At 42.9% G+C, this 72,089-nt stretch overlaps 1 long non-coding RNA gene across 1 annotated transcript; it reads left to right on the top strand.

The window, feature by feature from the left end:
- The first annotated feature begins 28,957 nt into the window (after window positions 1-28,957).
- On the top strand, window positions 28,958-30,518 carry LOC138759779 (uncharacterized). Its single transcript, XR_011355080.1, has 2 exons — window positions 28,958-29,090; window positions 30,294-30,518. It is a non-coding gene; the product is annotated as an uncharacterized lncRNA (long non-coding RNA).
- Window positions 30,519-72,089: the final 41,571 nt, after the last annotated feature.

A 72,089-nucleotide genomic window follows, 5' to 3' on the forward strand; every position in this document is an offset into this window, starting at 1 on the left:
GGTTGCAGTGGTTGCAAGGGAAAATTGGTTGGTTGGGGTTGGGTGTTGGGTTTTTCCTCCTTTGTCTTTTGTCAGTGAGGTGGGCTCTGCGGTCTTCTTCAAAGGAGATTGCTGCCCACCAAGATGCACGGTTGGAGGCGATATCAGCCCACTGGCGGTGCTCATTGCGGCAGGCACCAAGAGATTTCTTTAAGCAGTCCTTGTACCTCTTCTTTGGTGCACCTCTGTCTCGGTGGCCAGTGGAGAGCTTGCCATAGAACACGATCTTGGGAAGGCGATGGTCCTCCATTCTGGAGACGTGACCCACCCAGTGCAGTTGGGTCTTCAGCAGTATGGATTCGATGCTTGCGGACTCTGCCAGCTCGAGTACTTCGATGTTGGTGATGAAGTCATTCCAATGAATGTTGAGGATGGAGCGGAGACAACGCTGGTGGAAACGTTCTAGGAGCTGTAGGTGATGCAGGTAGAGGACCCATGATTCGGAGCCGAACAGGAGCGTGGGTATGACAACGGCTCTGTATACGCTGATCTTTGTGTGTTTCTTCAGGTGATTATTTTTCCAGACTCTTTTGTGTAGTCTTCCAAAGGTGCTATTTGCCTTGGCGAGTCTGTTGTCTATCTCTTTGTCAATCCTTGCATCAGATGAAATGGTGCAGCCGAGGTAGTTAAACTGGATGACCGTTTTGAGTTCTGTGCGCCGGATGAAGATGTGGGGGGGATGGTGGTCATGGTGGGGAGCTGGCTGATGGAGGACCTCAGTTTTCTTCAGGCTGACTTCCAGGCCAAACATTTTGGCAGTTTCTGCAAAACAGGACGTCATGCGTTGGAGAGCTGGCTCTGAAAGGGCAACTAAAGCGGCATCGTCTGCGAAGAGTAGTTCACGGACAAGTTGCTCTTGTGTCTTGGTGTGAGCTTGCAGGCGCCTCAGATTGAAGAGACTGCCATCCGTGCGGTACCAGATGTAAACAGCGTCTTCATTGTTGAGGTCTTTCATGGCTTGTTTCCTCATAACTATATTGCCTGTATTTGGTGGCCACTGGTTTCCAGCCAGAGGTGAGGCTTGTGAAGAGCGCTGGTGGAGCAACCTGGAGGGTGAAGAGGCTACATGTGTGGTGCTGGGGCACAGGAGCGGGTGACTTGGGCTGTCGCTGGCAGGAGGCCTTCGGGGTGGAGTGGTTACAGACAGAGAGTGAGGCATGGGGCCCCCCATAGTGAAGGGAAACAGTTCGGAACTGGCATTGAAAATATGGGAGCGCACAGTTGAGGGAGGACTAACAGTTTAAAATCGGTAAATGTGATGGCCTGGACTTTCAGGGTTACCAAGCAATGCCCCTTTACCCCAGTCAAGTGCAACCTGGTCACCAATGAAATCCTCTAGTCAGTGGGGAGGATGACCAGTCCGCAACGGTGGGCCAGGTCTGGACGGATAAAACTCTCAGTTGACCCTGAGTCAAATAAGCAATTAGTATGGTGTCCATGCACTTTAATCAGTTCCATTGCTTTTGTGAGGGGATGGGGGAAGTCCTGGTCCAGGGTCACTGATGCAGAGATCTGTGCTGGGAACAGTGAAGTCTTGTGTGATCATGTCACGCAGCGTTGGGCCTGAAGGGCACTGTGTGTGTGTGGTGACATCACAGAAGCAGTCGGGCTGGCGCTGTCAGCATCAAGTAGCTGTGGCTGCTGCCTGCAGCCTGCTGGGGGTGTCGGCCTGCCAAGGGTAAATGCTGGGGGTTGCTGCTTGCAGTTGAGTGGTGGGGTGGGCAGTCGTTGGTGGTAGCGGCGGTGGGTACCGGGTCGGTAGCGGTGGCAACAGTTCTCAGGTTGGTGGCAGCAGTCGCTGAAGTCAGGGCCGGGGCCTGGGCAGTCATTGTTCTGTGTAGGAGGTCTAAGCAGGTCAACGTCATCACGGTGAGGGTGGAGTGTACCTTCTGCGCTCGGCGCCTGCCCCGTGATGTCAGGTGCTACCACGTGATGGGGCCCTCGCTCTCATTGGACCATAGCTCTGGAGAAGAGATGTTTGAATGGGAGGGTGACAGTTGGGCCTCACACGAGTCACTATGTTTGATGGTAGCCATTTTGGAGTGACAGACTACAGCAAAGTGGCTAATTTTAAGGCACTTCTGGCACCTGGCTTTCCTCACCAGACACTCGGACTTGCTGTGTTTGTCCCTCCCATAGAGGTAGCACTTCGGGGTTGCATCAGGCAGTGTGGGGGAGGCCGACAGGCCGTCGGTGGCCCGTGGGGTAGTAAGGTTGAGGGAGGGCATCCTACTCACTTCATAGCATGGGGTCTGCCCATACTTAAGACTGAAACCTCCATTGTCTCCACGATCCGGGCCGCGTCCTCTAGGTTTTCTCCCTCGTGCTCTTGCAGGCGCTGCCTCGCCTCATTCGATCTGACCCCAGCCACATAAGCATCCCAAATGAGATCGTTGGTGGTCTCAGCAGCAGTTCTCTCTGTGCAGGCACAGGCTCTGCCCAGTGCCCTTAGTGCTTAGAGATAAGCTCTACAGGACTCACCGGGCAGTTGCATCCTGGTTGCTAGTTTGTACCGGGCTTAGACCCCATTTACTGGTCGCTTGTAGAGTCCTTTCAACACCTTCATGGCTGCAACGTAAGTGGCTACGTCCTGGATGCTCTCATAGACTCTCGGGGACACCTTAGACATCAATACTAGTAGTCGATGGCCATCCTCCACCACGGCAGGGTCAGAGAGTTGTAGGTAAGCCTCAAAACATCTCACCCAGTGCTTAAAGTAATTCGGAGCTGTAGCCGAATGCGGGTCGATGTTGAGGCGTTCCGGTCGCAGCATGCGCTCCATCCCTTGAAAATCTTCTAGTTAATAAAATTGTAGTGCATGTCGAAAGGATCAAAGGCTTGTTGATGTTTGAGTTACAGGGTACATTTCCCTATCTGGATAATGTCACTATCTGTGGAAAAACATAGGCTGAACACGACAACTTAAAGAAATTTTTAGCAACGGCTAAAGAACTCAACCTTACATTTAACGAGGGCAAATGTGTGTTCAACGCGACAGAGCTACCCATTCTGGGCTAAATTGTCCACAAGGGCGAAATCTGCCCAGACCCAGAAAGAATGGCCCCCCTTAAGAAGTTACCATCCCCAAACTCAGCAAAAGCCCTTAAAAGGTGTATGGGATTCTTTTCCCACTACTGCAAATGGGTTCGGGACTATGCCACGAAGGCACAGCCTCTGTTTGACACTAAATCTTTTCCTCTCTCTCCAACGGCCTTGAAGGCTTTCGAGAGAATTGAAGCTGACATTGTCAAAGCTGCACTCTCGTCCATTGACGAGGATGTCCCATTAACAGTGGAAACTGATGCCTTAGATTGTGCCTTGGCAGGAACCCTTAATCAAAAGGGCAGACCTGTGGCATTCTTCTCCCGCACGTTACGCGGACCTGAACTTAAACATCCTGCCATTGAAAAAGAAGCCCAGGCTATTATTGAAGCTGTTCGCTACTGGAGACACTTTCTAGCCGGCAGAAAATTTACTCTTGTCACTGATCAGAAATCTGTAGCCTACATGTTCAATACTAAACACAAAAGTAAAATCAAGAACGTTAAGATGGCACACTGGCGAATAGAACCCTCAACTTATAATTATGAGATCCAGTACAGACCGGGCAGGTTAAATGATCCATCTGACACATTGTCACGATCTGCTGCCGGTGCTCAGCTGGAGGGGCGAAAAGAGATCCATAGCAGACTGTGCCACCCAGGAGTCACGAGGTTCTTCCACTACATAAGGGCTAACAACCCTCCTTACTCTCTGGAAGAAGTCAGGAAACTGACTAAAAGCTGTCCTGTTTGCATAGAATGCAAACCGCAATGCTTCAAAGCTCCAGAGGCCTTGCTCATCAAGGCAACCCGACCTTTTGAGAGGATTAGCAAAGATTTTAAAGGACTGTTACCTTCCAATAACAAAAATGTGTATTTCCTTACTGTAATTGACGAATATTCCAGATTTCCCTTTACGATGCCCTGCCCTGACGTCTCATCAGCGTCTGTCATTAAGTCACTTGACAGAATTTTCAGCATTTTTGTTTTTCCCAATTACATTCATACCGATAGGGGCTCAGTATTCATGAGCGTTGAACTGCGGCGAGCCCTGCTACGGAAGGGGATTGCCACCAGCTGTACCACGAGCTACAACACGCAGGGCAATGGGCAGGTTGAAAGGGCTAATGCTACAGTCTGGAAGACTGTTAATCTTGCTTTAAAAGCACATGGTTACCCTGTTACCTGGTGGCAGGAGGTGCTGCTTGAGGCATTACGTTCTATTCGGTCTTTATTGTGTACTGCAACAAATCAAACTCCTCATGAACATATGTTTGCCTTTACTAGGAAATCAGGATCTGTGATGGACTGGCCAGCCTGTTTATCTGAACCTGGAATCGTGCTGCTGAAGAGCCACGCTCGGGCACATAAAACAGACACCCTAGTCCAACCAGTTCAGCTACTGCATAGTAACCCGAATTCTTCTTCTTTGGCTTGGCTTCGCGGACGAAGATTTATGGAGGGGTAATGTCCACAGCTGCAGGCTCATTTGTGGCTGACAAGTCTGATGTGGGACAGGCAGACACGGTTGCAGCGGTTGCAAGGGAAAATTGGTGGGTTGGGGTTGGGTGTTGGGTTTTTCCTCCTTTGCCTTTTGTCAGTGAGGTGGGCTCTGCGGTCTTCTTCAAAGGAGGTTGCTGCCGCCGAACTGTGAGGCGCCAAGATGAACGGTTTGAGGCGATATCAGCCCACTGGCGGTGGTCAATGCGGCAGGCACCAAGAGATTTCTTTAGGCAGTCCTTGTACCTCTTCTTTGGTGCACCTCTGTCATGATTGCCAGTGGAGAGCTCGCAATATAATACCTCAGGGCCGAAGGACCTGCACTGTGCTGTATTGTTTTATGTTCTATGCTGGAGGAGATCAGCACGTCTCCCAGCATCCATAGGAGGTACAGACATATAACCGATGTTTCGGGCATGAGCCCTTCTTCAAAGTAGGAGTGAAGACACAGAGCATCTGAATTAAAGACGGGGGAAGGAATAGGAGGGAGAGGAGTACAGCCCAACAGACAAAAGGTGTTAAGTGGAAGTGATAAAAGGAAAAGTGAGAATTGATTTTGGCTCTGTAAAAGGAGACAGAGGGAAAAGGGAAGAGAGAGAGGAAGGGACAGACAGAAAGGCAGACAGAGACAGACCAAGAAGAATGGAGACAGGAGGAAGACAATGGGGGGAGGTTTAACATCAACTTCTCTAGCTTCTGTTACCTCCCCCCATCTTCTTCCCCATCTCCTTTCCCATGTCTCAGCTAGACAAATGAGTTAGCATAGACAAGATGGGCTGAATGGCCTGTCCCCATGACTATGATTGTTGATAGTTGTTTGAAGAAGGAATCTCATACCAACCATCATTAAATGCTCTAAGCTCAAATATTAATCCACATGTTGCTTCGAAGAATCCGTGGCTTCTGTAAGGGCAGCACAGTTAGGAGAGTGGTTAACATAACACTGTTACATCTGCAGCGACTAGAGTTCAAATCTGGGGCTACCTGTAAGTTGTTTGAACATTCGCTCCGCATCTGAGTGGGTTTCCTCCGGGTGCTCCAGTTTCCTCCCCCCATTCAAAACATACAGGGATTGTAAGGTAATTGGGTGTAATTGTACGTAAGGGACTCGAGGGGCAAAAGTGCCTGTAAGTCTAAATAAATAAATGGATAACGATGGCACAATGGTCAACCATTTCACCCCCTGAGAACATGGCGAAATACCTCCCACCAATGTCCATCCCCAGTTCGAAGTTAATGGCGCTAATTCTCTAAACATAAGAAATACCCTTTTCCTTCTAAATCTATCAAGATATTTAATATTCTTAACAAAGATGACATTTTCCCTGACTTCCATAACATTGGAACTGGTCTGGTTCATTCATTTTCTGCACTCAATAGTATTAATAATGTAGAGCTATGGCCTGTACACAGAACATGAATCATTATTGTTTACAACCTCACGCTGACACAAAGGGAACAAACTCCTGAAATTCACTCACACAGCTCGATATTATGTACATGTTTAATTCAGATATAAAATAATTCAAGGAATACACTGAGGCCTGGGACTCTGTAAAGCACATAATGTGGCTTTAAATAGACACACAGGCATGCAGAGATGGCACACATTGGTTTACCAGATATGGTGTCTAAGAAAAGCAAGAAAGAATCAACATGGAAGGAGACCTGAAAGGAAGGATACAGTACAATACACAAGAGAGCTAGAGAAACTCAACAGGTCAGGGAGCATCCATAGGAAGAAAAGAGATGTAGCTAGCTTTTCGCACCAGGACCTTTCATTAAGGTATGGGTAAAAAGCAGGCATGTCCCTGGATAAAAAGGAGGGGGGTGGGTGAGGAGAGGAGAAGACGGAAGAAGGTTAGGGGTAGGATCATGCAATTATAAGACACAAATATAGGCTATTCAGCCCATCGAGTTTGTCCCACCATTTAATCATGAGCTGATCCATTTCCCCACTCAGCCCCTCTGTCTGGCCTTCTCCCCAAAGCCTTTGCATCCCTGGCTAATCAAGAGCCTATCAATCTCTGCCTTAAATATACCCAATGACCTAGCCCAGTGGTTCTCAACCCTTTTAATTTCACTCACATACCACTTTAAGTATTCCCTATGCCATCGGTGCTCTGTGATTAGTTGCGGATTGCTTAAGGTGGTATGTGGGTGGAAGGAAAAAGTCTGAAAACCACTGTTTTAATCATCCCTATGTTACAAGCGCAAAGGATCCCAAAACCCAGCAGCAATAGACATTCACCAAGACAAAAGATTTTTTAATTATCGTTAAACATGAAAACAGAATCAAACTTTAACTTATCTCTATTAACGTATCTAACCCAACTTAACCCCCTTCTAATTCTCAGCACCCATGCATGTGATGTGTGTGTAAATTTAAGAAAACTTCTTTGGTTCACAGTTCAATCTCACTTCTCATTCTTCCAAGTTCTCTGGTTGCAGGCAATTCTTATACTGTGCACAGAATTTAACAGGTATAATGTTAATCCGGCTATGGTGCTCAAAAGATAAATGTTTACTGCTCAGGAAGGTTTTTTTGTAGGTTTGCAGAGAGAGATTTGTTGTTCCAGGATTTCCATAACTGAGGTACCACCATTAGACACCTCAAGGTCTCGCTGATGAAACTTGCCACATCAGGGTTTCCCAGATGGTAACCTCTTTTTTTCAGGCCACCACAGAGTTCCTTTCTGTTCCACTTATTCCAAGAGAAACATCAGACAGATAGCACTTCCAGCCATTGTGAATTAGATTGTTACACATATAATTTTAACCTTGCTTGTAACCTAAATATTATAACCTTGATTGTAGAACAAATATTATAACATTGATTGTAACACAAACATTATTAATCAGATTGTAGAACAAGTATTATGAATTAGATTGTAGACCATATGTTAACTTGGGAATTTACTAATGTACGGGGGGTTAGCTAGTTTTTTGCTTGGGGGCAAATGGGATGAAACTTGTAAACGGGCAATGGGATCGGGGTGACGGATGGGGGGTGTACGCAAAGGAGGGTTGGGGGAGCCCTCGCCCACCAGCCGAACTGCCCTGTGAACAGAACCCGTATAGAGCTTGGCAATAATAGGCGAACTAATGTAACGCGGTGGTAGCATAGTCAGGGCGAGATTGTCCTCTAAAGAGGACAAAGGAGGGATTGTAAGGTAAAACATCATGAGATGGGAATGTGTAGGGAGTTACCCTGTACAAGGCTGTAACAAGAAGGGGAGGTGTCCTTGTACTCCTGTTAGGTAAAACATCATGAGATGGGAATGTGTAGGGAGTTACCCTGTACAAGGCTGTAACAAGAAGGGGAGGTGTCCTTGTACTCCTGTTAGGTAAAACATCATGAGATGGGAATGTGCAGGGCTGTAACAAGATGTGAATGCATCCTTGTACTTACAAGATAAGAGAGACATTGATGGATTGAGAGGCAGGAAGCTAGCAGGGAAAGGATAGCAACAGTTTTAGTCATTGGACAAGTAATGATATGATGATGTTCTAAGCACGTATCCAAGGGTATAAAAAATCACCATTTTGCTGATAACGGCAGAATGCATTCTCCGACTAACATGGTTAGTTGCAAGTGTTACAATCCGGTAATAAAGAACAAAGAACCCTGATTTCGACTCAGCCTGGTGTTTGTCTCACTCATTCATGAACAAAGCAGACCTAACACCATCCACCACTCTGGAGCTTTTGTTTTAGTTCCAACCAGCTTCTCCTGCTTGTTTCAGCTGTGACCGTTCGGTCTCTCTCCCTCTCTTGTCAAAACCCCCCTCCTTCTTCAGCAAATTATAGGAGTTAGTCTTTAGCTCCCATATGTTGTTTTTAGGTAACCAAGAACCCAGGAGTGACCTTTCTGAGCACTGTGTCAAAACCCTTGAAAAGAGCTTTCAACAGCCAGTGTGTCTCCAGTCCATTCATTTCATGACATCACTTCAATTAGCACCTACTTGTGAAATGTGCATAGCATTCTCCATAGTTTCTGTAAAGTCACTGAATATGGATTCTTCAGTATTTCAAATAAGATCTGTTTTAAAGTGTGTGTATGTATGTAGCCCACTCTAATTTTACCAATTTATCTCCCAGATACATTTCCAAATATTCTATCACACCTAATTGACTCGTTATGTGCGCGGATTCAGAACTCCAAAGGAAATGGGCCAATGACAATTTTTCTCAAGCAAAATATTTCAGTAACAATTGGGTCTGGAGCAGTGATTCTCAACCTTCCCTTCCCACTCACATCCCACCTTAAGCAATCCCTTACTAATCACAGAGCACTTATGGCATAGAGTGGTATGGTGAGTGGAAAGAATAAGGTTGCGAACCACTGGTCTAGCCTCTACAACTGCCTGCGGCAACAATTTCCACACCACTTTCTGGCTAAAGAAATTAATCTGATTCTCTCTTCTAAGTGGACAACCTTCAATCCTGGAGTTGTGCCCTCTTGTCCCAGACTCTCCCATCCTGGGAAAGAACCTTTCTACATCTACTCTGCCCATACCTTTCAACATTCAAAAATGTATTAATGAGAACCACTCACCTCGTTCTCCTAAATTCCAATGGATTGCAGACCAAGAGCTGTCAAACATTCCTCCTTTGATAACCCCTTCATTCGCAGGACCCCTCTCCAAAGTCAGCACGTCCTTTCTTCAAGGAGGAGCGCAAAACTGCTGCCAATAGTCCAAGCGAAGTCTCATCAGTGCCATATAAAACATCAGCATCACATCCCTGCTCTTATATTCTGTTCCTCTTGAAATGTGTGGGTGGATGGAGGGGTGCAGGCAAACTTGACTGAACCTTATTTGCACCACTGTTTTGGTTCCACTATCAAAGACAAACATGTATTTGGCATTGGTGTTCAAGGACCAGATTCTTCAGCATTTAGCAGGCACGGGAGCTTCAAAAGCAGGACTGCCGGGCTGGGAAATAGCTTCTTCCCACAGACTGTGAGATCAATGAACCGAATCATGTAACCCTGGATCTCTGATTAATGAAGTGATTCTAGGATATTTATCATATTTATTCTACATTATATTTGTATGCATGCATGTGAATACCATGTGCTGTGTGAGAATTGTATTATATGTGTATGTGTGTACACCATGGTCCAGAGAAACTCTGTTTCATCTGTTTGCATATGGGCAGTCAGACAGATACATCATCGGCCAAAATTACCGGGCGCCTCACAGTCAGAGAGAGAGAAGCAAAACAGAGGCCCCTCAGAGTCACCGAGTGTCCGTGGATTCGCCTCCAAGTGCTGCCGCCGCCTCCGCAGCCGCATGGGCTTCAGTCGAAATCACGAGCACCCCGAGCTCCCGATCTGACACGCCTTCTGCACCCTCTCTCATCCCGGTTCCGAAGCCGGGTACACCTTCAGCCAGGCTCCCTCCAGTCAGTCCCCAGCAGTCCGCAGCCTGGTGCGAGCCGTTGGGCCTGAGTCGCCAGCAGCCCGCGGCTTGCGTAATTTTCAGCGGCAAAGTCCCTGACTGGCCCGCCGCCTCCATGGTCGCCGTCAGATGTAAATAAACTGAATGACTGTCCACTTCACCATCCCCAATCCATCCCTTCCAGCATGTGTGGAAGAGGAACAGAGGTAACAGTGTCCTTTCATCCCCAAGTAAGTCGATGATCCTCGAGCATGCTTTGCATCTATGCATTCAGCCAATGCATGTAATGGCACAAAGATTGAACTGAAGTGAATTGAATTGAAATATTGTTCCATCAGTGTCATTAGGTATCACTCTCTCAAGTATCATCCCATTACCACTTGCTCCATCAAGAATCAGTCCCTCAAATTCACCATCAATTTTCACACTCAATATCACTCCAAATATTGTGCTACGAGCCCAGAGGACCCCAAAACCCAGCAGCAATAGATATTTACCAAGACAAATGGATACTTAAGCAAAAGTTGCTTTTAATTATCTTTAAACATGAAAACAGAATCACACTTTAACTGATCACTACTGACCTAACTTAACCCCCTTCTAATTCTAAGCGCACATGTATGTAATGGGTGTGTAAGTTCAGAAAAGTTTTGACATGAATCTGAAGCATTGACTCTATCTCTCTCTGCAGGGATGCTGTCTGGCCTGGCAAGAATTTCCAGCATTTTCTGTTATATTTCAGATTTTTACAATGTCTTGCTTTAGAATATAGAACATAAAGCACTACAGCCCTTGAAGTTGGACCAACCTTTGGATTCTTACCAATTTATCCACTTCTTCCAGAGTGCTTTGAGTCGAGAACTAACACCCTGAGACTTCCAGTATAATCGCAAAAGTGCTGGAGAAACTCAACACATCACACTGCGTCCAGAGAAGGTAAAGATATATAATCATTGTTTCAGATCTGAGCCCTTATTCATATGTTAAAGACCTACCTTGAAGAAAGACTCAGGTCCAAATCATCAGTTAGGTATCTTTAGTTCCAGTGGATGCTGCAAGGCCTGCTGAGTTTCTCCAGCACTTTGGTATTTTTACTACAATCACAGAAGACATTTGTGTTCCACTTCTCAAGACTTTCACCCTGTAGATCACTGCCCCAATAGGTCGATGATCCTCGAGCATGGTTTGCATCTATGCATTCAGCCAATGCATGTAATAGCACGAAGACTGAATTGAATTGAATTGAATGGAAATATTGTTCCATCAGTATCATTCCCAAGTATCACACTCTCAAGTATCATCCCATTACCACTCCTCATCGCTCCATCAAGAATCAGTCCCTCAAATTCACCATCAATTTTCACCCCAAGTGTCACACTCAATATCACTCCAAGTATTGTGTTACGAGCCCAGAGGACCCCAAAACCCAGCAGCAATAGATATTCACCAAGACAAATGGTTACTTAAACAAAAGTTGCTTTTAATTATCTTTAAACATGAAAACAGAATCACACTTTAACTGATCACTATTGACTTAACTAAACTAACTTAACCCCCTTCTAATTCGAAATGCACATGTATGTAATGTGTGTGTAAGTTCAGAAAAGTTATTTTGTTCACAGTCCAATCTCACTTCTCATTCCTCCAAGTTCACTGATTGCAGGCAAATCTTATACGCAGAATTTAACATTTATAAAGTTCACCAGGCTTTGGTGCTTGAAAGGTAAATTGTTACCAATCAGAAAGGTTCTTGTCAGTTTTCAGAGAGAGATTTGCTGTATGCTGACATACACAAGTGATTCATTTTTAATCAGCCACTTCAATGTCTTGCTGAAGAAACTTGCCCCCTTCAGGGTTCTCCAGATGATAACCTCTTTCTTTCAGGTCACCAAAGAGTGCCTTTTTGTTTCGCTTATTTTAAGTAAAACATTAGACAGCCAGTCCTCTCCTCTTGAATGAACCACAAGGGCTTTAACCAGGCTGAACTAAGCACACAACTTGTCTTCCAAAATGGGGTTTCCACAAGCTTGCCAGCTTGTCCTGTTCCAGTCCCAGCTGCTGCTGTTGACTGTAGCACTGTACAAGTGATCTCTCTCTCTCTCTCTCTCTCTCTCTCTCTCTCTCTCTCTCTCTCTCTCTCTCTCGATCTCTCTCTCTCTCTCTCTCTCTCTCTCTATCTCTCTGAGAGAAAATCCACTTGACCCTCCTTGAACAGCAAGTTCCACTCCAGACAGAATGCAGCTCCGACAAGCTCTTTCATCTGTTGCCTTTGAGTAAACAACAATCCAATTGTGAAGTCTCTTGGGTACTCTCCAAAACTTCTGCAAAATTTCTGGGCCCGATATGTCTAGCATGAGCAAAGTTCCAGTATTTTCAATAAGATCAGTTTTAAAGTGTTTATATGTGACCTACACAAACAAACCCTGCCCCAATTTATCTCCCAAATACATATCTATATACTGTCAGAATTTATCCCTCAGTATCACTCTCATTACTCACTCAAGTATCATCCCGTATTACTTCCACATCAAGATTCAAGATTCTTTCAATGTTATGTAATAAAACAGATGTAATATTACACAAAATTGCATTTTCTCTGCCGTAAGGCCGACAAAGATTAACCATACACAGAAATTGCCCAGCATCCCATACAGACAGAGAAAGAGAAGCAAAAGAAGGTCTCTTCAGAGTACTGAGATGTCTGTGGATTTTCCTCCAACACTATCGCTGCCTCTGCAGCCACACAGACTTCAGTCCAAACCATCGGCGACCCGAGCTCCAGTATGTTGAGGGAGTCTTCAGAGCCCTTCCCACCCTCGGCACCCTTTTGCATCCTGGCTCTGATAACTGGTATCCCTCCAGCCAGTCTTGAGCCAGTCTCCAGCAGCCCGCAGCCTGTTCCGAGTTCTTTGAATGCAGGACGTCAGTAGCCTAGCCGGCAGTCTGCAAGGGTTCCTCGCCTTGAGCCACTAACAACTCGCCGCCTGTGTGTTTCTCAGCTGGAGAGGCCCTCACTGATCTGTCGCCATGGTCACCAACCTATGCTTCTCCTTCTCAAATGTGGGATGGGGGAAGGGTGGTGTTCTCCCTGTATCTGGTGCCCTGATAGAGTCTGCTGCTCCCCTGGACTCTGCAACCCCTTGTGGCATGCTGCTCAGCGGAGGCACCACCATCTTGAGCATAGACCTCTGTGGTTGCAGGTTTTAAAAAAAATACCATCAGCTCCTCTAAGAGGCTGTTAGAAGCCTGTACGTAGCCGTCAGCCTCACAACTGGGCAGTAGGACCTGATGGAGCCCCACTGTGTTTACACTCCCCTCAGTCCCAGATCCACACCAGTACCAATGTGCTTTCGCTGAGAAGATGTAAAAAGGGACGCAGTGACCTTGGTTGAAGTTCATCCCAAACGACAGTGCAACAAAGAACTTTGTGGTGTCCCTGTCCCCAGTGACACATACAGAACTAAACATTGCTGCAGGAAGATCATCAGTTCAGTGAAAGGAGCCGGCTGGCATATTCCAAAGATGAGGTTAGTGCGTCAAGGGACACTGGGCGCCAACTTCACAGAGTCAGAGGAGAAAGACCGCAGTTTCAGGTCCTCCTTTCTTTAGATACCGAGGATACAGTTTACTTTGTATAAACTTCAAAAGCATGCTATTTTAGATCTGCTTGTTCTGAACTGAGCTTTTTCAATGCATTTAGAATTCCTTTCATTGCAACAGCAGGTTGTCTAATTTTATGCTGTGAAGGTAATAGTGGTCTCAAATGGAGAAGCTACAGTCTTTGAATTACCAGTCACCAGTGGGAGGCAGTTTTATCAACAAGGGGAGAGGTTTGTTCTTAATCCCAGGCTTAATTAATAAAATCGGCGGAGTCAATTGTATTATTTAAGAAAAGGTTGGACAGGTCTATGGATGAGAAGAAGATGGAGGGTTATGGGCATTGTGCAGAGAGGTGGGACTAGAAAGGGGTGTTTGGTTCGGTGCGGACTAGAAGGGCCTAATGGCCTGTTTCCGTGCTGTAATTGTTATGTTATGTTATGTTATGTTATGTTAAGTCAGACATGTCACAATGCACCTGCAATATAACCACATAACCATTTACGGAGTGGAAACAGGGACAGGACTGAACCCACGGCGGGAGAGAGAGGACTGTGCGCTGCTGTGAAGTGCTGGGAAAACTGACAGCTGCGTGGGATGCGCTGAAACAATCCTGGGAGAAACGACAGCTGTCAGGAGCGTGAGAGACGCGCGCTGGAAGCCGAAGGGGCTCGCGGAGAGGGTGCCTGCCATTGTCGACCTCTCTCGACCAATTGGGGGAGCTGAAGGCATGCCCAGTGTACTGAGTTTTGAACAGGTTAGTGGGATGCCAGTCAGACGGTCAGTCTGTGAGTACATGCTCACCTTGCAGCTTCAGCAAACAGGAGTAGTGATATCATCGGACAAAGTCGGCGTGGTGTTGTGAAGGGAAAGTCATGTCTGACGAATCTAATGGAATTTTTTGAGGATGTAACTAGTGGAGTGGATAAGGGCGAACCAGTGGATGTGATATATCTGGACTTTCAGAAGGCTTCTGATCAGGTCCCGCACAGGAGATTAGGATACAAACTTAAAGCACACGGTATAGGAGAGATGGGATTGAGGTGAATGGAGATTTAGTTGACAGACAGGAAGCAAAGAGTAGGAATAAACGGGTTCTTTTCAGAATGGTAGACAGTGACCAGTGGGGACCACAAGGCTCAGTGCTGCGACCACAGTTATTTACAATATATATCAACGACAGATGAGGGAATAGAAAGCAGCATCTCCAAATTTGCAGATGACACGAAGCTGGGTGGCAGAGTTAGCTGTGTAGAGGATGCTATGAGGATGCTGGGTGATTTGAAAAAGTGAGGTGAGTGGGCCAAGGCATGACAGATGCAATATAATGTGGACAAATGTGAGGTTATCCACTTTGGGGCAAGAACAGGAGAGAAGATTATTACCTAAATGGTGTACGATTAGGAAAAGGAGAGATGCAACGAGACCTGGGTGTCGCTGTGCACCGGTCATTGAAAGTGGGTGTGCAGGGACAGGAAAACGAATGGTATATTAGCATTCACGGCAAGAGGATTCGAGAACAGGAGCAGAGAGGATCTACTGCAGTTGGACAGGGTCTTGCTGAGACCACATCTAGAATTTTGGTCTCCTTATCTGAGGAAAGACATCCTGGCCATAGAGGGAGTGCAGAGAAGGTTCACTAGATCAATGCCAGGGATGGCAGGACTTACATATGAAGAAAGGCTGGATCAATTAGGCTTATACTCGCCGGAATTTAGAAGATTGAGGGGGGATCTTATAGAAATGCATGAAATTCTTAAGGGATTGGACAGGCTAGATGCAGGAAGGTTGTTCCAGATGTTGGGGAAAACTAGAACCAAGGGAAACAGTTTAGGATAAGGAGGATATCTTTTAGGTCTGAGATGAGAAAAAAAAATTATCTCAGAGAATAGTGAATCTGAGGAATTTGCCACAGGAAGTAATTGACATCAGTTCCTTATCTATATTTAAGAAGGAGTAGGATTTGGCCCTTGTGGCTAAGAGGATCAGGGGCTGTGAGGAGAAGGCAGGTACTGGGTACTGAGTAGATGATCAGCCATGATCAAAATGAATGGCAGTGTAGGCTTGAAGGGCCAAATGGCCTACTTCTACACCTATTTTCTATGTGTCTACGTGGCTTCATACATGGGTACTAGCACTGCCGTCCATAACTATCTGTCGGTGTCACCCAGTAGTTTCAGTGGGAGAAAGGAGACTGAGCTACTTTGTCCACAGGTGCCACTGTTGTCCTGACAGCAGTTTGCGCTACTCTGGTACCCAGAGTGTGTGTGTGTGTGTGTGTGTGTGTGTGTGTGTGTGTGTGTGTGTGTGTGTGTGTGTGTGTGTGTGTGTGTGTGTGTGTGTGTGTGTGTGTGTGTGTGTGTGTGTGTGTGTGTGCTTCCCCAGTCCCCTTCCAAGAGGAGGACTTTGAGTAACAGAAGTCAATTGACAACCCAAGTGTGTTTTAAGAGAAAGACTTGAGCGATATAAGGTCATTCGTTAACCCAAAGGTGGGCTTCAGAGGCGTGAACCTCGTGTAGTGACTAAGAGGTCACTGGGTGAAAATTCCCACGCGAAGAAATTAAAGGTGGTCGTTGCCACGTTTGAAACTCAGGAAATTTGTAAATCTACAGTGATCACAGCCATCTGTCTTCATGTCCAACTAAGAGACCAGCATGTGACCAAACTAAGAATCCCAAGCCTGGAGACCAGACTCTACGAGCTGTTCCTTTTGGACGTGACAGGCTTGAGGTTTTGTTTTAGGATATCTTAGTGGGCTTTCCCTGTGGGCTCTGGTTTCTTCCCACTGTTCAAAATGTACCGGGGGTGGAAGTTAACGGGTATAAATTGGGCGGAAAGGGCTTGTGGTCGTGCTGTATGTCGAAATTAAATTTAATAATAAATTGTTAAGACTTGGCTGGTTCATGTGAGCAGTTCATCAGTTGTTCAGCAGTCTCACTGCCCGTGGGAAGAAGCTATTTCTCAGCTTGGTGGTCCTGGCTCTGATACTCCTGTATCTCTTTCCAGATGGAAGCAGCTGGAAGATGCTGCATGCGCAGTTGAGAAGGGTGGTTTCTTGAGCAGTTAAAGCCATGTGGTAAAGGGAAACTTGTCATTCTGGAGAGAAGGCCAGGGTTATTCTCTGGAACAACAAACAATCTGCCGGAGGAACTCAACGGCTCCAGCAGCATCGGTGGGAGAAAAGGGATGGTCTCACTATGGAATTTGTTGCTACCGTTGATTTTGGAGGTACAGTTACTGGGAATATTTAAAGCAGAGGCTGATAAGTTTTCTTTTAAATTAATTTATTTAAAATTTTTGACCATACATGCAGTCAATTACAAAATTAAAAACACACGTACAAAAGTAAATCCAGTTTTTACTCCAAGATGGTTCTACCCCAATTCCCCAATCCACACCCACACAAGGAAACATCCCAAAGAACAGGAAAAAATAGATTTGGAAAGAAAATCAAGGAAAAGATAAATAAATAGGAAGGAAAGAAAAAAGAAAGCAGAATCGATTGCTAAAGAGAGCTGCACAATCCACAGATCTTAAATTGATGTTCAAGATATCTCCAAGTCGGGATGGTGTGTTGTTCGGAGGGTGACCTCCAGGGAGTGGTGTCCTCCTTTCTTTTTGTTCCCCTTGTCCTTCCAGCTGGTCGAGGGGGCTGTGCAAGGAGTCTCAGTGAGTCACTGCAGGACCTCCTGCAGATGGTACAAACTGCTGTGCATGTGTGGGTGCAGGAGAGGGTGAATATATGCGGACGGGGATGGGGGGGACCATCAAACATTTTTTTCCAAAAATGTACTTTATTCAAAATAAGTTTATTACAAACAAGAAAACCATTCAAGACTTTTTACATTCATATTGTCAGTCATATCTAGGTATTCTCATCATGTACATTGTTCTCTCAATGCCCTGTAACCACCACTGTGGAACCTTGACGTCGTTTCCCCGCCCCACGTTGGTTGAAGGGCTTTTCCTCGGTCTCAGCCTCTCAGTGCCAGGTAATAGAAGGACTCTAGTCTGTGGGCCTTACCCACAGAGCCCTCATGTGGACTGCACCAAGACTCAGTACCTCCCTCAGCATGTACTCCTTCAGCCTAGAATGTGCAAAGAGCATCCTTTGTGGAGTTGATGATCTTCCAGCCGTTCTGGATGTCGGACTCGGAATATGTCCCTGGGAACAGCCCATAAATCAGAGAGTCCTCTGTTATGCTGCTGCCGGGGATGAACCTTCTGCACAGGAGCCTCAGGAAAGCTGACATTGCCCCATCAACATTGGAGATCTGGCCCAAGGTCGCCCACAGCGGAGGGACGCCATCAGAAAAGGTGTGGACGCTGCTGAGAACAAGCTCAAAGTGGCAACAGAGGAAAGGCACAGAAAACGCCACGACAGAGCTTCTGCCCCTGCTGCCCCTCCAAGCCTCACCTGCCAAATAAGTGGCAAACAGCGCCTGCCAAGGATTGGCCTGTACAGTCACTCCACAATGCACATATCAAACCCCACAGACTGACTAAAAGGAACTACTATCATCCAACAGGATAGATCACCAGAAGGAGATCCATATTTCAATGTACATGGTTAATGTCAGGATTCTTAACAGTGTGGAAGAACAGAAGGACCTTGCGGTCCAAATCCATAGATCCCTCAAGATCGCTCCGCAGGTTGATAGGGTAGCTAAGATGTGAAACACAATAGGCTGCAGATGTTGTGATTGTAGTAAAAACAGGAAACATGGTAGTTAAGAAGAATAGTGGTACGACGGTCTTTATTAGTTGCAGCTCTATAAAACTCTGGTCAGTCCACACTTTGAACCTTGCGTTCATTTCTGATCACTTCTTTGCAGGAAGGATGTGGAAGCTCTGGAAAGGGTACAGAGGGAATCTACCAGGATATTGCCTGGATTAGAAAATATGGCTTATGTACCAAGGTTAACAGAGCTAGGACCTTTCCCTTTGGAGCAAAGATGGATGAGAGGTGACTCGATACAGATCTGCAAGTTTCTGAGAGGCAAGCTTATGCCAGCACCTTTTCCTCAGGCTGACAGTAGTAAATACCAGAGGACATGTGTACAAGGAGGAAAGCTTAGAGTCTGTATTTTTTTCACAGCAAGTAGTTGCCCCTTTGAATACATTGCCAGGGGTGGTGGCAGGTGTACAACAGGGACATTTAAAGGGCTCTTAAACAGCCTCATGGGTACCAAAATAGAGGTTTATGGATGGGGAAGGCTCAGTTTGTTGAGTAGGTTGCTATTGGTCAGCGCAACATGGTGTGCTGAAGGACATGTACTTGGCTGTAACGCTCTACGCTCTATTCGAACCATTGCTTCAGTGATAGTTCTTTCCTGAAACAATGATGCTTCCTCTAGATCAGTCTCAACTGAGATGGTATCCCAACTTTGATCAAGAGAAGCAATAGTTTCTGTCGCATTGGTTCCCAATGGCAACGTATTTCACGTTCCAACAAGTTGAACTGTAATTTCTTCCAATCTCATTCTTTCCTATCACTGACAATTTTAAATCGATAGTTCCATGCCATTAATTTCCCAAATGCAGGACATAGTCCTTCCCAGAATGACTCCATCAAAATATTGCATATTTCATTATTTAAAACTCCATTAAATAATCTCTTATTACCTTGTCACTCAAATGTTTATGGCTCATTTACACCCTAAACTTAATAGCTTTTCACAATGCTTTGCTCTAATTTTACTCAGTGCTAAGTTTGTGACTGGCTTAGAACGATGCAGGCCCATCAGCCAACTAGGTACATTCTAACTATCAACTACACATTTCCACTAATCCGACACTGATCTCACACCCAACTCCACGCATATTCCTCCACTCACTGAATGTTGTGTTCAGGAGAGGTTTGATGGGTTCAAAGAGAATCAAGGCTGGACAATAGTGATCTACATTTATGCATGAGGGAATTCACAAATTCAGGCATGATTTGCATAGCAGTTAGCGCAACACTGTTAGGCAGTGATCGGGACCGGCCTTCAAACCTAGCCCTGCCCGTAAGGAGTTTGTACATTCTCCCCGTTTCTGTGTGGGCTTTCTCCAGGTGCTCTGGTTTCATCCCACTGTTCAAAATGTACCGAGGTTGTAGGCTAATTGGGTGTAATTGGCTGGCGTGGGCTTGTCGACCGAAAGGTTTATCGTGCTGCGCGTTAAACTTCCATCGTACCCATCCACCTTCAGGCACAGTATATTGCGTAACTTAACGAGTACATACACATGAACCTGGTCTCCATTGCTGTCACTGGTTGGGACCTGGGATTGGCTCATTGCAGTTGGCCTTCTTAGCTGCCTTGGCTTGCAGCCTGGAGTTCAGCAATGGTCACAACTGATGAACACATACACAGCAATAATACACAAACGGCTATGCATTGGGTGCAAATAAATCACTGCTAAACTTTCTCAACTCCAGATTGGGAATGCAAGGGTTAAGCACACAATACCCACTAACCCTCTCTCTCTCTAGCAGGCGCAGTACACTAACAAACAGTAGATTAATTACAGTACAACTAACAAGTACACAAAGTGAACCTGGTCTCCAGTATTGCTCATGGCTTGTGACTCTGGGACAGCTCCATTGCTGTTGGCCCTCCAGAGCTACCTATAGCCTGCAGTCTGGAGTTCAGTGATAGTCTCCATGCAGCAGCAAGAATAGAGAGAAGCAAACAAAGCTCCATGTTCTGTTTTTTCTGTGTGACTTGGAAGGACCAATCGCCCATCAGCTTCACCTGCTCCTCTGTGGGCAGATCTAACCCATCATTAAGATGACTTCTTACTAGGGTCTAGCCAGAGAGGTCAATGACCCTCTAACCAAGTTCCAGATGGAGAAGTCATGTGACCCTCCATAATCTACACTACACTGACAGACCAGGAATGATTTATGGTGGAAAGTTAACCTACATACTTCCACAGGATGAAAGGAGTTCAGATTACGTAGATATGCAAACTTCACACAGACAACATCCGAGGTCAGGTTCGAAGCTGAGTCATTACATCTGTGAGAAAGCAGCTCTCTAAGATGCAACTCTCATAGAGTTATGTAGCATGGAAACAGGCCCTTCAGCTCAACCTGCCCATGCCCACCAAAATGTCCCACCCACACTAGTCCCACCTCCCTGCATTGGGCCCATAAATTCTAAATGCTTGCAAAGGTTTAATGGTCAAATACTTAACAGTGTGAAAAAAACAGAGGTATCCTGGGGTCCAAATCCAGGCATCTCTCAAGGATACTCTGCAGGTTGATAGGAAGTCTTATGGGATGCTGGGCTTCATTAGTCGAGGGATTAAGGTCAGGAGCAGAGAGATCATGTTGCAACTCTACAAATCTCTGGTGAGACCACACTTCAAGTATTGTGTTCAATTCTAGTCACCTCATTACAGGAAGGATGTGGAAACTATGGACAAGGTGCAGAGGAGATTTACCAGGATGTTGCCTGGATGAGGCAAGGGTAGCAGAGTTAACTTTTCTCTTTAGAGTGAAGAAAGATAAGAGGTGTCTTTATAGAGGTCTACAAGAATTTGAGAAGCAGAGAAACGGTAAACAGCCAATTCCACTTTCCCAGGACAGGAGCAGCAAATATCAGAGGACATGTGTACAAAGTGAAGGAAGGGAAGTTTAGGGGAGATATCAGGGGTAAGTTTTTTACACCCAGAGTTGTGGGTGCCTGGAATGCCCTGCCAAGGATGGTGGTGGAGACAAACATTAGGGCATTTAAGAGACTCTTAGACCGGCACATGGTGGAAGTAAAATAGGGGGTTACGAGATAGGAAGGGTTTATTTTTGGTCAGAATATAGAAGACAGCACAACAACAAGGACTGAAGGGCCTTGTTCTATGTTCTATCCATCTAAATATTTCAAATATTGTGGAAGTGCCTGTCCCAACCATTTCCTCTTGTAGCCTGTTCCATACCCATTGCACCCTCTGAATAATTAGGTTGTACAAAGTGTTATTGTAAAATATTTCATGGAAGTCTCTGGATCTAACATGCAGAATCCTTACCTGTCCCTTCTCCCCCAACATTTCTTTATTTCTCTCTGTACAAGACCAATTGTGCATGGAAAATTGATTTACCAATTAGATAGGCTGTGGTTAGTCTGATCTGGCACTGGGATCCCTGCCAGATACATGTGGTCTGGGTTCTGCAGGACCCAAATCCTTCACAGGAATGTCAATAGATTCAAAGCATCAAACCTCATCACAAGTGGAGGTAAGCTCAGGGGAGATGCCAGAGGTAGGTTTGTAAATGAAAGACCAATAGAGGTTATATGGGTGTGAGGTAGGGGAGAGCTAGATCAATAATGGGCTTGGTTTGTATTGGCCAGCATTACATTGTGGGCCAAAGGGCATTGTACGATGCTGTAATGTTCCATGTTCTACAAATGCAAATGAGGAAGTGTACAGGAGGGAGATAGATCACCTGGTTGAATAGTGTAATGACACAACCTTGTGCTCAATGTCAGCAAAACCAAGGAGATAATTGTGGACTTCAGGAGGATGTCAAGGGAAATTGACCCAGTCCTCATCGAGGGCTCAGTAGTGGAGAGGGTCAAGAACTTCAAATTCCTGGGGGTCAACATCTCTGAGGATCTGGAAAATCATGAAGAAGGCCCGCCAGCGGCTATACATTGTGAGATTCGGTATGTCACCGAAGATTCTCGTAAACTTCTACAGGTGTACCGTGGAGAACATTCTGGCCGGTTGCATCACTGCCTGGTAAAGAGGCGCCAACTCTCAGGACAAGAATAAACTCCAGCAGGTTGTTAACTCAGGCTGCGACATCACAGGCACCAGACTACAGTCCACCAAGGACATTTACATAAGGTGGTGTCTTAAAAAGGCTGCCTCTATCCTCAAAGACCCCCCCACAACCCAGACCACACCCTCTTCACTCTGCTACCATTGGGAAAAAGACATTGGAGCCCAAGGACGAGCAGTCAATGCCACAAGGACAGCTTCTTCCCCAATGCCATCAGATTCTTGAACAATCAATAAGCCAAAGACACTGCCTTGCTTTTTTGTGCAGTTAACTTTATTTTTTATAGTAATGTTGTAAGATGGTTATAATATGAATGTTTGCCCTGTGATGCCTCAAAACGTCGAAATTCATGACTTGTTCGTGACAATAAATCCTGATTCTGATTTACTGATCTATATCCACACAGCAGGTCAACAAGACAGCTGTTAAGGAACATTTTTAAAAGGAATGGTGGATGGAGTGGTCACACCTGCCTTCATCACTCAGTCATCACAGTAAGTTTTGTGGTTGGAACGCTCTGTGGATTCCGGCCAGGGAATGGGTGTGGTCTGGATTGGAGAGTTAGAGTTTGAAGGAGGGGGGTGGGTAAGCAGTCTGATGGAAATTATGAGAGGTATTGATCACATCAGTGGTTTGCAAACTTTTTCTTTCCACTCACACACCACCTTAAGCAACCCCTTACTAATCTCAGACCACCTATGGCGTAGGGACCGACAGGAAAGTCCAAAACCAGAGGGGATGTGTTTTAGATGAGAGGAAGAAGTACAGTGTGAAAAGAGGCCCCTCAGGCCAACCTGCCCATGCCCACCAAAATGTCCCACCATCACAGATCCCACCTGCCTGCATGTGGCCCATATCCCTCTCAACCCATCTGTAGGGCACTACCGGTAACCACCAAGACTAGGCTGAGGGAACGATAAGCTTTAATATGCAGAAGAACCTTGCTGGCCCGGATCCAGGTATAGGAATGGAGGGAAGGGTAAGATGGCTCGACCGTTATGGCCCAAGACCACTGGGGAGAGTCATAGGGTAGGAGTCATCAGTGGGTGGGTCAGCTCCAATATATACAGCAGTCAACCATACCTATATACAATGGAGGAAACATATCACCACACCATCCTATCCATGTACCTGCCAAATACTTCTTAAACATTGCAATAGTACTTTCCTCAACCACCTCCTTTGCCAGCCTGTACCATACAACCAGATCACTTGGTATAGCAAAGTTGTGCAAAACTTTGTCATAAATGTTTGATGGAAATCTAAACAAAGAAATATCCAGCCTGCAGAATCCTTACACAAGTCCCCTCTCCTCTATATTTCAACCCTGAAATTTCTTTGTTATATAACTAATTGCATACACAAAAACAATCTAGCTCTGACTATCCAGATCCGGCTCCTAGATCCCTGCCAAATATGTGTGGATTGCATTCCATATGACCTTCACAGGATCCAAAACATCATGCCAATTCACAAGTGGAGTATTGTGAGCAGTTTTGGGCTCCTCATTTCAGAAAGGGTGGGCTGACATTGGAGAGGGTGCAGAGGAGGTTCACATGAAGGATTCCGGAAATGAACGGACTATCATATGAGGAGCGTTTGCCAGCTCTTGGCCTGTGCTTATTGGAATGGAAGCAAATGAGGGGGGATCTCATTGAAACATTTCAAATGTTGAAAGGCATGGACAGGGTAGATGTAGAAAAGTTGCTTTCCATGGTAGGGGAGTCAAGGATAAGAGGGCAAAACTTCAGGGTTGAAAGGAGTCTGCTTAGATCAGAGATGTGGAGGAATTTCTTTAGCCAGCAGAAATTGATAGGTCCTTGATTAGCCAGGGCATCAAAGACTATGATGAGAAGGCCGGGCAGTGGGGCTGATTGGGGAAATGGATTCACTCATGCCTGAATGGTGGGCAGACTTGATGTGCAGAATGGCCTTTTTCTGCTCCTACATCTTATGGTCTTACGGTCTTATGGAGATGTTTTTTACACTGAGAGTGGTGGGTGCCTGGAATGCATTGTCAGGGGTAGTGGTGGAAGCGGTATGATGCACCATCAATAATCACACAAGACTGAAATTGTGAAACTGATCGGTTTTTATTAACTATAGACTGGAGAAGCCATCGACCTTGTTGACCAATTGTGGCAGAGTGGAATGGGGAGCATGCAAAGGGCTATGGGTAGGATCGGTCTCGGGAGGCGTGTCCAGCCGGCAGCAGCCAATCGTAGCGTAACAATAACGTTACAATGAGGACATTTAAAAGACTCTTAGGAAACACCGAAAAATAGGAGTTAAGGGTGTGTGAAATGGAAGGGCTTAGATCGATCATGACTTTGATTTGTATAGGCCAAAGTTATGAGGGTAGTAGAACATAGAACACAGTTCCGGCCTTTTGGCCTATGATGTTTTGTAGACCCATGTAAACCTCTCTCCAATAATCTAACTCTTCTCAACCTCACACCCAGAACTTCTATTTTTCTAACCCTTTCTTTCTCTTCGCGGATTTGATATTTTGTTCACAACATCAGGATGTCTTTACCAAGAAACCATAGATTCTCAGTGCGAGATTATAAAAGGGGGTCTGAGAGCAATTTTTTTTTCACACAGAGCAAGGTGATTGTGTGGAATGAGATGCCATAGGAAGTGGTGGAGGTGGGTATAATATTCCAAAGACGATTGGACAGGTACATGGATAGGAAAGGTTTGGAGGGTATGGGACAAAAAGCTGGCAATGGTCTTGTTTCCCAGGGTAGATGATGCTAGACCTAGAAAGTGTGGGTTTAAGGTGGGAGGTGAGAGATTTAAGAGGGATCTGAGGGTGTGGTGATACCAGCCTACTGCAGGGGGCGATCTCTGTACCTGCAGGAAGACTACTGAAGGGACTGACTCCACCTGGCTGGCTGTCAATTAGCCGACCTAAATATATACCTGAGCTGGCCCCTCCTGAGCCAGTCACAAGGGGAGACACCAAGTGTTCAGACTTTTACTAGAATAAAGCCTGTGGTACAGTCTTTTGAGTTTTATGCTTGCTCGCTGCTACCTCGGCGAGGGCCAGCTCTTTCACTCAGAAGGTGGCCCACACTGCAAAGTGCTGCCGGAGGAAGATGAAGAAGCAGGAACAACCTTGATGTCCAAAAGACCTTTCAGCAGACACGTGGACAGAAAGGGTTGAGGACCAAAAGCACAGAAACTGGGAATAGCCCAGAACACCAACCTAGCCAGTTGTGGCAAGTTGGGTGGAAGGGCCTGTTCCATGCTGTACGGTCCTGAGGAACTTGCTGAAGGTCAGGCAACTTGTTCATGCATGGACAAGTTGGGCAGAAGGGCCTATCTCCGTGCTGTAGAACTCCTGATGGTAACTCACGTTAGGAAAGGTAAGTGTTTTGACACAGTGCTCGATAATAATGTAACTGGAAGTTGACCTTCCACACACAAAAGGTGATGTCAAGTGCCCCGAAAATAACAAAGCCTTAAAAGCTAAGAAACTAGGCAAAAACAAACTTTAAGGGAAATTTGATTGTGCATTTTTACATAAAATCAGCTTGTAGAAATTCCATTATATACCAAAGCAGTCAAAATTGATATTGAATTGTTCCATTAGGCTGTTGGTGATCTTTCCATTATCAAATTTCTTCTTAACTGAATCGATCTGATTTCCATTCGCATAAATTTTACTTTCTTCGCAATGGAGAGAGAAAAAAAAAGAATAAATCTGAAGAATATTCACAACACAATGTGAGGGAATAGAGATTATTGATTTTGGCAATTTATTTGTGATGGCAAAGCATTCAACATTTTCAAGGTGAGTGCAAGACAGAATAATAGATGCAAACATACAGTGGTAAACTGACTTTCTGAGGCCAAGTTGTTTGCTTAATCCCCAAAATTTACCATCCATAAAGTAAAATTGGGATTATTTTCCTCATTCTGTCCTGGGGTGCAGACCTCACCGATAATGGCAGCTTTTTGCTGCACATCCTTAAAAGCTCCCGAAACTAACAACGTTGCTCAGAATTGTGAAGCCACCTCATACCATTACAACAACCTCCCTCCCCTCCACAGACTTCAGCCATGCCTCCCGCTGGCTCGGAGTAGTGTCCAACACACCTCGTAGAAGTTAAACAGGATAATCAGCAGGTGCTTTGATGGTAGTGAAGTGCACAAATATGCTGGAGAAACTCAGCAGATCGTCCAGGAATAAAGGGCAAACAACATTTCGGGCCTGAGGCTTTGTCAAGGTACAAACAAAAAGTAGGCAGGCATCTGAATAAAGTGTTGGGGGGAGAAATAAATGGGTGGATTATTATTTAGATTGGTAGACAATTGAAAATTCTGAGGTGCAAAGGGACTTGGGGGGTCCTCATGCCAGGTACCCTAAAGGTGGAGTCAGTGGTGAAGAAGGCAAATGCAATGTTGGCATTCATTTCTAGTGATAGCATACAAGAGCAGGGTTTGTAATGTTGAGACTCTATCAAGAACTGATGAGACCTCACTTGGAATATTGGGGACTGTTCTGGGGACCTTATTTGAGAAAAGACGTGTTGGAGAGGGTTCAGAGAAGATTTACTGGAATGATACCAGGAATGAATGGGTTTGTACAGAGGAACGATTGTCAGCTCTTGGACTGTACTCAATGGTGTATAGAAGGACGAGGGGGACCTTATCGAGGGAGTTCAAATGCCAAAAGGCTTGGACGGAGTGGACATGGCAAGGATGTTTCCCATGACTGTGAATTCTAGGACAAGAAGGTATAATTTCAGGATAAAAGGGCATCAAAAAATATCTTTAGTCAGATGGTCGTAGGTCTGAGGAACTTGTTGCCGCAGGTGGCTGTGGAAGCAAGGTCATTGGGTGGATTTAAGGCAGAGATTGACGGGTATTCAACTAGTCAGGGCATCAAGGGTTACGGGGAGAAAGCCAGATTATGGGGATGAGTGGTGGATGGATCAGCTCATGAATGGAATGATGGAGCACAGACGCAATGGGCCGGTGGGTCTACTTCTGGGCCTATAATCTTGTGATCTTGTGACGAGGTGGATGAGAGGAGAGGAGAAAGGAAGGAGCAGGAGAAGGAGCACAGGCAAACAGCTCAGAGGTCATAGATGGATAGAGGAGGGAGGATAGAAGAGAAAAATAGCTGAGGTGATAGTGGGAGAGAATAGCTCACTGGAGAGGGAAGGGGGTGGAGAGATGAAGGAAAGGAGATAGAGGGAGAGGGAAAGGGAGAGACCTGCAGGAGGATTTTAACAGAAATTGGAGAAGTTAGAGAATTCTAGGACAGAATTTAAAGTGTTCCTCCAATTTGCAGTTTGGCAGGGCACGAGGTCATGGACAGACACATCAGTGCAAGATAGGTCAAATCCTTCCATTTATCATGTGGTTGATGAATTTTTAGATTTTTAGATTTCAGATTTATTCTCAAAGTTGTTACAAGCCCCAAGGACTCGAAAACCAGCAGGCAACAGGAATTCACCAAGACAGTGGCAGCTTCAACAAAACCGGCTTTAGTTCCTTAATACAGAAAAATAGAATGAATATGTAACTTATCACTATTAAATTAGCTAACCCCCTCCTAGTGCGTGTATGTGTGTGTGTGTGAGTGAGAGTGTGTGTGTGTGTGTGTGTGTCTGTGTGTCTGTGTGTGTGTGTGTGTGAGTGTGTCTGTGTGTGTGAGTGTGTGAGTGTGTGTGTGTGTGTGTGAGTGTGTGAGTGTGTGTGTGTGTGTGTGTGTGTGTGTGTGTGTGTGTGTGTGTGTGTGTCTCTATACATTGGTTCTTTTTCAATCACCATTCATTTACTGTTCACTTCATTCAGTTCACTGGTATCAGGCGGTTTTCAGTACCGTGCATAGAATCAAAAAGTCATTACATTCAACAGGCTCTGGTGCCTTAACTTAAGTTGTTACCAGACTGGAAGATCTTTGGTGAGTCCAGAGAGAGGTTTGTTTCTCATCGGACAAGCAAACTGATTTTGTTCAATTAGCAACTGAAGAAACGTGCCTTCTTCCAGGCTACCGCAAAGCTTTCTTCTTTTCCCCTATTTCAAGAGAAACACATTAACCAGCCACTACAGAGATTTCGAATGGGCTGAACTCGGAACCCAAAACCCTTCTTGAAATGGGGTCTTCAGCAGGCGCTTCAGTCTGCAGCCTTGCACTGACTGCTGGAGCTTTTTTCTTTTTCTCTCCCTCATTGTTTCAGTTTCTGCTTTTGAAATGTGATGTTTACTTGTGAAAAGTGGCCTAAACTCCCTAATCTTATTCCCCCTTTTAAACATATATTTTATTAGTTTATCCCGTTACAGAGTACATACATGACATCACATTGAACCCCGAGATTCCTTTATCCTGCAGGCGCAGCAGAATTACCACTAATAAAAAATAAACTGTACACAGCGTATCATGTGAACAAATAAAAGAACTATAAACAAATAATAATGTAAACGTCTGACTGTGAAATACAGGGAGAACAAAGAAAATCAATAAAGTGCACAAGTAAGAGTCCTTAAATTAATTCCTGATTGCGTTTCTAATTGAGGAGTCTGATTGTGACATAATATTACATTTGGAATTCCACATGTATGAAATTCTTTAACTTTGTCTACAGTAAGAAGACAAAGAGTGGCCACTTTGTCCAACAATCTCACAGAAGCGAAGCCACAGTGAGGAACAAACTGGAGACCCCTGGTTTACAAGACCAGTGCTCTAACCACTGAGCGATGGCAGCTGTTCCTGAGCCTGGTGGTGTGAGTCTTGTGGCACCTGCACTTCTTTCCTGATGTCAGAAGCAAGAACAGAGTGTGTGTTGGGTGGTGAGGGTCTTTGATGACTGCTGCTGCCCTCCAACGGCAGTGTTCTCTGTAGATGTACTCAGCAGTGGGGAGGGTTTTGATTATGATGCCTTGGGCTGTGTCCACTACCTTTTAGAGGGCTTTACATTCAGGTTTATTGGTCTACCCATACCAGACCGTGGTGCAGCCAGTCAGCACACTTTCCACCACATATCTGTAGAAATTTCCCAATGTTTCTGGGGTCATACCAAACCTCCGCAAACTCCTGAGGAAATAGAGGTGCTAATGTGCTTTCTTCACGATGCCGTTGGTGTGTTCGGTCCAGGAAAGATCCAACAAGATAGTGACTCCCAAGAATCTAAATTTGCACACCCTCTCCCCCAATGATCACTGGATTGAATACCTCTGGAGTCAACAATCAGCTCCTTAGTTTTGGTGACATTGAGTGCAAGGTTGTTGTTGGTGCACCATACAGACAAGTTTCAATCTCCATCCTGTCCGCTGACTCATCCCCTTCCTTTATACAACCCACCACCGTGGGACCATCGGCAAATTTGCAGATGGTGTTATTGTTGTACCAAGCCACACAGTCATGGAGATAGTGAGATGGCATCCGCCATAGACCTGTTCCTATAATAGGCGAACTGGAATGGATCCATGTCACCACTCAGACAGGAGCTGATCTGCTTCATCAACAGCCTTTCTAAACATTTCTTCATTATTGATGTAAGTGCTACTTCTCGATAGTCGTTGTGACAAGTTATCACACTCTTTTTGGATTGATGCCTGTTTGAAACAGGTACAACATGAAACAGACACAATCCCTGCAAATAAATCGGCAAGGTGTAGAATGTTGCGAATGGGGTTAGGGTAAATTAACCAGATGGTTAGCATAGACTTAATGGGCCAAAGGGCCTGTTTCTGTGCTGAACGATGATAAAATTAGAGTAGTTTTCAATGCCTTTACTAGTAAGCCATCAAATAGTTTCAAAGTAAATTCAACTTTAAGTATCCACAATATTTTTTTAATCTCCTGATAAATCACAATGAGATTTGTCAATTTCATTTCAGGACTTTGACAGATTAATGTTAGATGCAATACACATGTTACAATGCCAATCAAACAACTCAAAATGAATATCTTTTGCTTCACATCAGACAGAATTGCAGTGACAAGTGTCTGGACGTGATATCGCTCCAAGCAATGGAAGGTTTTCACTTGGAGTTCACGATACCATCAAGAAGTTTTGGTTCAATTAATACACTGCTATCTCTCTCTGTAAATCTTCTGAATGAAATGGCAGCCCTGAAGGGAACTTTTCTGCATGAATCTGTTCCATATTTATGCCTGAACAAGTGGAATAAAATATATTTGAATTGAAAGGCTTAGATCCACAGAGAAATTTGTTGTCCTAAGTATGAATGCACCTGCCTTTATTTTTGACCAGATCTGTATCTCTTGTGATGGGGAATAAAGGAAGAATTTGAATTGCTTTGGAAAATAGTTTCTGTTATTTTTGTTATTCTCAGAAATGGGCTGATCGATGAAGAACATGGAACATAGAAATCTACAGCACACTGCAGGCCCTTCGGCCCACAGTGTTGTGCCAACTCTAACAAGTGCCCAAAATTTCCCTAATGCATAACCCTCCATTTTTATCACTGCCATGTATCCATGAAGGACATCTACAAGAAGCAGCAGTGTTGGCGGAGCTGTTAGCACAACGCCTCTTCAGCACCAGTGATTGGGACCGGGGTTCAAATCCTGCACTGCCTGCATGGGTTTTCCCTGGGGTTTCCAGTTTACTCTCACCATTCAAAATGAACTTGGGGTTGTAGGTCACATGGATGAAAGAAAAATAGAGGGTTACAGGGTAGGGAGGGTGCAATCCTTATTTTTCTTTTTTAGGAAGGATTATAGGGGTTAGCACAGCATCGAGGGCTGATGGACCTGTACTGTGCTGAATTGTTCTATAGCTCACTGAATAGAGAGGGAAGGGGGTGGAGAGTTGGTGGAAAGAGGAGAGGGGGATACGGAAAGAGAGAGTCTGAGAGAGTGTGTTAATGGAAACTGGAGGTTGCCGTTAATACAATCTGGTTGGAGAGTGCCCAGATGGAATATTAGATGTTATTCCTTCAATTTCTGATTGCCTCGGTTTGGCAGTGCAAGAAGACATGACAGACATGTCAGCCTGGGAGAGGGTTGTGGAATTGAAATGATTGATCACTGAGAGTTCCACACTTTGCCTGAATGGGTCACATGACCAGGTCATGAATCAAAACGAAGGTGGGAGGTGGGAAAGATTTAAAAGAGACTCAAAGGCAACCTTTCTTTCTGCATGGAGAGTGCCGGATAGAAGGAATGAGCTGCCGGAGGACGTTTTAGGATTGGATACAATCACATCATTAAAACGTTCATCTGAACTGGTCCAAGGATAGGAAGGGTGAAGAGGGATAGGGTCCAATCACAATCAAATGGGACCAGTTCAAGACAACACCTTGTACAGCATGGACATTGGGCCCCAGGGCTATTTTCCATGCTGCATACCTCTTTATGACTCCATTTGCAAGCGTGCATAGTGGTATCAAAACATTGGAGAGAAACAAGAAATGGTCCCACAGATTGTTCTAAAATAAATGATGCATTTAGAGAATTTTATTTGAGATTGTATACTTCTGAATCTAGTAGTAATAATAGCCAAATGATGGATTTTTTGGACCACATAAAATATTCCATTGATATCTCATAATAATGGTATGAGCCTGGGGGAGCACAAGAGGAAATAATTTTTTGTTATTTCTTCATTGCAGTCAGGTAAATCTCCAGGTCCTGATGGGTACCCGTTGGAATTTTTTAAAACCTTTTTTTTAAGTTGCTTGTGCCCCGATTAAGTTTTGTGTTGAATGATTTATTTAAACAGGGCAATCTTCAATCATCTTTTCATGAAGCTTTAATTTTGTTTTTTGTGAAAAAGTGGAAAGGCCAATTTCTTTATTGAATATTGATATGAGGAGCTTGGCTTAAGTGTTGGCCTAAAGACTGGAGAATATATTAACATTAATTATTTCTGATGATCAGACTGGCTTTCATTAAAAATCATAATTCTTATGTGATCCTGAAACAAAACATAATTTTGGACCATGTTTTTGGATTAAATTATTATATTTATGACCTACTGCTTCAATCCTTATTTATCCTTATATGTTTTAATCTTCAACGGAGTACTCATCAAGGTTGTCCTTTAAGTTTATTATTATTTGGGAGTCACGTGATGGAGTAGTGGCCGGACGGTGAACTCCAGCCCTCTCCAGAAAAGTCGGGAAAAACAAAGGAAAACACAAAGGCACAGAAATAAAAGTTAAAGAAAAGTGAGTATAAAGGTGGAAAGAAGATGGCGACAAAAAAAGAAAAATCGAAAGCAACGGTAAGAGGAGAGGAAGAGAAGACAACGGAGGAAGAAGGTGAAGGCCTTACCTGTTCGAAGAGGCCCGCGGTGGAGAGAGAAACCCGCTCCCTCAGGTCGGTAGATAGTGGACTACAAAAATGGCTCGCTGAGCCGAGTAAAAGTGCACAACCGCGCATGAAAAAAAACACACCGACGGGAGGGGGGACCAGCTGGGGAGACGATCTCCACAGCCGGCAACGACAGCTGCAGAACACCTGCAGCAAGAAGAGACCACAGAAGACAATGGAAACAAGAAAGAAGAGAAGAAAAGGGCAACAAAGAAACAACAGATGGCCAACCCAGAGGAAGAAGAAGAGGAAGAAAAAGAGGACAGTGAAATAGAAGAAGAAGAGAACGGCAAGATAAGTGTTGTACTTTCTCTTATTAAAGGATACATGGAGTCATTTAAAGAATGGCAAACACAGGAATTTAATGATTTAAGAAAAAGAATAAACAAAACAGAAGAGAAAATGAATAAAATAGATATGACCTTAACAGAAATGGGAAAGAAAATGGACAAGATGGAAGAGCGGGCAGTAGCAGCAGAAATGGAGGTAGAAGACTTAAAAAAGAAATTGGAGGAATCTAATAAAAAAGTGATAGAGACACAAGAACTGTTAGCTCAAAAAATAGATATAATCGAAAATTATAACAGAAGAAATAACATAAAGATAGTGGGCCTTAAGGAAGATGAAGAAGGCAAGAATATGAGGGAGTTTATAAAAGATTGGATCCCTAAGACCCTAGGATGTCCAGAACTACAGCAAGAAATGGAAATAGAAAGGGCACATAGAGCATTGGCCTCTAAACCACAACCACAACAAAAACCAAGATCTATTGTAGCAAAATTCCTAAGATATACTACAAGAGAAAAGGTACTGGAGAAGACATTGGAAAAAGTAAGAGAGGGCAACAAACCACTGGAGTATAAAGGGCAAAAAATCTTCATTTATCCAGATATAAGTTTTGAACTCCTAAAGAAGAGAAAGGAGTTCAATACAGCAAAGGCGATTTTATGGAAGAAAGGGTATAAATTTATACTAAAGCATCCAGCAGTATTGAAAATATTTATTCCAGGACAACAAAACAGACTATTCTCGGACCCAGAAGAAGCACGAAAATTTGCAGAACAATTACAAAAATAGACTGAGGGATGAAGACGGGTAATGAGAGTAAAAATGATCACGATTGATATGTATGTGGGTAAAGTGGTATAAGAGTGAATAGATACAATGTGCATACGTGAATGTATCTGTACTTAGAGGAAAATATAGATAGTATAGACAAGAATTAATAAGGGAAGGTAATGGAATAGAGAGAATAAGGAGGGAATTAAAAGAGTGACCTTTGTTACATATGAAAAGTGAAATCTTTTCTGGGGGGGGCTGGGTGGGGGGAAATAGCGGTCACTGCAAAATCAGTTGACGCTTGCAAGTGGATTCGCAAACCCAAATGGAGAGGGGAGATGTGGTTGTCCGACAAGGGATAAAGGACAACTCAGGAGGGGAAGGGGAGATTGGGGATAAAGAAGATATAAATAGGAGAATAAGGAAAATGTTGGATGTTGTAGGAATGTTGTCTTATAAAGAGTTGAAAATAAGAAAACAGAAATGGAAAAGGAGGAAAGGTAATGATGGAAAAACGGAAAGAGAAGATAAACAAAGTATAAAATGGCTACGCTGAACTATATGACTTTAAATATTAATGGAATACATAACCAAATTAAAAGGAAGAAACTACTAAATTTACTGAAAAAGGAAAAAATTGATATAGCATTTGTCCAAGAAACACACTTAACTGAATTGGAGCACAAGAAATTAAAGAGAGATTGGGTAGGACATGTAACAGCAGCATCGTATAATTCAAAAGCAAGAGGAGTGGCTATATTAATTAGTAAAAATGTGCCATTTAAAATAGAAGAGGAAATAATAGATCCAGCAGGGAGATATGTTATGATAAAATGTCAGATATATTCAGAGTTTTGGAATCTACTTAATGTATATTCACCTAACGAAGAAGATCAAAAGTTTATGCAAGATATCTTTTTGAAGGTAGCTAATACGCAAGGGAACATACTAATAGGAGGGGATTTCAACCTGAATTTGGATCCAAATATGGATAAAACGGGGAAAAAAATTAACAGAAAGAACAAAGTAACCAAATTTATAATTAAATCAATGCAAGAAATGAAACTTTTGGATATATGGAGGAAACAAAACCCAAAAGAAAAGGAATATTCATATTACTCGGCTAGACATAAAACATACTCAAGAATAGACCTATTTTTGTTATCAGCTAGTATGCAGGATAGAGTAAGAAAAACAGAATATAAAGCGAGAATACTATCGGACCATTCACCCTTAATATTGACAGTAAAGCTAGAGGACATCCCTCCAAGAATGTATAGATGGAGATTAAAGCCCATGCTACTTAAAAACAAGATTTTAGAGAATTTATTGAAAAACAATTAAAAATGTATTTTGAAGTAAATACGGAATCAGTGGAAGATAAGTTTATACTATGGGATGCAATGAAAGCATTCATTAGAGGGCAAATAATAAGTTATGTAACCAAGATGAAGAAGGACTATAATCAGGAAATAGAGGAGTTGGAAAGGGAAATAGTAAACATAGAAAAAAAATTAGCAATGAAGGAAGATACAACTAATAGAAGAGAATTGGCGGATAAAAAAATAAAATATGAAACATTACAAACATATAAGGTAGAGAAGAGTATAATGAAGACAAAACAGAAATATTAGGTGAAAAAACGCACAAAATCCTAGCATGGCAGCTTAAGACAGAACAAGCTAAGAAAATGGTATTGGCATCAAGGAAAAAAGACAAACAAATTACATATAATCCAAAAGAAATTAAGGAAAACTTCAGAGAATTCTATGAACAATTATACCGAACTGAAAACGAAGGGAAAGAAGAGAAAATAGATGAATTTTTGACTAAAATTGAACTACCAAAACTACAAATAGAGGAACAAAATAAATTAACAGAACCATTTGGAACAGTAGAAATACAAGAGATAATAAAAAAATTACCAAATAATAAGACACCAGGAGAGGATGGATTTCCAATAGAATTCTACAAAACATTTAAAGACTTATTAATTCCGCCCCTCCTGGATGTAATCAACCAGATTGATGAAACACAAAGCTTACCAGATTCATGTAAAACAGCAATAATTACAGTAATACTAAAACAAGGGAAAGATCCACTCTCACCAGCATCATATAGACCAATATCTTTGCTAAACACAGATTATAAGATAATAGCTAAACTATTAGCAAACAGATTAGCAGAGCAGGTACCGAAAATGGTAAATTTAGACCAAACTGGATTTATCAAAAAAAGATGCACAACAGACAATATTTATAAATTTATTAACTTAATTCATGCAGTAGAAGGAAATAAAGCACCTGCAGTAGCAGTTGCTTTAGACGCAGAGAAGGCCTTCGACAGAGTAGAATGGAATTATTTGTTCAAAGTATTGCAAAAATTCAGTTTACCGGAGAAGTATATTAATTGGATTAAAGCATTATATAAGGGGCCATTAGCGAAAGTGACAGTAAATGGACATGTATCAAAGCAATTTAACTTAAGCAGGTCAACGCGGCAGGGATGCCCACTATCACCTTTATTGTTTGCGCTAGCTGTAGAACCACTAGCGGAATTGATAAGAATAGATAATAATATAAAAGGAATAAAAATAAAAGACAGGGAATATAAAATCAGTCTATTTGCGGATGATGTTATAGTGTACTGAACAAAACCAGAACTATCAATAAAAGAATTATATAAGAAATTGAAGGAATATGGAGAAGTGTTGGGTTACAAGATAAACGTAAATAAAAGTGAAGCAATGCCTATGAATAATGCGGATTTCTCAAAATTTAAGAAGGAATCTCCATTCAGATGGCAAATGCAGGCAATAAGATACCTAGGTGTACAAATAAACAAAAATCTAGGCCAATTATATAAACTCAATTATAATCCACTAATGAAAAAATTACAGGACGATTTAGAGCATTGGAAAGATCTACCACTAACTCTGATAGGAAGGATAAACTGTATTAAAATGAACATTTTTCCAAGGATATTATACTTATTTCAGGCATTGACAATACAACTGACAGAAAAATTCTTCAAAGAGTTAAAGAAAATAATAAGGAAATTTTTATGGAGAGGGGGGAAACCGAGGATCTTCTTTGGCTTGGCTTCGCGGACGAAGATTTATGGAGGGGGTAAAAAGTCCACGTCAGCTGCAGGCTCGTTTGTGGCTGACAAGTCCGATGCGGGACAGGCAGACACGATTGCAGCGGTTGCAGGGGAAAATTGGTTGGTTGGGGTTGGGTGTTGGGTTTTTCCTCCTTTGCCTTTTGTCAGTGAGGTAGGCTCTGCGGTCTTCTTCAAAGGAGGTTGCTGCCCGCCAAACTGTGAGGCGCCAAGATGCACGGTTTGAGGCGATATCAGCCCACTGGCAGTGGTCAATGTGGCAGGCACCAAGAGATTTCTTTAGGCAGTCCTTGTACCTTTTCTTTGGTGCACCTCTGTCACGGTGGCCAGTGGAGAGCTCGCCATATAACACGATCTTGGGAAGGCGATGGTCCTCCATTCTGGAGACGTGACCCATCCAGCGCAGCTGGATCTTCAGCAGCGTGGACTCGATGCTGTCGACCTCTGCCATCTCGAGTACTTCGACGTTAGGGATGTAAGCGCTCCAATGGATGTTGAGGATGGAGCGGAGACAACGCTGGTGGAAGCATTCTAGGAGCCGTAGGTGGTGCCGGTAGAGGACCCATGATTCGGAGCCGAACAGGAGTGTGGGTATGACAACGGCTCTGTATACGCTTATCTTTGTGAGGTTTTTCAGTTGGTTGTTTTTCCAGACTCTTTTGTGTAGTCTTCCAAAGGCGCTATTTGACTTGGCGAGTCTGTTGTCTATCTCATTGTCGATCCTTGCATCTGATGAAATGGTGCAGCCGAGATAGGTAAACTGGTTGACCGTTTTGAGTTTTGTGTGCCCGATGGAGATGTGGGGGGGCTGGTAATCATGGTGGGGAGCTGGCTGATGGAGGACCTCAGTTTTCTTCAGGCTGACTTCCAGGCCAAACATTTTGGCAGTTTCCGCAAAGCAGGACGTCAAGCGCTGAAGAGCTGGCTCTGAATGGGCAACTAAAGCGGCATCGTCTGCAAAGAGTAGTTCACGGACAAGTTTCTCTTGTGTCTTGGTGTGAGCTTGCAGGCGCCTCAGATTGAAGAGACTGCCATCCGTGCGGTACCGGATGTAAACAGCGTCTTCATTGTTGGGGTCTTTCATGGCTTGGTTCAGCATCATGCTGAAGAAGATTGAAAAGAGGGTTGGTGCGAGAACACAGCCTTGCTTCACGCCATTGTTAATGGAGAAGGGTTCAGAGAGCTCATTGCTGTATCTGACCCGACCTTGTTGGTTTTCGTGCAGTTGGATAATCATGTTGAGGAACTTTGGGGGACATCCGATGCGCTCTAGTATTTGCCAAAGCCCTTTCCTGCTCACGGTGTCGAAGGCTTTGGTGAGGTCAACAAAGGTGATGTAGAGTCCTTTGTTTTGTTCTCTGCATTTTTCTTGGAGCTGTCTGAGGGCAAAGACCATGTCAGTAGTTCCTCTGTTTGCGCGAAAGCCGCACTGTGATTCTGGGAGAATATTCTCGGCGACACTAGGTATTATTCTATTTAGTAGAATCCTAGCGAAGATTTTGCCTGCAATGGAGAGCAGCGTGATTCCCCTGTAGTTTGAGCAGTCTGATTTCTCGCCTTTGTTTTTGTACAGGGTGATGATGGTGGCATCACGAAGATCCTGAGGCAGTTTACCTTGGTCCCAACAAAGCTTGAAAAACTCATGCAGTTTGGCATGCAGAGTTTTGCCGCCAGCCTTCCAGACTTCTGGGGGGATTCCATCCATACCTGCTGCTTTGCCACTTTTCAGTTGTTCGATTGCCTTATATGTCTCATCCAGGGTGGGAACCTCATCCAGCTCTAGCCTTAGGGGCTGTTGAGGGAGCTGGAGCAGGGCGGAATCTTGGACTGAGCGGTTGGCACTGAAAAGAGATTGGAAGTGTTCTGACCATCGGTTGAGGATGGAGATCTTGTCGCTGAGGAGGACTTTGCCGTCTGAGCTGCGCAGCGGGCTTTGGACTTGGGGTGAGGGGCCGTACACAGCCTTTAGAGCCTCGTAGAAACCCCTGAAGTCGCCAATGTCCGCGCTGAGCTGGGTTCGTTTGGCGAGGCTAGTCCACCACTCATTTTGGATCTCCCGGAGTTTGCGCTGAAGATGGCTGCATGCGCGACGGAAGGCTTGTTTCTTCTCTGGACAGGACGGCTTTGTAAGGTGAGCCTGGTGGGCAGCTCGCTTCTTTGCCAGCAGCTCCTGGATTTCCTGGCTGTTTTCGTCAAACCAGTCCTTGTTTTTCCTGGAGGAGAAGCCCAGTACCTCTTCAGTGGATTGCAGTATGGTAGTCTTCAACTGATCCCAGAGGGTTTCAGGGGACGGGTCCGTGAGGCGGGTTGCATCGTCGAGCTTTGCTTTGAGGTTTGCCTGGAAGTTTCCTCTCGCTTCGAATGCTATAAACAAGGAGGCTTACAATTGCCAAACTTTAAAAATTATTATAGAGCCGCACAATTAAGATACCTATCAGATTTTTATCAAACAAGGGAAAAACCAGACTGGACGAGATTAGAATTAGATAAAATAGGGGAAAAGATACCTGAACACATATTATATAAATGGGATGAAAAATTGGTACAACATAGAACTTCTCCAGTATTACATCATCTCCTCAATATTTGGAAGAAGATTCATGTAGAAAGAAATAAAACAAATTATCAATTACCAAAACTAATATTGAGGCAAAATAAGCTACTCCCTTTTACAATGGATAACCTTTCCTTTAGAGAATGGGAAAAAAAAGGGATTAAAAGAATAGAAAATTGTTTTTCAGGAAGTAGATTCTTATCCTTTGAACAAATGAGAGATAAGTACAATATAACTGGAGATACAGCGCTGGCATATTACCAACTGAGATCCTACTTGAAGGATAAATTAGGAAGCAATTTGTGTTTACCAGAGGGAAGTAACCTTGAATATGTGATTACAGATACAATGTTAATCAAAAGATTTATAACAAATATGTATATTAAACTGCAAGAAAAGGAGAATGAGGAAACAAATGGTAAAACTAAACAAAAATGGGAACAAGATTTAAATATAAAGATAAAAAAGGAAACATGGGAGAAATTATGTTCTGGAACGATGAGAAATACAATAAATACGAGGCTACGTATGATACAATATAATTGGTTACACAGACTATACATTACACCGCAAAAGTTAAATAAATGGGACCCAACAGTATCTGATAGATGTTTTCGATGTAAAAAAGAAATGGGAACAACAATTCATGCAATCTGGACATGTGAGAGAGTAGAAAAATTTTGGGATGATCTCAATCAGATATTAAATAAAATAACAGAAAACAATATACCAAAGAATCCAGAGATCTTTCTCCTAAGTTACATAAAAAACAAAGAATTTGGAATTGATTTGGAGGATGCACAACAAAGATTTGTTAAGATAGCCCTAGCCGTAGAAAAAAATGTATTATGTCAACCTGGAAATTGGAAGATAATTTGAAAATACAACAATGGTATATAGAAATGAATAAATGTATTCCATTAGAAAAAATAACATATAGTTTAAGAAATAATATTGAAATATTCGAACAAATATGGGAGCCTTACATTAAATACAATAGCGAAAACCTACCGGGGACAAACATTACCTAAGTTGATGGAAGGAGAAGGAAAGAAAAGAATGGACTCTGTAGAATTTCTGGTGTATTTTTGTTGAATGACAACATTGTCTGACTGAATTAATGCAACCTAGATTGTATACCTAAAATGGATGAGAGGGGTGGGGGGGTGGGGGGGTGGCTTGGGAGGAGGGAGGGGGGGGGAGAAAAAGTCACTGTAAATGTGTGAAAAAGAAAAAGTGTATATCATGGCTAACGTGATTTATGGTGTGAAAAATAAAAAATTTTTAAAAATTTAAAAAAAGTTTATTATTATTTGATTTGGTCTTTGAATTGTTAGCAATTACTCCTCATGATTGGAGATATTTTTCAGGGATTTATAGCAAAGGTATTAAAAATAAACTTTTCCCTCTATGTAGATGACCTTTTGCTTTTTGTATCTAATCCAGAGACTTCTTTAACAATCATATTATCTGTGTGATTTCAGTTTCGTCCACTTTTTATTGAGCAAATGCCAGAAGACATCTGTTTGCTGCTTGCAGATGACAACTATAATGACCCCGGTCGTCTCGCAGCCCACGCTGATGGGTTGTAACATGTTAAGCAGCATGGATTGGGCGTGTAGCAGTGTCTCGGCAAAAAGCATAAATCCTATCCACTCCGGATAGCGGTGCAGCATCAGACTCGGCTGGACGCAGCATATACAGAGAACAGTGGTACTTTTACTATCAGAGATGGGGAGCTGCAGCCCGCTGCTGCCATTCCCCCGCACACAACTGGGAAATGCCTAGGCCAGCCGCTGGTAGTGGCCACAACGGCCGGCTACAAGGACATCCTCCTTTTCCTCTGGGTTTAGCACCTAGGCCATCGGTTCCTGATTGATCCTAAGGTTAGTGTGTTTCCCTCAAGGCCGCCAACAATAGCAGCATCTGAACATACAGGTCACGGACAATTCCACTCAATTTCAGCTTGTTGCAGTTCAGCTGGTCCTTCACCATTGCTGATGTATCACAGTCATTCCTGGGAGCTGATTTTTTGCGAGCACACTGCCTTCTAGTAGATCTCAAAAGTCACTGCCTAATTAATTTGAAGACTTGTGAGTCCCTTGCCCTGCACCCTGTGGCGCTCTCTGCTCCTCACCTCCACTCAGTGATACTCTCAATCAATGAACACACGGGAATTTTAGCAGAATTCCCCAGCATTATTACTCCACAGTTCACGACGGCCCACATTCCGAATGCACAAGCACACAGGCTGCCTGCAGTTGGCCAAAGATAAATTCAAATGCATAGAAGAACTCGGGATTGTTCACCTCTCTGACAACTCCTAGTCATCACTTCTGCATATGAAACCTAAGAGGGTGGGAGGGTGGAGACCTTGTGGGGTCTATCTGCATCTGAGCACCATCACTATGGCAGATCGCTATCCTTCATGGCGCTAGGATTTTCTCCAAAGTCGACTAAGTCAATCAGATCCAAGTTCACCCAGACGACATTCCTAAGACTGCCTTATTTACCCCTCTTGGGCTATTTGAATTCCTATGTATGCCCTTTGCTTTAAAAATTGTGGCCCAGACATTTCAATGCCTAATGGACACAGTAACCCGGGGCCTGGATTTCATATTTGTTTTATTGGATGATGTCCTTATCGCCAGCCACTCATGGCTCCGGGCTCATCTCCATCAACAATGTTTCAGTGGCCAGATGACCAGGGGTTAGTGATCAATCTGGCCAAATGCCAGTTTGGCCTTGCACTAATCAACTTCCTCGGCCACTGCATCGATCAGCACAGAGCAGTTCCACTACCTTCCAAGGTCGGGGCCATCAGCAAATTTCCAAGGCCCTCGACCACCAAGGGCCTGCAGGAGGTTGTTGGCACGATTAACTTTTAGCGTCGTTTCATGCCAGCTGCAGCCAAAGTTAAGCAGCTGCTTTTCAAACTCTTGTTTGGGCATCCCAAGGAATCGAGGCTGACAAAGGCGTGCTAGCGAGATCCACTATGGTTGTGCACCTAGGGGTTGACGTGCCAAAGGCTCTGATGCTGGATGCGTCAGGCACTGCAGTAGGTGGGGTAGGCACGGACCTGGAGCAGCTCATCAACGGCACCTGGAAACCCCTGGCTTTCTTTAGACGTCATTTGAGATTACCAGAGCAGAAGTACAGTCCCCTTCCCTCTACTTGGCCATAACGCATTTTTGCTATTTCCTCGAGGAAAGAGAGTTCACAATCTACACGGATCACAAGCCATTGACTTTTGCCTTTGACAAGATGTCAGATCTGTCGTCGGCACAATAACAATATTTCAGAGTCTACGACTACAATAAAGAACACCACTAGGAAGAGCAATCTAGTCGTCGACACGCCATCGCTTCCCTCCATTCACCCGCTCCCAGAATAGACTACACGGCTCTGGCAGCAGCTCAGCTGGAAGATGAGATGATGCCACGTATTGCACCACCATCTCGGGACTGAAATTGGAGGATGTACACTTTGGTCCAGCAAATGCCTCCCTACTTTGTGACGTATCCACCAGCCAACCGAGACTGCTGCGTGGCAACATTAGGTGTTTGACGCCACACACAGTTTGGCTCACCCTTCGATTAGGATGGCAATGAGACTCATGGTGGACAAACGCATGTGGCACAGCCTGCGCAAACAAGTCAGCGCTTGGGCAAGGACATGCATCCAGTGCCAGACATTGAATGTTCAGTGCCGCATCAAAGCCCCACGACAGGTTTTGAATCCATGCAGCACAAGTTTGATCACATCCACGTGCATATTGCTACTCACCTCTTCACGGTAGTAGACAGGTTCAACCTGTAGTTGCCCCAACCTCTCCGACACTCCACCTCAGCTTGTGCAAGAGCCCTCATCACCAATTGGACAGCATGTTTCGGACTACCCGTGTATGTCTCCTCTCACTGAGGAGCTGTTTATATACGGGTTATGATCCACAATCGCACAATTACTGGACACACAGCTGCATTGGTTGACAGCCTATCATCCCAGCCCAATGGCATTGTGGAACATTTTCTCCAGCAGATGAAAACAGCTCTCATGACTCATCTTAAGGGATCAGCTGGGAGAGAGGAACTGCCTTGTGCACTTTTAGGTATCTGTACTGCACCGAAAGAGGATCTGGCTATGTCCTCTGCAGAATTGGTGTATGGAGCCCCCATAATAATCCCAGGGGATTTCATTCCAAAAGCACGTAGGCATCAGGAATCTCCCACTTCGGTACTCACATTCTTGAGGGAGAAGTTGGGTACACTGGCACCTATCCCAGCTGCCCGGCATGGGTCTATGATTTCATATATTCTGCCTGAACTCAAGGACTTCCTTTATGTCTTCCTACGCAGGGATGTGCACAGAACGCTGCTGCAATGGCCGTATGAAGGTCCTTTCAAGGTGCTAAGGAATGACGGCTCACATTTATTATAGATATTGGCGGCAGGCAAGAAACGGTTTTGGTAGATCACCTTAAGCTGGCACATGTGGACCTAGATCGGCCAGTACACATGGCATTCCCCCGGCGCAGGGGGTGCCCACCAGCCAGTGCTACTCATGATAACAGGATTGGGGTATCAACACCTCACTCTGGTTCTGGGGGGAGAGGGTCATGTGGCAGACCGAGCCATTACTTACCTCACCGGAGATTAGGAGTTGAGGGTCTCCACGGGCCCGGGAGTTGCCAGGGACTAAAGATGCTAAGGCTTCTGGGCATCATGTCATTTCTGGGAGTCACATGACATGGGGATAGGGCAAACGTCAGATATTCTAAACGACTGTAAGAACTCTATTAAGCTAGTCAGCACCAAAGGTTTGACCTTTGGGTGTGTGATTGCACTGACAGTATTTCTCCTCTCCGACACCCTGGAATGCAGTAGACCCTGCCAGGATCACCCAGAGCTTCGATGTCACACTCTATTTCTCGGGCCACTGCTCCTTTGGTGAAGGGAAGTGCTGTTGAATTTACTTCAACCAGCAAAGTATAAGACACTGGGAGGTCTTTTATCTCTCCTTGTTTTCCCATTTGCTATCCCACCAAGGATTGTGTTACCATTTTTCTTGGATGAGCTAGCAACCAATTAGTGCTGACTTTTACTGCCTTGAGAAGTTGGTGGTGAACCTCTTTCTTGAACCATTGGAGTATTTCTGGTGATGATTCAGCTGTGATTGGCTGAATAATTTTACAGAAGTACAATTGAGAGTTGACCTGACTGGCAACATCGAATTTCTAAGGGGATTTTGGATATTGCTGGATATTCTCTCAAACCTCTACACGTGCATTGTGGAAAATGCACCGACTGATTGTGTCACAGCCTGGACTAGGATTTCAAGGGCCCAGGAATGCAGAAGGCAAACACAGCCAAGTTCATCACAGACTCTGACCTCCCATCCATGGCAGACATCGATGTGAGACACTGCCTCAAGAAGGCAGCCAACATCATAAAGGACCCCCATCACCCTGGTCACAACCTCTTCTCATTGCTACCTTCGGGCAGGAACTACAGAAGCCTGAAGACTGGCACCTTTAGGTCTCCAAATTATAGGAAGGATATAGATAAGGTGGAGAGGGTGCAGAGAAGATTTACAAGGATGTGGCCTGGCTTACAGCATCTAGAGTACAGAGAAAGATTAAGGAGACTGGGACTTTATTCACTGGAATGTAGACGGTTGAGAGGGGATTTGATAGAGGTATTTAAAATTATGAAGGGAATAGATAGACTAGACATGGGTAGACTCTTTCCCCTGAAGGCAGGGGAGGTTGGAACAAGAGGGCATAAGTTAAGGGTAAGGGTGCATAACTTTAGGAGAAATGTTAGAGGATGCTTCTTCACTCAGAAAGTGGTGGCAGAATGGAATGATCTTCCAGAGGAGATAGTTGCGGCAGGGTCCCTTCTGTCATTTAAGAGAAGGTTGGATGTGTACATGGAGGTGAGGGGATTGCAGGGTTTTGGGCAGAGAGTGGGACAGGGGGAACTAGTGGAGTTGTTCAAGTAAACCAATGCGGACTCGAAGGGCCAACAATTCTGAGATACAGAAAGACCTGTGTGGTGACAGAGAGTAAGAATGCTGGTACATATGCAGGCTGCACTTACAGTATATATGACAATGATAGAGCCTCATCAACACCTCTTTACTCATACACTATTCCTCTTGAAATGAAGGCCAACATAGCATCCGCTTTCTTCACTGCCAATCCCACCTGGTCATTAGCTTTTAGGCTTCCCTGTACGAGGACCCCCAGGTGCTTTTGCACTTCCGAGGTTTGAATTTTTCTCCCCATCCAAATAGTCCTCTGCTTGCTTATCTCCACTGCCAAAATGCAGAACTGTACATTTCTCAATGTTTTATCTGCCATTTTTTGAAAATTGTCATACAATCAAAATACAAACCAATACATGATATTTTATCCTATATAGCCCCCCCACTCCCAATCCTATCCCACCTGCCCCTCCCAACCCCCCTCTAAACTAACCCCAAAAGAAAGAAGAAAGAGAAGCGATGAACTTACGTAGTGCCCTTCAACTATGCGCCCTGGAATGTCATTAATGTATGGGAAAGAAAATATTAAGAATGAAATCGCATCTATTCCATATACGGGCTCCATGTTTTAGCAGAAAAGGATAATTATTTTGTCAATCATAAGATCTCATTTCCACAATAAATTCTCAAATCAGTCTCATTTTTCCAAGTAATTGTGTGACATTTCAAAAAAGCCAATCTCAAAAAGGCAATTTGGAATTTATCTAATTTTAATTCCAAACTCAGTTTTTTAATCTAACCCAGTAAAAATATCATAGAATCAAGTGAAATTTTTAATTTAAACATAACTTCCAAAAATCCCTTAATTTTGTTCCCAAATGTTTTAACCATCTCACATAACCAAACCGAATGTAAAAAAGAACCCACTTTCTGGAGCTTAAGCATAAATCAGAGGAGATATATTTATATTTCCTTAATTTCTCTGGAGTCAAATATAATTGATGGATGAAATTATAATGAACCAATCAAAACCTTACATTTACGATTATAGTCATGCAGTCATCCTGAGAAATAAATACCGCCAAATCTTTTCCACACTTCAGTCTAGATTTATAAAGATCCAGTTTAAGTATTTTATTCTCCAATAAAGCATACACCTTAGATATAAATCCTTTCTTGCCACCATCAATAAGTAAAGTTTCAAATTTAGACCATCTAGGTAGCCTTAAGGTACGCACAAAATTGTCCGATAATAAAGCTTTAACTTGATAATAAGAAAAAAGAGGACTTGAAGATATTTTGTACTTCACCTTCATTCTTTGAAAAGAGATAAAATAACTGGCTTCATAACAATCTTTGACCCATTTAATTCCTTTCTGTTCCCATCACTTCAAAAGTTGATTATTAACCATGAAGGGAAAAAGCTTATTTTGAAACAAGGGAGTTTTAGCTGAAATTTTACCATGGGTACCTATAATTTCAATCTTTTTATTCAATAGTTCCATTAAAAGTTTTAACACAGGTAAATTATAATTACTTAATAACTGAGAATTCCATTGATCAATAAATTGATCCATCTTCTCACCAATCAATATTGCCCCATATGAAAGGATTTAACCTATTGATAAATTTCAACTGAGCTGATTCATAATAATTTTGAAAATTAGGGAGTTGCAAAGCTTCTAATGCATATTTCCAAGTTAGTTTCTGTAATGATACCCTCGCCATTTAATCTTTCCACAAACATTTTCTCACCAAAGTATTCAGATCTTTAAAAGATTTTGAGGAATCCTACAAGGAAGAGGCTGAAAAAGATATTGAATTTGGGGAAAGATATCCATTTTAATACAATTAACCTGTCGTAAATCTTTCCACTGATTCAAATCATACTTAATTTTAGACAATAAAGATAGATAATTTAATTCAAATAAATGATTATAATTACCATCAATTATGATAGCTAAATATTTAATCCAATCAGACCATTTAAACTTCACAACCTGTCTACAAAGCGAATAATCCATTTCAGCTAAAGGCATAATTTCACTTTTTTCCTTATTAGTTATATTCATAATAGCTCACTGCTCCAATCACTTCTTCAAGTTCCCCAAGGATTGCAAAGGCTGTGTTAAATATATTGAAACACCATCAGCAAACAGATTTATTTTATATTCACCCTTTTCACCTTAATACCTTATATAGTACTATCCTGTCTAATCATCTGAGCCAAAGATTCAATAACCAATGCAAATAGAGCTGGTGACAAGCGCAGCCCTGTCGAGTCAATCTAGATAACACAAAAGGTAAAGACGCCTGTCCATTTGTCACCAACCTAGCAGTAGGATTTTTTTATAGAAAGCCTTAATCCAACCAATAAAAAGAGGTCCAAAATTAAACTTTTCCAAATCTTTAAACAAAACTCCATTCTACTCTATCAAAGGCCTTTTCTGCATCAAGAGAAATTATCATTCGTTGGTCAGACTCCTCCTGAGAAATATTAACTAAAGTAATCAGCTTTACAATATTATCTGCTGAGTATCGGTCCTTATTAAACCCGCCTGATCTACATGAATCAAATTGGGTAAGTATTTGGCTACTCTATTAGCCAGAACGTTGGGAACAATTTTATAATCCACATTAAACAAAGAAATAGGTCCAAAGGATCTTGCCTTCAAGGGCCCCCGTCCTTCTTAAGAATAACAATAATAATTGTTTTAGAAATAGAATCTGGGAAGGACCCAGTCTTTACCGCTTGCTCCAGAACTTCCATCAATAAAGGAATGAATAAATCCTGAAATTCCTTATAAAATTCAGAAGAAACCCATCATCCCTTGGAGACTTGCCACTTGGCATAGACTGAAGAGCTTCCATCAATTCTTTAATAGGAAGGGAAGCATCTAAATCCTTAATGTCCATATCCTTCAAGGAAGGTAAAGTTAAACCCGATTTTTTTTTTAAAAATCAGTTTTGACTTCATCTTCTGATACTTCAGGGGTATATAAATTCTCATAAAACATACAAAACTCATCATTAATTTCTGGAGGTTTATACATAATCGTCAAACCATGTCTAATAGCATTTATTTTTTGTTTTTAAATGCCAGGCTAATACTTTATGAGCTCTTTCACCCAATTCATAATATTGCTGTTTAATTCTCTGTAATAATTTTTCAAATTTATACATTTGTAACAAATTATACTGTAATTTCAAATTAACTAAACTAATTCTATTATAAATCTTTTTCCAAAATCTCTATCTCCTTTACTAATTTACTAATCTCAGCTATTTTTGTTTCTTAATTAAGACAGTATAACTAATAAATTGTCTTCATAAATAGGCTTTCAAAACATCCCATAAAACAAATTTATTGTCAACTGATTCTGTATTTATTTTCAAAAAGAGTTGCATTTAGTCTCTTATAAATTGACACAATTCAAGATCTTTCAACAAAAAAAGAATTAAATTGTCAATGATAAACATATTCTACTCTCTCTGAAACAGTAAAGATCATTAATAACAAAGAATGATCAGACAAAATCCTAGACATATTCAGCCTTAAAAGCTTGACCTTGTAATTGTGTTGATACTAAAAACAATTCAACTTGTAATTGTGTTGATACTAAAGACAAATCAATTCTAGAATAAGAATCATGATGAAGTGAATAAAATGAAAAATCTTTTAATTTAGGATTTAATTTCCTCCATATATCAACTAAATTCATATCTTTCATTAGTACCATTATGTGTTTAGCCATTTTAGTTGTAATTACTGATTTAGGAGATTTATCCAATAGTGGGTCCAAACAGCAATTAAAGTTACCTCCTACCATAATCTTATCATAAGCCTGACTTAAAATTAAAAAAAAGATTCCACCATAAATTGTTCATCATCAATATTAGGAGCATTAACATTCATAAAGGTCCAACATTCAGAGAATATTTTACAATTGACAATAAAAAGTCTACAAGCTACCTCAAAAGCTGAATCCAATTTAAAAGCTGACTTCTTATTAATCAAAATAACAACACCTCTTGCTTTAGAATTAAAAAAAGATGCTATAACTTGGCCAACCCAATCTCTTTTTAATTTTTGATGTTCCCTCTCAAACAAATGTGTCTCCTTCAAGAGGGAAACATCAACCTTCAATTTTTTAATATATCCTCATACTCTCTTTCTCTAAATTGGGTTATTGAGCCCATTAATATTAAAAGTAGCAAAATTTAAACTGGCCATAAAACATCACTATATCTATCCCACCATAAATGGTGAAGCACCTTCCCATGACATCAACACAAACAAAGCTAAAGATCTCCTCAAAGAAAAGAAACAAAGAGCCTCATTTAAAAAATCCAACACAAAAAAAGAATACGATAATAGTTATACCTCCCTCGATTATATGGGAATGACAAATGCCACAAAGTGGCCGACGACTTCAGAAGAATCAACAGTTAAACCACCCCCCCCCCCCCCGAACAGAACAATCAAAAATTAAACACAAAGTCATCTCAAGTATGAAACACTTCTTCCAAATCACGATTAACCTGATCATTATCAATGCCAATATTAATCAACATGTGAGATTCCATCTCTCATTTACCGTTCTTCCCATTCTGAATTACAACAAGCTGCTGAGGAAAGCTGTCTGAATTTTGACCCTGCTTATTGTCGGGTAAAGAATTAGCAAACACAAGAGCTTCAACAAAATTAGAGAAAAATTGAGTTTGATAATCTCCATAAAATGACTTTAAGCACAGCTGGATAACGAAAGGCATATTTAGAACCCTTTTTCCACAGAACAGCTTTAGCTGAATTGAATTCTTTATGATGTTTAATCATAGCTTGACTCAAATCAGCATCGAAAAATACCCTGTTATTTTTAACAAGCAATGGACCCTGATTACTTGTCGCATTCTGTACCGCAAGTCTCAAAATCAATTCTCTGTCCTGGTAATGCAAACAATAGATCAAGGTAGAGCATGGCGCTTGAACAGGAAGTGGCTTCCTTCGTACTGCTCGATGAGCCCTGTCCAACTCCAGACCGTTCGGAAAATGCATTATTCCCAAAACTTCGGGAATCCACTTCTGAAAAAATTGGATCGGGTCCGGACCTTCAAAATCTTTCAGAAGACTAACTATCTTAACATTATTCCTCCGACTCTGCTTCTCCAAAGCGTCAATCTTCTTCCACAGATTTTTTTTTTCTGAATTTCCCAGCTGATAAATGAATCCTCCATCTGTCTGTTAGGTCTGCTTTGTTCATGAATGAGTGAGTCAGACACCAGACTGAGTCGAAATCAAGGTTCTTTGTTCTCTATTACCGGATTGTAACACTTGCAACTAACAGTGTTAGTTGGAGAAGGCGCATTCTGCCGTTATCAGCAAGTGGTGTTTTTTTTATACCTCAGGATACGTACTTAGTAAATTATCATGCCATTACATTGTCCAATGAATAAACTGTTGCTATCCTTCTCTGCTAGCTTGCTGCACATCAATTTGTCATTACCACTCTTATCTTGAGAGTACAAGGTCACAACTGCATCTTGTTACGGCCCAGCACTGGGTGACTCCTTCTTCATTCCCAGCTCATGATGTTTTTACCTAACATGTCCCACCTCTTTTTTGCACTGATCAACATCATCTTTACAGTCAATAAACTCTTCTTCCATATTCTTAGATTTATCCTGAACCCTCTCCACAGCTTTCCAAGATTTTGCCACATCCATTTTATCAGAAGCTATTTCTCCCTTCATTGGAGCAAACTGATTCTTCATAATTGAGAATCCTTGGTTTCTTTGTACAGCCAAATTTTCCACTTGCTTAGACAAATCGGCAGTTGAAGACAAATCTGATTGGTGAGAATCAGACTTAAAATTAGAAGTCTGCCTCATCACAGGCCTACCCTGAAATCTAACTGTTTCCTCTTCCCTCTGGTGTTCTTCCTCTTCCATTCCAGCGATGTCCTCTTCTTCCTCCGTCAATATAAAGGCCACCTCAGCCCGACTTTGGGTATGGATGCCCTCCTCTATCAACCCAGAATCACTGGACCAAGGTACTCCTGCAGCCTGGGCCATTTCAGGTGATGCGCGCACGTGCGAAGTTTCACGCACGTGCAGTTGAACCTCCCGATCGGAGCAAGTCGAGGTCGAGCACCGGCGCCATCTTGTGCAGCCATAAGTAAAGTCAGCACCGGTGTTGTGTGCATCTTACAGCTGGACTGGCGCTGCAGTCGGGAATGTTGTTTGTCATCTATATTAATTATCTGGATGATAATGTGTTAAATTAGATCAGCAAGTTTCCAGGTGACTCTAAGATTGGAGACATTATGGACAATGAAAAAAAGTTTTCGAAGCTTGCAGAGGGATCTGGACCAATTGGAAAAACAGGCTGAAAAATTGCAGATGGAATTTAATGCAGACAAGTGTGAGATGTTGCATGTTGGAAGGACAAACCGAAAAAGGACACACACATAAATGATAGGGCACTGAGTAGAGCGGTAGAACAGAGGGATCTGGGAAATCAGGTACATAATTCCCTGAAAGTGACTCCCTAAGTGGATAGGCTTGTAAAGAGAGCCTTTGGCATATTGGCCTTCATAAATTAAATTATTGAGTACAGGAGTTAGGATGTGATGGTGAAGTTGTTGAAAGACATTGGTGAGGCCAAATTCGGAGCATTGTGTGTAGTTTTGGTCTAACTACAGGAAAGATTTTAATAAGATAGAAAGAGTGCAGAGAAGATTTTAATAGGATGTTGCCTGGACTTCAGGAATTGAGTTACAGGGAAAGATTAAATAGTTTAGGATGCTATTCCCTGGAATGTAGAAGATGAGGGGAGATTTAATCAAGGTATTTAAAATTTGAAGGGGGATAGACAGAGTAAATGTAGATCGGCATTTTCCACTGAGATACAAACCAGAGGATATGGGTAAAGAGTGAAAATGGAAAAGTTTAGGGGGAACATGAGGGGGAACTTCTTCACACAGAGAGTGGTGGGAGTGAGGAACAAGGTGGCAGGTGAATTGGTGAATGAGGGCACAATAACATTCATGGACAGGTTCCTAGATGGGAAAGGTATGGAGGGCTATGAACTGGGTGCAGGTAAGTGGGACTATTCAAAAAAAGCCAAGCACAGACTAAGTACCGAATGGAGCCTGTTTCTGTGCTGTAATGTTCTGTGGTTCTAGATTTTTTTTCTCTGAAGCTGGATTGCTGGCCAATCAAATTAAAAGTAGTTGATGGGGTATGAAAACTTGTAATAGATTCATATAATATCTCTGCCTCGGCACCTTTCTCACTGGCCCAATCCTTATCTCCTTCTGTGTAACCAAAGTTGCTTGACACCAATTTGAAGCCTTACATGGAATTGACATATTTTTCCCCATCTGCTAAGGTAACGTGAGAATCTTTGTTCCATGTGAAATTCAGTCTAGTCAACTCACATGGAAGTTAATTAATGAATTTATAAATTAAATAAATGAACAACAGTATTGGGGTGTGGTGCTACCATGTACAGAGTTGGAGATGGGTTGAGTGTGTCATGTTGGTAAGTAGGTGGGGTCATGACTATGGCCTTTCCAATTTGGGTAATTGGGTTAGTTAGCAAGGACCAATAAAGGGTGAGTTAGGTAAAGGAGTGAGTGAGTGCTGTAGTGAAGGAGTGGAACTTTGAGGCTTTGGCTCGAGAGTCTTCGGTGAACAGAAGGTGAGGAAATGCTCCCAGTGAGGTAAGGTTGGTAAGTTTGATTTAAATCAAATTTAATTTAAAAGTAGGGTATGGAGGCAGTTGGGTTGGTCCGGTGCTCTGATTGCAGGGTGTGGGAGGTCAGGGATAGCACATGTGTTCCTGATGACTACACCTGCAAAAGATGCATCCAGATGCCACTCCTGGGAGACTGTGTTAGAGAACTGGAGTTGCAGCTGGTTGAGCTTTGGATCATAAAAGAGGCAATTATAAATCAGAGATACAGAGAGACAGTCATCCCAAACAGACAGGAGGCAGCCAACTGGGGGACTACTGTGAGGAAGGGGGGAAGATGGGGGTGGGGTGGGTTGGTGGGTAGGAGGATGAGGAGTCAGACAGGGCAGTTCATCCTTGTGACCATTCCCCTCAATAATAAGTATTCCGTATTTGATACTGTTGGGGGAATGACCTACCATGGACAAGTTACAGTGGTCAGGTCTCTAGTTTGGGGGATGGCCCCTCGGCTCAGAAGGGAAGGGGGAAAAGAGGAGAGCTCTTATAATTGGGGACTCACTGATTAGGGGATACGTTGCCTCCTGGGTGCCAGGGTCAGGGATGTCTCTGATCGAGTACATAGCATTCTGGAGGGGGTGGGCGAACAGCCAGATGTCATGGTCCACGTGGGGAACAATGACATAGATGGAAGTGGGGATGAGGTCCTGAAGAAGGATTATAAAGAGTTAGGAAAGAAGGACCTTAAGGGTGGTCATCTTGGAATTGCTGTCTGTACCATGCTCTAGTGAGGGTAGGAATAGGAAGATGTGGTGAATGAAAAGTCTGACCTTTACAAAAGGGGCAGGCTGCACCTGAACTGAAAAGGGACCAATATCCTGGTGGACAGGTTTGCTAGAACTGTTGGAGAAGGGTTAAACTAGTTTGGCAGGGGAGGTGGGAATCAAAATGAGAGTACAGAGAGTAGGGTAGAAGAACACCTAGGTTTGAATGGAGAGAGGAACCAGAAGGTTAAAATTAATGGAGGTGGGTGATAAAAGTAGATGGTAATCAAAGGAATGTATGTAGGGGACATTCTCTCATGTATATATTTTAAAGCAAGGAGCATAGTAAGTAAAGTGGATGAGCTTAGAGCATGGATTGACTCATGGAAATATGATATTGTAGCCATCAGTGAAACTTGGTTGCAGGAGGGGCATGACTGGCAGCTAAATATTCCAGGATTCTGTTGTCTTAGGTGTGATAGAACAGGGGGGGATAAAAGGTGGAGGAGTTGGATTGCTTGTTTGAGAAAACATAACAGCACTGTCATGGCAGGATAGAATGGAGGCTATTTGGGTGGAATTGAAGAATGAGAAAGGCATGAAAACACTAATTGGAGTGTATTATAGACTGCCTAATGGACAGAGGGAATTAGAGGAGCATTCTTTGGCTTGGCTTCGCGGACGAAGATTTATGGAGGGGGTAAAAAGTCCACGTCAGCTGCAGGCTCGTTTGTGGCTGACAAGTCCGATGCGGGACAGGCAGACACGATTGCAGCGGTTGCAGGGGAAAATTGGTGGGTTGGGGTTGGGTGTTGGGTTTTTCCTCCTTTGCCTTTTGTCAGTGAGGTAGCATAATTTATAAGGAGATAGCATGTCTGTGTAGTGCTATGAGCCCAAAGGACCCCAAAATCCAGTAGCAATAGAAATTCGCCAAGATGAATGGTTACTTAAACAAAAGTTGCTTTTAATTATCTTTAAACATGAAAACAGGATCAAACTTTAACTTATTACCATTAACTTAATTAACCTTAATTAAGTTAATTAATTTAATTAAGTCACCAACGAGCCTGCAGCAGACGTGGACGTACCCCTCCATAAATCTTCCTCCGCCAAGCCAAGCCAAAGAAGAAGAATTAACCTAATTTAACCCCATTCTAATTATGTAATGTGTGTGTAAGTTCAGAATAGTTCTTTGATTCACAGTCCAATGTCATTCCTCCAAGTTCACTGGTTGCAGTCAATTCTCATACTGTGCACAGAATTTAACAATTATAGAGTTCACCAGGCTTTGGTGCTTGAAAGGTAAATGGATACCACTCAGGAAGGTTCTTGTCAGTTTTCAAAGAGAGATTTGTTGTTCACTGGACACCCACAACTGATTCCTTCATTGTCTTGCCGAAGAAACTTGCCCCATCAGGGTTTTCCAGATGATAACCTCTTTCTTTCAGGTGACCACAGAATTCCTTTTGGTTTCTCTTATTTTGAGTGTAACATCAGGCAGCCAAGTCCTCTCCTCTTGCATGAACCACAAGCGCTTTGACCAGGTTGAACTAAGCACTCACAACCCATCTTCCAAATGGGGTTTTCCACAAGCTTGCCAGCTTGTCCTGTTCTAGTTCCAGTTGCTGCTGCTGGACTGTAACACTGTAAAACTGAATTCTGCCTCTCTCTCATTCTCTCTCAGAGAAAAAGCCCATTTAACTCCTTCTGCTTGCAAAACCATTTGACCCTCTTAGAACAGCAAGTTCCACTCCAGACAGCCTGCACTCTCATCTGTTGTCTTTTTGTAAACAGCAATCCATTAGTGATGCCTCTTGGGCACTCTCCAAAGTTTTTGCAAAGGCTCTTGGGGCCGGTCTGTCTAGCATGAGCAGAGCTCCAGTATTTTAAATAAGATCTGTTTTCAAGTGTTTGCATGTGACCTACACTAAAAAAAACTGCCCCAATTTATCTCCCAAAAACATACCTATATACAGAACAAACAACATAATCTGTTACAGTAGTAAACATAAGGTGGTCACTATAGGAGATTTTAACTTTCCAACTATTGACTGGGATGCCCATACTGTAAAAGGGCTGGATGGGTTGGAGTCTGTCAAATGAGTTCAGGAAATTTTTCTAAATCAATACATAGAAGAACCGACTAGAGAGGGGGTAGTATTGGATCTCCTATTAGGAAATGAAAAAGGTCAGGTGACAGAGGTTTGTGTTGGGGAACACTTTGGATCTAGTGATTATAATACTATTAGAATTACATTAATTATAGAGAAGGATACAGCTGGGCCCAAGTTTGAGATTCTTGATTGGAACAAGGCTAATTCTGAGGAGATGTGAATGGATTTAGTAGGTGTGAATTGGGATAATTTATTTTCAGGGAAGGATGTAACTGATAAGGGAAGCTTTTGAGGGTACACAGTTGGTATGTTCCTGATTAAAGGAAATGCTTGAAAATATAGGGAGCTTTGGTTTTCAAAGGATATTAGGAATTTAGTTTGGAAGAAGGATGTGTACAGCAGATGTAGACAGAAGAGAATGGGTGCAGTGCTTGTGGAATATAAGGCACGTTTCTTAAACAAACAAAAGATATTAGAAAGGCTAAAAGGAGATATGAGGCTGCTTTGGCAGGCAAGGTTAAAAAATAAATCCAAAGAGCTTCTGCATGTCCTTTAAAAGCAAAAGAATAGTGAGAGATAAAATTGGGCCCCTTGAGGATCAGAGGGTAGGCAGAAGACAGAAGAGATGGGAGAAATTTTAAATGTTTTTTTCTTCAGAATTCACTAAGGAAAAGAATATTGAGCCAGGTGAAGTCATGAAATCCGGTAGTCAGATCATGGATAATATATAGATTAATGAGGAGATAGGATTGGCTATTTTAAAGAGCATAAAGGTCCTGACAAGAGATTCCCAAGGTCCCTGTGGGAGGTTAGTGTACAAATAGTATGGGATCTGACAGAAATATTTAAAATGTCACTGGCTACAGGGGAGGTGCAGGAGGATGGGAGGGTAGCTCATGTTGTTCTGTTTTTTTTTAAAAGCTCCAAAATTAAACCTGGTAATTATAGGCCTGTGAATGGGTAAATTAATAGAGAGTGTTCTTACAGATGGAAAGATAAGGATTGATAAGGAGTAGTCAACACAGTTTTGCACGTGGTAGATCATGTTTAACGAATCTTAGTTTTTCAAGGAGGTTACTAAGAAGGTTGAGGGAAGGGCTGTAAATGTTGTCTCTATGGACTTTAGTAAGGCCTTTGTCAATGTTATGCATAAGAAGCTAGTTATGAAGGTTCAATGATGGGATATTAATGATGAAGTTGTGAAATTCATTCAACAATGGTTAAATGGAAGATGCCAGAAGGTTGTGGTGGAAAGTTGTTTGCTAAATTGGAGGCTGGTGACTAGTGGAGTGCCTCCGGCATTGGTACTGGGTCCATTATTGTTTGTCATATATATAGATATAGATATAGATATAGATATAGATATATCGATATAGATATATCTATATATCTATATATATATATATATGTAGATATATATATAATCTATATATATATATATATATAATCTATATATATATATATAATCTATATATATATATATAATCTATATATATATATATATATATAGATATATATATAATCTATATATATATCTATATATATAATCTATATATATAGATATATATATATATATAATCTATATATCTATATATTATATATATAGATATATATATATATCGGTGTATATATATCTATATATAGATATATATATATTACTGATCCAGATGATAGGGTGATCATTTGGATTAGTAAGTACGATACTAAGATTGGTGATGTTGTGGACAGTGAAGAAGATTATCAAAGATTGCAGAGGAATGTACGACAGTTAGAAGAGTGGGCTAAAAGATGGCAGATGGAGTTTAATGCTGATAAGTGTGAGGTGCTACAATTTGTTAGGACTCATGTTGAATGATAGACAATTGAGAAGTGCAGTAGGACAAAGGGATTTTTGAATTCTGGTCCATAATTCCCTGAAAGTTGAGTCACATGTAGATAGGGTGGTGAAGAACGCATTTGTATATTGGCCTTCATGAGAGCATTGAGTACAGGAGTTGGGATGTCATGTTGAAGTTGTATAAGTTATTGATGAGGCCAAATTTGGAATATTGTGTGCAGGTTTGGCCGCCGAATTAGAGGAAGGATATAAACAGAACTGAAAGGGTCCAGAAGAGATTTACAAGAACATTGCCTAGGTTTCAGGGTTTGAGTTACAGGGAAAGGTTGAGCAGATTGAGACTTTATTCCCTGAAGAGTAGAAGATTGAGGGGTGATTTGATTAAAATTGAGGGGGTGGGTCACCGAGTGTCAATGTGGACAGGCTTTTTTTCCATTTAGAGTGGGTAAGATTCAAACAAGAGGACATGGATTGAGATTGAAGGGAGAAATGTTTAGGGGAAACACGAGGGGGAAGTTCTTCACCCAGAGTGGTGGGAGTGTGGAATGAGCATCCAGCGGAAGTGGAAGGTGCAGGTTTGATTTTAATATTTAAGGAAAATTTGGATAGGTAAATGGACAAGAGAGGTGTGGAAGGTTATGGGGTGGGTGCTCGTCATTGGGACTAGGTGGGAGAAGCTGTTTGTCGTGAATGAGAAGGGGTGAACTGGCCTGTTTCTGTGCTGTAATTATTATATTTCAAATAGTGCAGGGCACAGTAAAACCTCTGTATCCAGAATACAAGCAACTGGCAGCCTGAAGGGACTGGCAAAAATATTGAGGAAAATAAATTTTAAAAAATAAAAATAAATAATATGCAAGTTTAAAATTGTAAAGTGAATGTTCTCTGAAGTAACACAAACCTTTGAAGATAGGAGCAAATATTTAGCCAGCAGAGGGAAGGCCTTCATTGGGCTTTGCTCATAGCAGCTGTTTGAATAAAGTTGTGTGAAACAGCGATGGTGACGCCCAGGTTGAGGAGCGGGTTGATGCCTCTTGCCATTGGGTGACCCTTAGTGTCACCTTATCCCTGTTTAGTACAAGTTGCCCCAGTCAGAGGCTTTATCTATAAATTTGGGAGAGGGGTGTTAATTATCTAGAATGTTATTGTTCATCTTTGAGGCGGCTCAGTGGAGGGGGAGGAAACTGCAGTTGCGGCGACGGTTAAATGTTTCCAAAGAATGTGACTGAAAGTAAAGTAAAATGCGTTAAGGTTTATATAAGCTTGTTCAGTGTAAGAACAGTTGAGTACTTTTGTCTCTTACACTACTTATTCTTAATGCAGGTGAATTAGTTTGGCATTGAGAGTAAGTCGCAAACAACTTGAAAATGCATTTATTGGGAATCAACCAATCCCCATTGCAGGCACTTTACTGTATACAGAAAAATATGTGGAAAAAAAGCAACTTTTACCAATAAGAGGGAATAGACAGACCGCAGATACTGGAATGTGTATAAAACACAATCTGCTGCACGAACTCAGCAGGTTGAACAGCGTCAGTGGGAACAAAAGAGTGGTCAATATTTCAGGCTGAAAATCCTTCTTTAGAAGTCCATTTCAAAAGAATACGAAGCATCTGCCTCTCCACCCTCTTCTGTCATTAAAGAAACCACAGGAGATCTTGTTTAATGCTCCACACTTCAACACTGAGTGCAGTTCTGGTCGGCGAAGTGTACGAAGGAAGATTTAGGAGGTGTTGCCAGGACTGGAGGGCCTCCAGTCAACCCGTCAGAATGCTCTCCACAGTTCATGTGTCAGAATTTACAAGAGTCCTTGGTGACTTGCCAAATTTCTTCCAAAGTGTAGCTAGTGACGAGCCTTCTTTGTGATTGCATCGACATGGAGGCCCCAGGACGGATCCTCAGATGTTGACCTGAAGCTCTTAACTCTTTCTGCCTCTGGTCCCTCAATGAGGAATGGTTTATGTTCTCCTGATTTTTTTCCCTCTTCCTGAAGTGCACAATCCTTGGTTATCCTAACGTTGAGGCCAAGGTTGTTGTAGTCGCACCACTCAACAAGTTGATCTCTCTCCCTCCTATATGCTTTCTCATTGCCATTGCGATCCTGCGTGTCATCAGTATATTTGGAGATGGTATTTGAGTTGCTCCTGGCCACAGTCATGGGTGCAGAGCAGTGGGCTAAGCAAGCATTCTTGAGATCCACCTGTGCTGATCATCCGTGAGGAGGTGCCATTGTTTCTGATCCTTACTGACTGTGATTTTCCAATGAGGAACTCAAGGATCCAGTTGCAGTGGCCCAGGCTTTAGAGCCTGTTCACCAGCATTGAGGGTATGATGGTGTTGAAAGCTGAGCTAGTGATATTGCACCTGCTGTGGAGCGATTGTGACAGTAGGGCGAATTGTGGTGGGTCCTCGTCTTTGCTGAGCTACAATGGATTTCTGGCCATGACCAACCTCTCAAAGCATTTCATCACAGCAAGATGTGAGGGACACTGGGCGATAGTCATTGAGGGAGCTCACCTTGGGCACTGGGATGTTTGATGCTTTTTTTGAAGCCGGTCCACAAAATACTCAGCACCTAATGATCATGTGATTAAGTAATAGGATAGAGGTAGTCAAATTTGCTTAATGTAAGAGCCACAAACGATAAAGCTCAAATGCTTGAGAGCCCCAGGACAAGAACAAAATTCACACAGACGTTTTTATTATTGCATACACATTTTGTAACAAAAGTTTTATAGAAATTTTAAGAAATGTATATTAAATGCAATAATATTTATTCCTGCCTGCAGCTTTTAAACTGTTCATTTGTTTTAGTTTCTGTAATCACAAAGGCACAAATATGTAAAAAAAAGTCAACCAAAAAATTAGAGATATTTTAATCAGATTTCCACCTTACAAAATTAATCTCATTATAATTATATTTTTATGACGAAGATACAATGCTACAAGTATCAAGCTATTAAAGATGCGAGTCGGGTGGGCGAGGGGGAGAGATTGGCAGCGCGAGTCAGGTGGGCAAGGAGGGGGGAGACCGGCAGCGACCCACATATTAAAGGTTAAAGAGCCGCATGTGGCTCGCGAGGCACGGTTTGGCCACCCCTGTTATAGGAAGTAGATATGCCTAAATATTTTGGAGTGATTTATTTGGTTTCAGAATAGTTTTGATTTGGAGGAGATTATACTTGCACACAGTGGTCCTGTATGAGTGGGCATCCTGCTGAGCTTGGAGGGAGAGAGCTGCAGATAGACACAGCTTGAGTGACTTGCAATTCATTGGATACTTGTGGTCAGCTCAAATTCATTACCATATTCTTTCTTTCTTCTTTTCTTTGGCTTGGCTTCGCAGAGGAAGATTTATGGAGGGGGTATGTCCACGTCCGCTGCAGGCTCGTTGATGAGTGACAAGTCTGACGCGGGACAGGCAGACACGGTTTCAACAGTTGCAAGGGAAAATTGGTGGGTTGGGGTTGGGTGTTGGGTTTTTCCTCCTTTATCTTTTGTCAGTGAGGTGGGCTCTGCGGTCTTCTTCAAAGGAGGTTGCTGCCCGCCAAACTGTGAGGCGCCAAGATGCACGGTTGGAGGCGAGATCTGCCCACTGGCGGTGGTCACTGTGACAGGCACCAAGAGATTTCTTTAAGCAGTCCTTGTACCTCTTCTTTGGTGCACCTCTGTCTTGGTGGCCAGTGGAGAGCTCGCCATAGAACACAATCTTGGGAAAGCGGTGGTCCTCCATTCTGGAGATGTGACCCACCCAGTGCAGTTGGGTCTTCAGCAGCATGGATTCGATGCTTGCGGCTCTGCCAGCTCGAGTACTTCAATGTTGGTGATGAAGTCATTCCAATGAATGTTGAGGATGGAGTGGAGACAGCGCTGATGGAAGCATTCTAGGAGCCATAGGTGATGCCGGTAGAGGACCCATGATTCAGAGCCGAACAGGAGCATGGGTATGACAACGGCTCTGTACACGCTGATCTTTGTGTGTTTCTTCAGGTGATTGTTTTTCCAGACTCTTTTGTGTAGTCTTCCAAAGGCGCTATTTGCCTTGGTGAGTCTGTTGTCTATCTCTTTGTCGATCCTTGCATCAGATGAAATGGTGCAGCCGAGGTAGGTAAACTGGTTAACCTTTTTGAGTTCAGTGTGCCCGATGGAGATGTGGGGGGGCTGGTGGTCATGGTGGGGAGCTGGCTGATGGAGGACCTCAGTTTTCTTCAGGCTGACTTCCAGGCCAAACATTTTGGCAGTTTCCGCAAAACAGGACATCATGCGCTGGAGAGCTGGCTCAGAATGGGCAACTAAAGCGGCATCGTCTGCAAAGAGTAGTTCACGGACAAGTTGCTCTTGTGTCTTCGTGTGAGCTTGCAGGCACCTCAGATTGAAGAGACTGCCATCCATGCGGTACCGGATGTAAACACCGTCTTCATTGTTGAGGTCTTTATTGGCTTGTTTCAGCATCATGCTGAATAAGATAGTAAAGAGGGTTGGCGTGAGGACGTAGCCTTGCTTCACGCCATTGGCAATGGAGAAGGGTTCGGAGAGTTCATTGCTGTATCTGACCCGACCTTGTTGGTTTTCGTGCAGTTGGATAACCATGTTGAGGAACTTGGGGGGGCATCCGAGGCGCTCTTGTATTTGCCAAAGCCCTTTACAACCAGCCAAAACAACATTACCCTGAACACCCATACACACATAATACACAACACATAGAATACAGGAGTTGAAAAGAGAGATTGAGACTATTTATTGGTGAGGCCAAACTTGGAGTACTGTGTGCAGTTCTGGTCACTGAATTATAGGAAGGATATCAACAAGGTAGAGAAGGTGCAGAGAAGATTTATGAAAATCTTACCTGGGTTTCAGAATCTAGATTACAAAGAAAAATTGAGTAAATTAGGTCTTTATTCCTTGGAGCATAGGAGGTTGAGAGGGGATTTGATAGAGGTATTTAAGATTATGAGGAATAAATAGTGTTGATGTGGATAGACTTTTTTCCATTGAGAGTAGGAGAGATTGAAACAAGAGGTCATGAGTTAAGGGGCAAAAGTTTAGAAGTAACATGAGAGGGAACTTCTTCACTCAGAGAGTGGTGGCTGTGTGGAACAAACTTTCAGGAGAAGTAGTGGCAGCAGGGTCTATGTTGTCATTTAAGGAAAAATTGGATAGGTATATGGATGGGAGGGGAATGGAAGGCTGTGGGTAGGATGCAAGTTGATGGGACTAGAGGAGAGGACTTAGTTCAGTGTGCACTGGAAGGGCCAAAATAGCCTGTTTCCATACTGTTACTGTTTTATGATTATAACAATCACATATCATTTGAAATAAATATGTATGTAATTTTCTCATGTGCAGGATAATGTCCATCAATCTCTCAGGCTGTGGGAAGAAGTTACTTCCCAGCCAGGCAGTCCTGATCTTGATGTTCCTGTACCACCTTCCTGATGGTAGTGGGACAAATATAACTCTTTGAGTTAAGCAACGCTCCCAGTGAATGTCCTCAATAGAGGAAAGGGAGACCCCAGTGATCTTCCCGGTTGTTTTGATGACCTCCAGTCTGCTGCTTTGCAGCTCCTGTACACACAATAATGCTGCCAGAGAGAATGTTCTCTCATGGAATGGGAAGTGTACCTACCAGCCCTTGTGACTCGCAAATTCAATGCCCCACCTGAGCACAGAGGAAGAGTTTGCAAAACTTCAGAAACCCAAGACAACATTGTAAAATCAAGTGAAACATGAATGTCTGCAGACACCATGATTTTGCTAAAAACACAAATGCTGGAGGAACTCGGAAAGTCTCACAACCTCCACTGGAGGTAAAGATGTCTAACCAATGTTTTCGGCCGGAGCCCCTCTTCAAGAAATGAGCAATAGAGCAGGCAGGTGCCGGAATTAAAAAGCTATGGAGGAATACAGGCCAACGGGCAACGGGTGTTAATTGAATATAGATAGGAGGGCAGGAGAGAGGATAGGTGAGAATTCATTGAGGGAGGGGAGAGTGAATGCGGGAAAAGGGAATAGAGACTGAGCAAGAGCGAAGGAGACATAGGGATAGATGGTGGGGGGGAGGCAAATGTTAAAGTCATCCTGCTGGCGGGTGCCCAGACAGAATATGACGTATTGATCCTCCAATTTGCATGTAAAATCAATACTTGAATATATAAAAGATTTGGTGAATTAGAATAACTAAAGAAGCACGTAAGATGCTCAGCTACACTGAGACATCCTTTGGCATAAGATAATCAATCCCAACAGATTGCACCTCTCACCAGCTTCAACATGTGGATTCTGAAAGCAAATGTATAATTCAACTAAAGATCCTTTCATGCATCTTGAAACCTGTCAGAGAGAGTTAGCCAGGCAAAGAGCATGAACCAGAAAGGCAAATCAACGTGACATGCCAGGATTCAGAGGAGTATGGTCTTGAATCCGAGGATCCAATGCGCAGCTTTCAACGTCCAATAACTTAGTCACTGTAGGAACCAAGATGGCAGCTCTTTTACATGCTCATCACCCCCCACCACCTTCAACATTGCCAACAAATCCCAAGACAATTGTCATAATCTCGTTACTGGGAGAATGTAAAAAGAAATGTGTTGCAGATGGTAATAATCAATATTGTCATGAGATTGTGCCATGAAATTTGTTGTTTTGCAGCATCTGTATTGTTCTCTGTAGGTTCGAAAATAGCAATAAATTACACAAAAAATCAAAAGAGAAGAAAATGTGAGGTCATGTCTGTGGTTCATTGTCCATTCGGAAATCTGATGGCAGAGGGGAGGAAGCTGATTTTGTACCATTGGGTGTTCGTCTTCAGGCTCTTGTACCTCCTTCCTTTTTTTTTAATTTTTTTATTTTTCACACCATAAATCACATTAGCCATGATATACACTATTTCTTTTTCACACATATAAGGTGACTTTTTCTCCCCCCCCCTTTCCTCCCAAACCACCCCCCCAACCCCCCCCCCCCTCTCATCCATTTTAGGTATACAATCTAGGTTGCATTAAGCCAGTCAGACAATGTTGTCATTCAACAAAATTACACCAGAAATTCTACTGAGTCCATTCTTTTCTTTCCTTCTCCTTCCATCAACTAAGGTAATGTTTGTCCCCGGTAGGTTTTCGCTATTGTATTTAATGTAAGGCTCCTATACTTGTTCGAATATTTCAATATTATTTCTTAACCAATATGTTATTTTTTCTAATGGAATACATTTATTCATTTAAATTTGGTAGTTTCTTCCTTTTAATTTGGTTATGTATTCCATTAATATTTAAAGACATATAGTTCAGCATAGCCCTTTTATATTTTGTTTATCTTCTCTTTCCGTTTTTCCATCATTACCTTTCCTCCTTTTCCATTTCTGTTTTCTTATTTTCAACTCTTTATAAGACAACATTCCTACAACATCCAACATTTTCCTTATTCTCCTATTTCTATCTTATTTATCCCCAATCTCCCCTTCACCTCCTGAGTTGTCCTTTATCCCTTGTCGGACAACCACATCTCCCCTCTCCATTTGGATTTGCGAATCCACTCGCAAGCGTCAACTGATTTTGCAGTGACCGCTATTTCCCCCCACCCCGCCTCCCCCAGAAAAGATTTCACTTTTCATATGTCACAAAGGTCACTCTTTTAATTCCCTCCTTATTCTCTCTATTCCATTACCTTCCCTTATTAATTCTTGTCTATACTATCTATATTTTCCTCTAAGTACAGATACATTCATGTATGCTCATTGTCTCTATTCACTCTTATACCTCTTTACCCGCATACATATCAATCGTGATCATTTTAACTCTCATTACCCGTCTTCCTCCCTCAGTCTATTTTTGTAATTGTTCTGCAAATTTTCGTGCTTCTTCTGGATCCGAGAATAGTCTGTTTTGTTGTCCTGGAATAAATATTTTCAATACCGCTGGATGCTTTAGTATAAATTTATACCCTTTCTTCCATAAAATCGCCTTTGCTGTATTGAACTCTTTTCTCTTCTTTAAGAGTTCAAAACTTATATCTGGATAAATGAAGATTTTTTGCCCTTTATACTCCAGTGGTTTGTTGTCCTCTCTTACTTTTTCCATTGTCTTCTCCAGTACCTTTTCTCTTGTAGTATATCTTAGGAATTTTACTACAATAGATCTTGGTTTTTGTTGTGGTTGTGGTTTAGAGGCCAATACTCTATGTGCCCTTTCTATTTCCAATTCTTGCTGTAGTTCTGGACATCCTAGGGTCTTAGGGATCCACTCTTTTATAAACTCCCTCATATTCTTGCCTTCTTCATCTTCCTTAAGGCCCACTATCTTTATGTTATTTCTTCTGTTATGGTTTTCCATTGTATCTATTTTTTGAGCTAGTAGTTCTTGTGTCTCTTTAGTTTTTTTATTAGATTTCTCCAATTTCTTTTTTAAGTCTTCTACCTCCATTTCTGCTGCTACTGCCCACTCTTCCATCTTGTCCATTTTTTTTCCCATTTCTGTTAAGGTCATCTCCATTTTATTTATTTTCTCTTCTGTGTTGTTTATTCTTTTTCTTAAATCCTTAAATTCCTGTGTTTGCCATTCTTTAAATGACTCCATGTATCCTTTAATAAGAGCAAGTATATCCTTTACCTTGCCTTTCTTTTCTTCTTCTATTTCACCATACTCTTCCTCTTCTTCTTCCTCTGGGTTGACCATCTGTTGTTTCTTTGTTGCCCTTTTCTTCTCTTCTTTCTTGTTTCCATTGTCTTCTGTGGTCTCTTCTTGCTGCAGGTGTTCTGCAGCTGTCGTTGCCGGCTGTGGAGATCGACTCCCCAGCTGGTCCCCCCTCCCGTCGGTGTGTTTTTTTTCATTTGCATCGCGCATGCGCGAAGTATCGCGCATGCGCGGTTGCGCACTTTTACTCGGCTCTGCGAGCCATTTTTGTAGTCCATTATTTACCGACCTGACGGAGCGGGTTTCTCTCTCCGCAGCGGGCCTCTTCGGACAGGTAAGGCCTTCACCTTTTTCCTCCTTTGTCTTCTCTTCCTCTCTTCTTACCGTTGCTTTCGATTTTTCTTTTTTTGTCGCCATCTTCTTTCCACCTTTATACTCACTTTTCTGTAACTTTTATTTCTGTGCCTTTGTGTTTTCTCTTGTTTTTCCCGACTTTTCTGGAGAGGGCTGGAGTTCACCGTCCGGCCACTACTCCATCAAGTGACTCCTCCCTTGTACCTCCTTCCTGATGGTAGCAGTGAGGAAGAGGGCATGGCCTGGGTGGCGAGGGTCATTGATGAGCAAGGCTGCTTTCTTGAGACACTGCCAGTTATAGATATTGTTAATGGAGTGAACCTCTTCTTACGTGTCCTTAATGGAGTGAATCATAGTGAATGAGAATTTTTGCTGGGTCAACAATCTCATTTGTTCCAAATGTACAACATCTGCAGTGCCCTGCCCTGCACAGGACCACCAGCTTTGTTTTCTATGTCCTCTGTGTCGTCTATGAACAAGACAACTGGAAATGTCACCTGGACGACCTTGGTTCCCATCCTGACACGTGTTACCTTTGTTCCCTTCAGCCCCTGCCCCCCCTCCTTATCTCTTTTCTGACATTTCCTATTCGTATGAAAGTTCATTGACCTGAAATGTTGACTCTGTTTCCTTCTCTCTCCAGATGCTGCCTGACCTGCTGAGCATTTTGATGAAATAATCGAACGATAGATTGCACAGAAACAGGCCCTTTGGCCCTTCTAGTCTGTGGTGATCTATTATTTTGCTTAGTCCCATTGACCTGTACCAGACCATAGCCTTTCATAATCCTCCCATCCATGGATGTCCAAATTTTTCTTAAATGTTGAAATTGGACGCTTATTCACCAATCCATCTGGCAGCTCATTCCACGCTCTTGTAACAGCTTACAAACAAATAAAGAATACAATACTTGTTTCTGTGAACACGCTATGAAGTTGACTTTCATTTATTATTCTCTAGGCACAACATTGAATTCTTCAACTCCCCAAACACCACCCAGCTGAACTCCGCTGACCTTCCCATTGGCTCTCTGCCACTCTCACTCTCCTCCTCCTGCATCTGAGGTCCCTCACCCCTCTGTGACCGTGACACTCCTACCACCCTCTACGTGATGTTTAAACATCTCATCTTTCACTGCTAACCCATGGCCTCTCGTTCTTGTCTCACCCAACCTCAGTGGAAAAAGCCGGCTTGCATTTACCCTATGTGCATCCTTCACACCATCATTTTCTTACTGTCACCCTCACATTAATGTTTCATGTTTTTTTTAATGTCCATGTTGTGGCAGAAATGAGGAACATGGAGTAAGAAAGTGTGCAGAGATATTGGGTGAATTGTGCTTGATGTACTCTACATTTCCAGTGTGTCTTCATAATAGTCATGTGATCACACAGCATTACATTACTCCAAGTTCTCAAAGCTATGTTTCTCTTCCTCCGCACAAAGGGTATTAGAACTGCATGGCCCAAGATGTTGTGCTGACCTACATAAGCCTACTCAACAATTTAAACCTTTCCTTTCTCACATCCATTTTGTCCTTACATCCATGTGCCTAGGAGACCCTTAAAATGTTTCTATTGTACCAGCCTCCATATCCATCTTCAGGACTGCATTCCAGGTACCCACAACTCTCTGCATTCACTTTTTTTTAAAAATAGATAGATAGAAAGAAACCTACCACTGACATCTCCCCTGGACATTCTACCACTCACATCGACCAAGTTTTTAAATTTAGACATTTGGCAGAGTAACGGGCCATTCTGGCCCACAGGCCCGTGCCTGCCTAATTTACACCCAATTGACCTACAACCCCCAGCACATTTTTAGCAGTGGGAGGAAACTGGAGCCCCCAGGGAAAACCCAGGCAGATGCAGGGACAACGTACAAATTCCTTACAGACAGCGTGGGATTCGAACCTCCGTCCCCAATCGCTGTCGCTGCAAAGGTGTTGCGCTCACCACTATAAAAACCATGCTGCCTTATAAAAGGATGACAGATGGGCCATTTCATCTGACTGCTTGAACTCCCTTGCACCATTTCCAAGCCATTTGAAACTGCCTCTGGGGCAAGAGACCTGGGATAATTTGTGGTACTGCACCTTGCAACTTTTAACCCTACTTGTTTCAAGAACATTGAAGCTAACCACAATTACCAGTATTTCAGAATGAAAATGAGACTCGCAAACTTGTAAAGGGTGGTGCCAGCCCACACTTCAACAATGCTTGAGAAGCTCCACACCTCCCAGGACACAGCAGCCCACTTGATAGGCTCTCCATCCCCAACCATTTGCCCACTCCCCAACTCAGAGTCAGGAGTTTCTAGTGTCTCCAGGAGGTACTGCAGTGGCTCACCGAGCCTCCTTACACAGCCCCTTCCAAACCCACCACCTCGACCAGCCAAAAGGCAGCATAAGTATGGAGATCACTACTAGTTGTAAGTTGCTCTCCTGACTTGGATATCTATTACCATTCCTTCACTGTCACTCGGTCCTTGAACCCCCTCCCGAATAGACTGGTGGTACACTCGTAAAACTCAAGAGCAGAATTGAGCCAATCAGCTCATTGAGTCTGCTCCACCATTTGAATCATGGCTGATGTATTTTTCCTTTCCATGCCATTCTCCATGACTTTGACATCCTTAAAAATCAATAACTTGTAATAAATGAGCACAGTTTACAAGCAAATAAAGAATACACTACTTGTTTCTTCCAGCAGATCATGAAGTCAACTTTCTTTTTGTTATTCTCTAGACACAACATTGCATTCCTCAACTCCCCAAACACCACCAAACTAAACTCCTCTGACCTTCTCATTGGGCTCACCGCTGTACAGTGATCCTGACTGTTATGTCTTTGCGTTACTTGGGAGGCTTCTTAAATAACTTAGAGATGCAAGATTCAAACAACAGAAGAGATTTTTACTTATTGATGCATTCCACCATCTCAGGAAACTGTTCTCACACACATATAGGCATACACCCCACAGTGGCGCACTACAGTGAGAAGGGTGTCTTCTTACACGGTTACAAAATAGTTCACAAAATCCTGACTATATAATACTGACCCTCTCACCCTCCTCCCAATGAAGGTAAGTACGTGACCACGACAAACTTATCAACCTCCACTTTAATGTTGATAAAGGAAGGTTTGGATTGTTGATTAGGCTTATGCAGGTTGGCACAACATCAGGGGCCGAAGTACCTGCACTGTGCTGTAATGTTCAAAATGTACCCAATGGCTTGGCCTCCGCAGCAACAACTTCTAGAGATTCATCTCCCTCTGGCTGAAGGAATTTCTCCTCATCTCTGTCCTGAAGGGGCATCCTTTTATTCTAAGGCTGTGTCCTCTGGCCCCAGACTCTCCCACTACTGAAAACATATTTTCCTTGTCCACTCTATCCTGCCCTTTCAATATTCAGTAGGTTTCAAAGAGCTCCGCACCCCTCCCCCCCCCCACCCCACCTCCCCACCACCATCCTTCAAACCCCCAGCGATTATGGGCCCAGAGCCATCAAACACTCCTCATAGAATAACACGGTCATCCCCAGGACCATTCTCATATGATGAGAAGGTTATGTGAAACAAATCATTAAAAATTATGAGAAGACGCTGGCCCCTGACAATAAATTGGAGCATAAGCGCATTGTCAGTCAAATCAAAGGCTTCCGCTCATGATCTCAGGGCACCTTATACTAAAAACCCTCTTATCCTGGGATTATTCTCAGAAACCCTCCTCTGAGCCCTCTCCAACATCAGCACGTCCTTCCTTGGATGTGGCCTCCACACATCAAGGACTGTAGCAGTTCAGAGGGCAGCTCCACACCACCTTCTTGGAGCCAATCATTAAATTTAAGGTGAGTAGAGGAAAGTTGAGGGGAGAGATGTCACGACATGACACACAGACTGCATGGTAATAGGAACTTCTGGCCCATGAGCCTGTGCTCCCTAATTACACCCAATCGACTTATAACCCCAGTATGTTTTGGGGGGTGGGAAGAAACTGGAGCCCTTGGGAGGGGGGTGGTGGGGGGGGAGAAACCATGCAGATACAGGGAGAATATAAAAACTCCTTTAAGACAGCACAGGATTTGAACTCCCGTCCAGATTGCTGGCGCGGTAACGGCGTTGTGTTAACTGCAACAGAAAATGGAATCAATCTATTCTGAAATAAATTTTCCCCCCAGACAATAATCTTCCTCCCCCAACTTCTTTATTAACCTCAGTCCAAAGCTCAATTAAATGTTTCAATATAGGAATCTCTCTATTCATTGTTAACAACCTTAAATTCCATTTATAAATAAAATCTTATGGGTTTTGTTCCCCTATTTTACGAAGTTCTATATATACCCACTCTGGAATTTTATTTAAATCATGCATTTCATCCACAAAACCCAACTGGGCAGATTTATAATAATTCATAAAATGACAGCTGCAAACCTCCTATATTGTAATTACAAATTCATTTATCCAAAGAAACTCTTGCCATCTTTCCTTCCCATAAAAATATTCCTAACACAAGCATTTAATTCTTTAAAAAATTTTGAGGAATGGGAATAGAAATTGATTGAAACGGGTATTTGTATTCTAGGAAAAACATTCCTCTTTACACAATTTACTCCACCTATTAAAATAATAGGTAACATTCCATCTTTTCAAATCTTCCTTTATTCTTTTTAATAATGGGGTGTAGCGTGCTGGACGTGAGCAAGTAAACAGACTGGAGATACAGACTGTGAGCTCTGCAGTTGTAGCAGGCACGTTTATTTAAACTTTGCGCACTTGCTTTTCAGCTGTGCAGCCGGATCACGGACATGCCTTGTCATGCCAACCTCCACTGTGGAGCAAAAGAGGTGGGAACGCATCACCATCTCTGCCGCGCTGACCACACATAACAAGCGGGGCTGGTTCATCGCAGCGGATTTGTGAGTTGCCTCATAACTCTCCCCACCCCAGAACAGGGACTGGCGGTGACTTGACATGCTGGAGGCCTGCCTCTGCATGGTGGCTGCTGCGCAGGGACTAGCTGCGACAGGTCCAGATGTGCTAGCTTCAGGTAGTCCACTGTGAAGATCTCCTCCCTGTTCCCAACCAGCCAAGTGGAGGTGGTGAGGTGGAGTACTTTGAACGGTCCCTTGTCGAGGCACTGAAGTGGTGTTCTGTGGCCACCCCTACACACAAACACAGAATCACAGGATTTTAAATTTGTGGGTATATGAGTTGGAGGGCTGCTGTGTCTGGATGGGGATGGGGGGTCCAGAATATCGAGTTTCTGATGGAGGCGCTGCAGGTTCACACGGGTTGTGGGGTTGTTGTGAGGACGGGGTTAAAAACTGA

Source organism: Narcine bancroftii, chromosome 4 (assembly GCF_036971445.1).
Source record: "Narcine bancroftii isolate sNarBan1 chromosome 4, sNarBan1.hap1, whole genome shotgun sequence".
Lineage (NCBI taxonomy): Eukaryota > Metazoa > Chordata > Chondrichthyes > Torpediniformes > Narcinidae > Narcine > Narcine bancroftii.